This window comes from Martes martes (genome assembly GCF_963455335.1).
Source record: "Martes martes genome assembly, chromosome: 13".
NCBI classification, from domain to species: domain Eukaryota; kingdom Metazoa; phylum Chordata; class Mammalia; order Carnivora; family Mustelidae; genus Martes; species Martes martes.
The window spans coordinates 50,205,341-50,277,429 of record NC_137901.1 but is presented as its reverse complement, the minus strand read 5'-3'; positions in this window follow the sequence as shown (position 1 = coordinate 50,277,429).

The following is a 72,089-nucleotide window of genomic DNA, read 5'->3' as shown; positions in this document are numbered from 1 at the left end:
AACATAAAATCCTACAGCTGAAAATGAAATGCACTGCACTGAAGAAATCCACAGAGTTTCAAAAGTGGACTCAACCATGCAGAAGGAAAAATCAATGACCTGGAGAATAGGGTATCAGAAATCACCCAGTCAGAGTAGGGGGAAAAAAAAAAAAAAAGACTGAAGAGACTAAAGAAAGCCTATGGGAATTATGTGCACAATAAGAAGAGACAATACTCACATTACAGGAATTGCAGAAGAAGAGAAAAAGAAAGGGACTACGGCTGAAAACGTCCCAAAACTGGGGAGAGAGATGAACCCACATAGATCTATGTGGCCCAAAGGATCTCAAATAGATTGAACCCAAACACGGCTACACTGAGACACAATATAATTAAAATGTCAAAAGTCAGATACAAGGAATTTTAAAAGCAGCAAGAGTAAAAAGAGAAGTTACATATAAGAGAAGCCCCATAAGACTATCAGCAGATTTTCCTATGCAGTATCCAGCCCAAATCCATATATTTTGGTAAAACTCATGGCACAGGTGATCACTGAATTTCATTAGACGTTACCCTGAAAACAACTTTGGATCAAGTCAAATACGGACAATTAATTCTTACAACTGAGAGAGTGGTAATGGCCAGCTGCCTTGCTACCCTCTTTCCTACCCGTGACAGGCTCCTCTAGCATAGTGGGATGTATATACTAGTATCCTCCAGTCAAGGTGGGTAAAGGATGGAATGCACCACCCTCCAATCTCTTTTCAAACACAGAATTCACTCATCTCAAATCACCAATCCTCTGCTCAGAGGACATGAGTGGAGAACTATCACAACTTATTGACCATGAGAAATGTTTGAATTCATGAAAAGCAAACTGTGCCTGTTCACTCCTTCTCCACAGAAAATACAGGAACAATCAAAGAAAAAAATTGTGGGAAGTGTCAGGGTGTAACATTATGATATTTTTAAACCTGGAAATACAAAGTATTTTTCATACACCTTCTGAATTTACCCAAGTTCTCCTCTTGGCAAGGCACATTTGTGTTAGGTAAGTCATGCTGTATTATTATTCCAAACTAAGAAATTAATAAAAGCACGGACAGACTGAAAGAGGCAATCCACTTGTTCTGACCATGCAAGCATCTTAACCACAAGGTCAAATTAGTGCAGAAAGAGATGCATTTGCCCAACATTATGTTATCAACATCACTTTTGGTGAAATGGAGAGTAAGAACCAAACTAAAAGCCTAACTGATTTGAAACAAGAAGTTCCCAAACAAAGAAACAGAATGTAGACTTTAAAATAAAACTGCTGCTCTAACAAATAGTTGGAACAGAAAATTATATTGTGTCCTCAGTCTTGTGAACATAACATTCAGAACAGAATATTTGGAAGCATAAATATCACACAGCAATTAGTAATTGGCCTGATGCACCTATCCTTGTCAGCGCAATCAGCATATTTTTTGCTAGACAACCTCTCCCATTAACTGTGAGCATTCTGAGGCCAGAGGTCCTGTTCATGACCAGCTTTTAATGCCCACTGTGGAGGAGGGATTCAATATATTTGTTTTGAATAATGATCACATGATTGAAATAAAATCAGTGAGTGACAGAGCCTTCCAGCTCTAACTTGAAAAGTCTTTGGTATGACATTCTATGTAATCTTATCCCAATGAAGATATGTTTCCAGAAGTTACCTCTGTTTCACCAGAACTAGCTGGCCTAATGGTTCTATTTAACATTTCCCAATTAGGTCACAAAGACTGATTATGTACATAGTAGGCTAGTTCATTGTATGGTCAAAGACTGCAGCCTCAACTGACCAGTTCAACACAGTTACACATTTAGAATCATTAAAATTACCTAATTATTAAGACAGGTATAGACACTTGTTGTGAAAATTCACAGCTGAGTGTGGATTTTGAAAGTGTTTCTCCTTTAGTTCATGAGTCAGGTCCAGGACAAGAGTATGTTAAAAACAAGAGAAGAGGTCCAAAATGAAGTCACTTATGCTAAGCCTCACATCACCAAACATAGACTTAACTATACTTTTTGCTCTTGGAGAAATAGAATTTTAAACCAATCAGGAATGGTTCAATCAATACCAGTTAGGTAACAGACCTACCTGATAAGACCCTAGCCATTCCCTAAAGGGCAGGTTGCAATAACCAACCCACATTTTTGCCTAGTACAACTTCTTTGTCCCTTATCCCTTCTGCCAGAAAAGTCTTTGATTTTACACAGTTCCTTGGATCTCCTTTATATGTGCTAGATTGGATGCTGCCTGGTTCTAATAAATTTTTACTCAAATAAACTTCTGAAATTTTGACTATGCCTCAGTTTATCTTTTAACAGTTTTAGTGTCAGAAGAGGGAACTGAAGGAGATCCCCAATGGACACCAGGAGCAATGAGTAACAGGCATAAGTCCATCGAGCCCCTGAACTTGCCACTTTCTTGCTTCCTTCCTCTGCACCTTTTGCCTTGTGAGCTTTTAGACTTTATTTGAGCATTTCTTTTTCTAGACTGGTTCTGGAAACCAGCCAGAGTCAGACTAGATCTGACTTAAAAACCAGCATGGGTCTGAAGTCAGATTGGTTCCAACTTAGAAACTGAGTTGAATCAAGGGTTAGACTGGGTCCAGTTTAGCTGGACTGGGTCCAGTGTGAGGCCTCGAGTGAATAAAATTTTGTTTTAAGATGGAGCAAGCAGGTAAACCTTACTGAAGAGAGTATTTAAATACACTGGCCATAGTTGAGAACTTTTAACCTAGATAAGCTTATCCAACTATGAGATGCCCTAAAGAAAAAGGGGTTTCAATCAAACACCCACCATAGAGAGTACAGGGGAAAATATTTTCCCCCTCTAATTTCTGGGACCAGGATGAGACCCAACTCACTCCAGAATTATAGTCGGGATTCTGGGTAAACTGGTAGAAACCAGCAAACTGTGAAAATTCTCACCCAACTAAACTCTCCAAGCTCTCCCAGATCCCTATCTGTGGTGCCTAGTTGAGAGAGGAAGGTAAAATTTCACACTATGCCTTCCTTTCTAAACTCAGATTGGCAGATAAAAAATATTTGTAAGAATTATACCTTTGAACTATGACTCACGAATTTGCTTTCAGGTACCCACTGGTTATCAACCCTTCTCTCCCAGGGATAGTTACTGCCTTCTTGTTTATCTTTTTGCATCCTGGGAAATGGGCTTAGCAATTACCGGTGGGAGTCCACAAAAATATGGCCAGACAGAAATGTGCATCAAGGGGTACTTGGGTGGCTCAGTCATTTAAGCATCTGATCTTGATTTCAGCTAAGATCATGATCTCAGGGTCCTGGCATTGAGCTCTGCATCAGGCTCCCCACTCAGCTGGGAGTCTGCTTCTCTCTCCCTCTGCCCCTCCCCCTGCTTGGCTTTCTCTCACTCTCAAATAAAAATAAATAAATACTGTAAAAAATACATAAAGTTTATTTTTTTTTAAAGGTAAAAAAAAATGTATGTTGCACTCCACGTGTGGCTAGACACAGTGGGAAAGAAATGTGGGTTGCACTCCATTGGAAGCTAGGGTCTTGCCAACTTATCAAAGCCTCTTTTGGTTATCTTTGGGAGTGGCTCTGGATTTGGGGAGGCTAATATCTTTTGCACCCCCTCTGGAGACACATCTTATGTCCATGGAGTTGTTCAATACTGCTAGGAATATTTACTGTTTGTCCCTGTTGAAACCAGACAAGATATTTGAAGGAATTTCTTTTTTTAAGTAGCTCTATTGTCAGAAGTTTGTCAAGCTGATATTCAGAGCTTAATAGGAATTTTTTTTTTTTTTAAGGCCTTCTCCTCTAAGCTAAAATGAAACTACATACCCAGAGGGAAAGAAAAACATTCTGAAATCTTTGTGGAAAGGTGTACTAAAATATTCTAAAGACACACAGCTCTAAATCTAGAACATAGGAGTCTTTTGATTTCCATCTTAGTTAAGATTTTCTCCCTGATACAAAGAAGCAAACCGGAGAAATTATACATGGATGGGTGGATCTGGCTCTTGATATCATTCTGGTTGCAACCCAGGTCTTTGAGGAATTAAAAACAACTGTATTGGTCTTACAAACTGAGACTTCACAAACAGGAATGCAGCTCTAGAAACAACTCAAAGCACACCATCATTTTTTTTTTTAACAATCCCGAAACATTCCTATTCATTTCAACACACTTGCAGATAATGTAAAAAATATGGACTTAATGAAAAAAGTCATTCTTTTTTTTTTAAAGTCATTCTTGATAAAACTTGCATTTTTTTCTCTGTGCCTTTTAAAATATAAATATTCTACTTGTTGTCTCTAGAACCCAAGGTAATTCTTATCAGAAGAAGAAAAAAAAAGATTAAAAAAACTAAGTCTCTTCCACAAATATTAGTAAAAAGCGCTAGACATCTGAGCAGATTATCTTAAACTTATTCCGTCTGCCAAAACACAATCTGAATCCCATTGTTCTTTTATAAATTAGTGAGTTCCACAGTATCATACCCACACGTCGGGCTCTGTGCAGAAGGTAGAGCCTACTTAAGATTCTCTCTCTCTCCCTCTGTCCCTCCTCATCTCTCTCTCTCTCTCTCTCTCTCTCTCTCTACTATAATTATGCTTTATGGTATGTCTACTTAAAAATCTTAAAAAATCTTTTTGGTAACTTGAAACCTTATAGTCATACTGAAATAAATTAAATAATGGATATTTGTTGACTATTTTCATTTTCAAATAAAATGAAAAGCTGAAAAACACTGAAATATTGAACCTGTCGAAGACTCTATAGGTTGCATTTCATGCTCATTTCACTGTTTTAATCCTATACCTTGTGAAGGCTGTTGGAGATGGTCATTAGGACAAGATTTTAAGAAATTGCTGTAGGTCAGTAGACAAAGAAACGTGTGACAAAATCAGTGCATTTGTTTTTAAAAGCTGTCTTCAATATCTGTTATTTTCTAATTTTACATGGATCTTTTAAACATTCCATCTCCTAAAAATGTGAGAGCACCACAACTTCAGAGTTTAATATATAACCCTTTTCCCCCCATTTTATTTATTTATTTATTTATTTATTTATTTATTTTCAATTTTTTTATAAACATATAATGTATTATTAGCCCCAGGGGTACAGGTCTGTGAATCGCCAGGTTTACACACGTCACAGCACTCACCATAGCACATACCCTCCCCAATGTCCATAACCCCACCACCCTCTCCCTACCCCCCTCCTCCCAGCCCCCCTCAGTTTGTTTTGTGACATTAAGAGTCTCTTATGATTTGTCTCCCTCCCAATCCCATCTTGTTTCATTTATTCCTTTCCTACCCGCCAAAGCCCCCATGTTGCATCTCCACTTCCTCATATCAGGGAGATCATATGAGAGTTGTCTTTCTCCGATTGACTTATTTCACTAAGCATAATACCCTCTAGTTCCATCCACGTGGTCGCAAATGGCAAGATTTCATTTCTTTTGATGGCTGCATAGTATTCCATTGTAGATATGTACCACCTTTTCTTTATCGATTCATCTGTTGATGGACATCTAGGTTCTTTCCATAGTTTGGGTATTGTGGACATTGCTGCTATAAACATTTGGGTGCATGTGCCCCTTGAGATCACTAATATATAACTCTAAATGTTTAAAGTTAACTGAGTAAAATAAGTCAGATAGAGAGAGACAAATACTGTATGTTATCACTTAGATGTACAATCTTAAAAAAAAAAAATTCATAGAACAAGAGATCAGATTTATGGTTTCCAGAGGCATTAGTATGGGGGAATTGGGTGAAGGTGTTCAAAAGGTACAAATGTCCAGTTATAAAATAAGTAAGTATTGGGGATGTAAGGTACAACATGATGACTATAGTTAGCAGTGCTGTATGGTATATTTAAAAGTTCTCATCACAAGGAAAAAAAATTGCAACCATATGAGGCAATTTACTTTTGTACTTATTTTGCAACATATATATGGATCAAGCCATTATGATGCACACCTTAAACTTATACACCTTTGTATGTCAATTATATCTCAATAAAACTAAAAGGAAACTAAATAAATACTTCTGGTTTGGTCCTAACTGATTTAAATCAATTTTTCTCAAATAAACTCTTTAAATTTTTTTTTCAACTTTAACTCATTTTCTAGTGTTTTATTTTATAGGATTTCCAAGGAGCAGCTAGCAATTTTCTTCAGGAATACCAATTCTGTGGTTAACCTGTCCTTTAAAGAGCACATTATAAAATAAAAGTGAAAATATTTAAGACTATAAGATTCATTATAAAAGAAAAATAGCAACTGTAACCCCAGTTAAATAGGGAAGTAGATTCCAAGTCAGTTCATCTCAAGGGCTCTGCAATTACTGAGACAATTATTATCATCTATGGAACATCAGTTCAAAGACGCCCCCTACCAGCTTGATGATTGCTTTTCAGATCAAGTGCCAATTTGAAATGTGTAACAGGACAGCTCCTTTCTTACATGGTAATTTTCCATATTTTACTTTTATAATCCAAGCCACTTTTAAGAGACCTGAATTCAATATGAAGGAAAAATAGAACCAACTCTTTCTAAACTTTACACTGAAATATAAACTCATATACAAGTGCGTGCACATGTCATCAGTATGAAGTTCACAAACTACCTAGCACCCCAAATCAAGAAACAGACTATCAGCACCCTCAGGAATGCCACCCTGTGTTCTCTCTAAGAACTGGTCCTAACAAGGGTAGTCCTTGTCATCCCAACCTTTAACATCTAGGTCTGTTTTGCCTGATCTATATTTTATGCAACTGAGTCATCCATATTGTAGTTTATTGTAATAAATTGATCATTCTCATTTTTGTATAGTATTCCAGTGTATGAATACAAATTTATCAAAATTTATCATTTATCTATTATTGATGGGCATTTGGATATTTTCCAATTGGGATTATAATAGTGTGACTGTGAATATCCTGGTATCTTTTGGTGAACCTATAGACACACTTTTGTTGGGTATACAGCTAGGTATGAAAATAATGTCACATCCTTAACTTTTGTAAGTAATGCCAGTTTTCAAAAAAGGCCGTACGAATTTTTACTCTCACTCTGGCACATGAGAGTTCCCAATTACATCACTTGCCTTGTATATCTAGATGATCAACATACATGTGTATCTCCTTAGGTGGTTGATACAAGGATGAAGAGAATGATGTGAAGACACTGTCAAACACAGGCAAAGTATAAAAATTCGTCTGTTTATAAGAAGGAAAATAATCGTCTACACATAGAAGACCACATAGTACAGGAACACAGTGAGGAAAAGGCAGGCAGATTTCCATAGCCATGAGTCTCCAACAAAGCCCCCAGCAGCCAATAATACAACTTGAGGTTCTTCCGAGAATTCCACCCATCTATGCCATTCTCAGGGAATCTTTATGCATTCCTGGATTACAACTATTCTGGAAGAAATATGTGTCTCCTCACCTTGGGCAGGCAACTAGAAATAATCTGATTCCCAATATATTCCTGAGTATTTATTTTTACTGTAAGAATGGAAAAAAGCAAGTCAATTCCTCAATAAACTATATTCCTAGCAAAATGCCCACTTGATATATTTTCTTACCCTTCTCAACAAACTGTAAATTTCTCCAGTATAGCAGATGTATTATTCATCTTTTATCCCAAATATTAATAACTGTATAGAATACAATAGGTGTTGAACAAATGCTTTTTAAACTGAACTGAGTACAGCAATTACTATCATTCCCACTTTACAGATGAACATGGTGCCAGGCACACAGCAAGCCCCCAAATGTGGTAGCTTCAACTAAATCTTACTCCAGATCAAAGCTGAACCACACTGGAAGTCAATTTATTTGTATTACCCCAGTGAATAAAATTAGGAAAGGAGATTTTAGATCAATATAAAGAGAATACTTCTAATAGTCTAAATATCATTTGCTTTAGGAGTTACTACTAATAAAAGTGCCATTTATGAAGTATTTAGTATGCTAACTCCACAGACGTTATTTATTGAACACAATACAGTTGCTGAGTATATAGGGAAAAGCAGAAACACTTCTAGATCATGTGTTCATCAAAGTGATAGCGAATGTATTATCACAAAAATAAATGTAAAATTTTTTTTTTTTTAAAGATTTTATTTTTATTTATTTGTCAGAGAGAGTGAGCACAGGCAGACAGAGAGGCAGGCAGAGGCAGAGGGAGAAGCAGGCTCCCCGCTGAGCAAGGAGCCCGATGTGGGACTCGATCCCAGGATGCTGGGATCATGACCTGAGCCGAAGGCAGCCGCTCAACCAACTGAGCCACCCAGGCGTCCCAATAAATGTAAAATTTTAACTGCATTACAGGTACACGGTCTATGATACATGAACGGGATGAGGAGGCTTAACGTAAATTATCACTTTCTCTGAGAAAGTGATATTTAAATTGATGTCTAATGGCTGATTAAGAGTTAACAAGAAAATCAAAGGGGTACTGCTCTAAGTAAAGACCCCAACTTAAGGGGAAGAGTGATGTGTTTGAGGAACTACAAGAAGGCCAGCATGGAACAGAAAACAAAGAAGAGATGGACACTACATTGGGCCAGCTTACAAGGCATCTTGTGGACCTTATTAGGGATTTGGATCTTTATCCTAATATGATTAAGTGTGGATTTCCTCAAAGTAACATCCTAACTTTCTCTAGCAATTTTTGGCAAGCAGCAAAGGACACAGAAAGACAATAAAACTAGAGGAGGAATTTTAAGAGTTTGATGATGACTTCATTGTAATGGCTAGCCATGAGATTAGGGCCACCAGGGAAACAAATTAGGTCTGAAGGAGTAGGTAAATGATACAAGTAAATGGAAAAATATACGGTGATCATGGATTAGAAGAATGAATATTGATAAAATGTCCAAACTATCCAAAGCAATCTACAGACTCAATGCAATTTTCATCAAAATGCCAATAGCATTTTTTACAAAATTAGAACAAATAATCCTAAAATATGTATGGAACCACAGAAGAACCCCAAATAGCCAAAGCAATCTTGAGAAGGTTGAACAAAGCCAGAGGTATCACACTGCCAGATTCCAAGCTATACTATAAAGCTAAAGTAATTAAAATGAAAAAGTATTTAAGATGTTGATCAGACCTTTGCAAATCAAGTGCTAGCCTATCAATTCACAAGGGCAAATAATCCCCCCTTTATCAATAAATGTTAATGTTAACATATAAAAAGGCAGTGGCTATAGTTTGGGGAGCTTCATTTCCTTTATTCAGCTTCTTTTTTTTTTTTTTGAAGATTTTATTTATGTATTTGTCAGAGAGAGAGAGAGAGAGAGAACATAAGCAGAGGGAGCAGCAGACAGAGGGAAAAACAGGCTCCTCGCCAAGCAAGGAGTCCAAAGCAGGATTCAATCTCAGGACCCAGGGATCATGACCTGAGCTGAAGACAGATGCTTAATTGACTGAGCTACCCAGGCATCCCAACCTTTATTCAACTTCTTATTCAAGGTCATTTGACATCCAAGATCAGCAAGTTATTTGTTTTTGGTCAAGGGTAGGATGCAAATATCTAAATTTAAAAAATTATAGGAATTAAAATACACAATCCTCAAGTGCCCTAAAGAAATTCTACTAGGTATAGTCAAAGAATTCTATCTCTTAAGCACTGCAGGCTGCACCTTGTAGATCAAAGGAATCTTGATATTTTTCTAAAATGTATTACAACATTATTAAGAACGAGGAAAGAGATGAAGATGAAAAATCCATGGGAAATGAAACTGTTTTAATATCATCAGACAGTTTGAGAAGTCAAAATTAATGAAATTCTTTTAAAATATGAAATAGTAAGGAAAGAATTTTCTAGAAAATAATCACATACACATATGCTTTCTTGACCAGATTCAAAGGGCAAACCTGTGTGAATCCAAAATATAAGCCTTCAATAAAATATAGACATTGTGCTCAGGCAGCCAGGTAAATGACCATCTGCCACATGACTTAAAAACTGCCAAGTGACACATTCTACAGCACGTCCTGGAAACTGCTCGAAATGCAGGAAGTGTCTGCTTCCAGCCTGGCACATTTGTTCTGCGGTTTCAACTCCAAGCATCCCATATTTCCTCCGAGGCCATGGCTTATAAATCAGATGAGATTGGTCATCTTGCAACAAAATGGATTTTTAAAATGTGATTTTGAAGAGATTGGAAAGTGTAATACAACAGGTTTTCCAGTCTTCAGTGCTGAGAAATGATTGTTTTATTGACGGCTCTATTGCAAATGTGATAATACTCCAGAAAGATATAGACCTGTAACATTTCCAGGAGCCGTATCATTAGATGTTTTATTCCAGGGACTAAATGGTCAGATACCAATTATGTGCTCTACTCCGAAAGATAAAATAATAATGACTTAAGGGCTCCAGTCATTGCCTTATTTCTGAGTTAATCATGATATTTTGGTAAAGCTACAAGGGAAAGCCCTAATGAAGAGTTCCAGTGAAATTTAAATATTCCAATATTGGTAGATGGTTCATTACAATAAAGATGTGTGGTTCCCACTTTAAATGTCACTATTGTTAAAATGAAAAATCCAAACAAATACTTTATAAAATCATTCTATATTTGCACTCATAGAAACATAATATATTTCTAGCCTTCACATCAACATACACAAAAAAGAAAGCTTTAAATTCAATACCCTGCTAAATTAATTCATTGCTGCCTTTTTAGCTATCCAAGCCCTAGACGGCCTTTCACCTTTTCCTCCTACAGCAGTTCAGAAAATACCCATTCTCCCCATCTCCCCTCACCCCTGGCTTGCATTTAATGACCAGAATTCATGCAAACTGGCTGCTCTTACAAGCTCATAAGGAGCCGGCAAAATCTGGAACCAGGTGGATGACGGCCAGTTAATTGGATCTTTCTTCTCCAAACACCAGGGGACAGCTGGTTTGCATTGTTGTTCTAATGAGCTACGCTGAAATTGAAGCCGCACATTAGTGGGGGCTCTTCTGGTGCTATGTACAGTCGTAGAAATCACCCTAATCACTGCCAGAAGCTTTTATGGTGAAAACTTATTCTTTATTAAACTTTATTAGTTTCTTTACTTTAAAAAAATGCAATCCGATATTAAGGGAAGATGACAATGTTTCTTAGTTGCCCCATTTTAGTCCTCAGATTTCTAAATGATCATTTCCTCTGTCACATATTCACTTGCATGGGCATATATATCTGATATGTATGTGTGTCTCTGCACACCACACACACACACACACTTCTCTGGGTAATCCTGTGGGGGAAAGGGCAGCATGGGTGCAATGGAGGCAGAATGAGTTTAAGCTTGTAGGCTTGGTAACCAGAGCCAAAGGCCAAAAGCCATTTTAAAAATAAGAATAAAGCAGAACTATGGAGTAGCTTTGTAAATCTTACTCTTTCAGAGGAAGGCCCATGCAGTGTTAACACCTTTCTTAAATACATCGGAAGAAAAGAAGGAAACATTATGTGGAATATTCCCATTTTAAATGTAAGATCTGGGAAATGTGAGTAAATTGACAAAAATCCAGAATCACAGGATTCTCCCCTCCCAAAAACCAAGTCTCTGAGGTCACTCACAGGTTACATAGGTAAAGGCCTGTGTTGTGAGACTGTCAAATGTTCAACATTTAGACAAGATGCTAAAGTGTAACTGGGTGTCTGCTTTCATTTTAATTTTTCAGAAAAACATGAGGTATCTTTTTCTTTCAATGTGAAATATTAAAATGGTTCCAAAATAGTGTCAAAATATAAAAGATTTAATAAGATACTTGAGCTGTGAAGGCTTTTCTTTTTCCTTCAGGACAGTCAGAAGGCACACAAAGAATGATGGTTAGACAAAACTATAAAAATATTGATGAAACTGAAGTTGTCTGGCAATAAATCCTATTGGTTCTCTGGCTCTCACTTTCCCAAATTTCCTTTGATTTTCTCTTTTATGCTGAAATTTAAGATCTTTACATTTTCACTTAGTTATCTAGAGGAATGAGGTGTTACTCAGCATTAAAATGTGTCACGCTACAACCTTCCCCTTATAAGAGACTCATCTAAATGATAATGAGCATGAAAAATTGATTATCTCCTAGGTTGAACTGGTCTTTGTGTTTTTATCTGATGAATCTAACAATTCTAGAATAGGTCTCAAAACATAAACATGCCAGCAGTTCAATTAATAGAATAGTTAGAGGCAAATCTACAGGATGTTACCTATTTGAGGCAAAAAGCTTCTCTAATAATAGTGATTCATATCATAATTTCAACAGAAAAGAGCTAATTTGAATTTTTAACTTCCTATTTAGACTTGTATGTGGCCTGTTTCCTTAAAATCCTCTAATCTAAGGCAGAAGACAGATCACAGAGTTTTAAGGCATACCAAAATATGAATCACAATGACCTAACCCTCTAATAAATAAGTATCCTGACAAAAACATTTGATGAAAAAAGTAGTTCTTATATGAGACTATATGCTGGGGCTTTCTGGATCTTTATCACCTTTCAATTTTCTGTCCTCAATTTTTAAAATTCTCTCCTTTAAAATATGTATCCTCGGGGCGCCTGGATGACTCAGTCATTAAGCTTCTGCCTTAGGCTCAGGTCATGATCCCAGGATCCTGGGATAAAGCCCTGCACTGGGCTCCTGGGGAAGCCTGCTTCTCCCTCTCCCACTCCCCCTGGTTGTGTTCTCTCTCTCCCTGTCTCTCTCTCTGTCAAATTACATATATATATATATATATATATATATATATATATATAGATCTATATGTAGATCTATATATATCTCCTCTCCAAAGATTCAACTTTCTTCTCTCTATGACACTTCCAAGCTATGGCTCTAATCTTAATCTCTGTACAGATCTACAGGTCCAAGTATCCACAGAAAGTCTCCTCAACCTGTATCATATACTTCCAAAACACATTCTGATTCAGCGTCCACACACCATCTCCTTCTCCTGATATCCAAGCTTCTGTCAATAGTGCCTATTCATTCCATATTACCCTGTAGTTTTGTCTAGCATAACATATTCTGCCATTTGTGATTTTCTGCCTGTTTTCATGGGCACCCCCAGACTATGAGATCTTCAAGGTAGGGAATGTTTTGTTAGATAGATATATATAGATACACATAGATAGATAGATAGATAGATAGCCCCAGAAATTACTTTTTCTATATTCCTAAATATTGTTACTTAATAATGTTAAATGAATGAACATATAAATTGTCCTATAGCACTTGATTCATATGTATTATATGGCTATCACACTCATTTGAAAATGAATGTGAAAATTCATATTGGTATCATTACCAAAAAATGAGTGGCAACTGGTAACATTTGAATATGGATTGAATATTTGACAATAGTCTTATACTAAGGTTGACTTCTCTAAACTTTATTATTGTTATATGTCAGAATATTATGTGAATATATGTTAGAATGTTCTTGCTCTTAGGAACTATGCTAAAGTAATTAAGAGTGAAATGTTAAGAAACCTTGAAGTCACATGGTAGTTGTCATTATTGTTGATATTGGAAATGACTTTGTTTTTAAAATAAAACTATTAAATGCTGTGCTAAATTCAGATTTTATAGGATGTAGTGCTATGCTAAACCAAGACAATTCTGGAACCTAATTAATGTTCTAACTCCTACAGGAGTTCTGTCATGCCTAATCTCATATAATTCTAATATATGAGACATCCCAAAAACAAAAACAGTCAGGATTCCAGAGGGTGTCTGAGTGGTTAGATGCAATAATAGAACCAAAGCCTGCTCACAGGGGCTATACTACGCATCATACATTTTTATTGAATATTTGCCTGATTTGCCTGCCAGAACTTTTGTCAAATGTCTTAGGAAATATTAAAACCTGTAAGCCGACAGATTCAACTTCAAAAAATTGTGACCTGAACCTGAAAATTCCACTAAAAGTAAAAAATAAATCTACAGACAAGAACAACTTTGCACCTTCAAATGAGTTTCAGATAGTCTCCCTTCAAATTCCCACCACATTTCACCTGAGAAAGTGGAAAGAAATACATATCATGGACTTTCATTTGTTCTAGGAAAGGGAAAAAAAAGAGAAACAGAGAGAGGGGAAAAAAAAAAAACCAAAAACAGAACAAAGAGAGGGACAGAGAAAGAATATGAATATTCTCTAAATGATTATTTTTCATTGATTTTCATGCCCACCCCACCCCCCATGGCTAAGAGTCAAAGATTTCTAAGACTGCAAAGAACCTTAATGATCACTCACCAGAGGTGTTTCAAACTGTGTCCCAAAAACCTCTAGAATTTTTTGGCAACCCTGAGGACCATTTTGGGAATCAAAGGAAAACTTGACCACTGCTTCCACCAGAACCACCCTACTATTATCTGCTTTACCTACTGGGGCTCTGGGTAACATTTCACTCAAAAACTAGGTTCAGTCCCACTGTGACGCAGCTGGAAAAACAGACCAGAAAGGTTAAATTACTTCTAAAGTCCACACAGCGTCAGAGCATGACGAGAACCCAGCCAGCAGACCCTCAAACTTCCATTGCTATTCCTGCATCAGCAGGAACTCCCAAAGCGGGCTATGCATCTGTGTGATCTAAAGAGTTTATTCAGATGAAGTCCCCAGATCCTCAGTCCAGGTGATGCCATTCAGTGGGTCTGGGCTGAGGCCCGGCCATCTATATTTCAGCTGTGTCTGGATGATTCTGATTCAGCCAGTCCACAGACCAGATTTGGGGAAGCACTGCTACCTCTACTGATGCATGCATTAAGTCTTGAAACAACAGTTTATTTCTAATCAACGCTGAGCACAGGGCTCAGCAACCTGCCACCCAGGATCCTGCTATCAGCTGGTTCAGGAGTTTAGAAGGCTTAACAGTTAATTTAGCACCAATGAGAGAAGTGATTTATAGCGTGTGTGTGTGTGTGTGTGTGTGTGTGTGTGTGTGTGTGTGTGTGTTTGCTCCTTAGGGACATCTCTCAGAGGCTGGGGAAACAGCATGTCCACCTTGGCCCTAAGGCCTCTTCCAGATGGCTCTGAAATTAGCTAGAGGAATCAGCAGCAGCTTTTCAAAATCCTACATATCCACCCACGTGGTCTAAGCAAATTGAGTACTTTTAACGAGTCTTAGGAAAAAACCTGATTGGGTGCAGGAGACAAATGAAGAATTGCACCGTCTCCCTCTGCTCCTCACTCTCTCAGCATGAGCCCAATGGCAGACTCTCAGGCAGAGATGCAGCTGACCATGCATGCAAGGCGGACGGCAAGTGTTGGCAGTGCTAAATCGACAGCATGGTTCCTGCTGGGGAGAGAGACGAGAAAACTACCGGAAAATGCCAGCCACAGCAGCCCCCACCTCGTAAAGGGAGCCTTAGTCCTTTTATTGTGGATGGTCCACTGGGTAAGCATTATTATCGGTCACAAACAGCACAGTCTACTCTCATACCTAGAAGAAAACCACTCTTCCCAGCCTCTTTACAGTTAGGCAGAGTTGGGTGACTAACTCCAGCCAATGAGCTCTACACAGAGGTACCTTGTGTCCCTTCTGGGAAAGGCTCCTGCACAGTCCTCCAGGTCTGTCTCCCCTGTCACTATGAACTGAAATCTAGGTGCTAATATTCCAAAACATTAGAAACAGAGGGATTCCTAAGTCACTGCTTGAAACAGGGCTGCCCTACAGAGCATCAGGGTATATGCAATACACAATGCAAGCTCAAGAAATAATTCTTCACTGCCTCGAGCCGCTGAGATTGCAATGTTAATTTGTTACTAGAGCATTAGTTCGACTATCTTGACTCCCTGCTTCTAACTATCAGAAAAGGGAATGCTCCTACCCATGCATCTCACCAAGACTGTTAAATCAGAAATAGAGGCTTTGTTCTCGTTGGCCAGATCCAACCCCAAGCCCTTTTTTTTTATTTTATTTATTATTTATTTGACAGACAGAGACCACAAGTAGGCAGAGAGGCAGGTAGAGAGAGAGGAGGAAGCAGGCTCCCCGCTGAGCAGAGAGCCCAATGCAGAACTCGATCCCAGGACCCTGGGACAATGACCTGAGCCGAAGGCAGAGGCTTTAACCCACTGAGCCACCCAGGCACCCCCCAAAATCCTTTTTAAAAAGTGGGTCCTAAACTATTGTTGGATCACCTGCTTTGTGATATTATCTACCAAGATACCATTGAACAACTTAAGAGTGAACACCTATTTTAACTTAATCTGTAGGTCAAAAAAATATATAATGTAAAAGAGACAGAGGTCTCTGTGAAGCCCCAACATTATGACTCTGGATTTAGGGGTCTAAAACAATAGTGTCTTTTAAAAATTGCATAATTCAAGTACCAGCATAGAGACTCAAGGCTGTTCCAGATCAGCCCATGTCCGCAGGTTGCTAGGTCTGGTCAAAACTCTTAATTTCATAGCAAAGGCAAATACAAGATGAAGACAGTATCAGCAAAGTCTCTGTTCACACTGAAGATTAACGGAATTCCCACTGCTTCTGTGCACAGAGTTGAACTCCCAAACTCATGCCACCCTAGAAGTGGTCTATACAAGACCCAGAAAATAGATGTTAAACATGGTGACCTCCTTTCAAAGCTATACCAACAAGACAACCTTCTGCGGTACGACAAGCCCTGCCAAGCAGGTGGGTGATGCCCTTGCGGTCGATGTGTAACCACCTAAGTGAAGGAACCATGGTTCACACAACAGGGAAAAATACTAAAATACTGAAGTAGGGCTTCAAGCTCCTCAGCATAACTGTGACCTTCCAGAAATAGCAAAAGCAGCAGTCTTACAAAAAGGTGTCCCAAGAGGCAGGGAGGGAGGACCTTGGTCGAGGTAGGCTTGCCAGCAGCTGCAAGTCTCAATGGACGGAAATCACACTGGTGTTTTAGCCACTCGCAGACATCAATCCCAACCATGACTCTGAAATATTGGAGACTGTTGATGGGGAACAGACGAGGGATTGCTTTGTCCTGTCCCGCAATGTGATAAACATTAGGAAAATTGATTCCCAAATACAAACCAAAACATAACTACCTGGGAAAGCAGGCAGCAACTTAGAGCCCAGAATAGGAGCCCAGGCATCACTAGCAGGGCTCCAGGTCTCACATCTAACCGAGAGATTGTGTGACTTGGTGGGAACATCAATTCTCAGATGATAAGGAGTCCAGCCTTCCAAAACAAAGGCTTTGGCCCTAAGGCCAGGGCCAGCCACAGCCCTTATCCCAGAAACATCCCTCTAACTTCTTCTCTTCAAGTTAACCCCCAAAGTGCAATATAGTGACTAAAATCTCAAATATCCCTAAGCAAAGATATAAATACAGAGGGAAACTGTGGGGTCCACTTCTAAAATTGCAGATTGGGTGTTCCATGGCCAGAGCACAATAATGCTTTATACTACTTTCTATTATTTTAAGAAGGATTTTCTGCACATAACTCTACCCACAGGTAAATATACACAATAAACCTGCTCTGATTTCTGCTAAGTCATGATGAAATTCAAATCTAAGCCTCATGCTGAGGAATCATGTATTACTGGAATCTTCTCATTTCAAAGCCCCTTTGCCAGGCCAACTCTGAAAACATTGTTTTAGTTGAATAATTATTTAAATGTGTGCTCATAGGAAATATTATCAAATTATAGTAAATGAACAAATGCAATTAAATAAAACTATGGCTCCTCATACGCATGTAATGATCTGAGATGTTTGGCCCCAGGAAATGTAGATAGAGTGGACATTAATCCCTGTCCACTGACTCAGGTGTGCGAAATAATCAATTTTTTAATAAATAAACTTAATTTCTGGCTCAGTCCCCATCCCACAGCTTGAGGAGGGATACCCCTCTCTTCAGGGTCATGCTGAGGTCATCTGCCTTGATAAATTATTGCTAAGGTACCCCCTGTTCTGAATCACATCGTTTCTTCAGATCCAGAAACTTCTTTTTTTTTTTAGATCCAGAAACTTCTTACGGCTCCTGTTGCTCTGCCAAGAGTAGAAAGATATATAAGGTTGGGACCCCCAAGCCCGAAGTAAGACCTTCCCCTATGCATGCACCATGCTGCCATTCTCTTTGGCATCTTGCTGCCTCACCAATTACTACCCTGAAGACAGGTCTGGGTCCTCAGTGCTTCTCCCACAGCTGGAAGAATGATGACTTCTGTCTAGTAGAAGACTACATATTCCTCCTTCTTCTTCCAAACCATCCTGATTCTTCCTCTAAATCTTCTCCTCTCTCTATTACCTTTGCAAACCATCTCAACCCTTTATGGACTTGGGTTTTTAGCAACAAACATGATGATGCATCACAGGTCATTTCTGTGTTTAGTGATCCAACACAAAGAACAAAATACCTTAACCCTTAATTTAAAAACATAAAGCAAACTCAAGCACACAGAGCATTCTCTAATCTGTTGTGGTACATTTTAATAAACACTATTTTTATAATCTGCCTACAAAGGAAAAAGGGTAAAATATCAGAGGTAAATTAGAAAAAATTTGAACTTTGAGTAAGTACACTGCACAGCCTATTTGAATGCTTTCTCTTCACCAATTAGTGTCACTCAATTAAATCAGATGAATTTTCACTTAGTCCACTGGATTCAAAACTCATTAAAGCAATCAAACAACTTCCATTGAGGTTTTTTTTTCCCTCTACTCATACACACTCCATCAGATTGGCTCACAGCCCCACTGAGAAGCTGCTGGCAGCTCCAAATAAGTGATATTGAAGTTACTCTCATATTTCTGTTAATTCAACCTAGTTTTTTTTTTTTTGGCTTAAAGATGGTATCTCCAAGTGTTCATAAATATGTATGTAAGAGAACTTTTTAAACTTGGATTTTTTTTTTTCTTTTTGGCCTTCCAGGAATTTTTGAAGTCACAAATCTCTAGGCTAAGGAGAAATACCAGTAGTCAATCAGCACATCAAATTTACTGGGACTCAAAGAACTGTAAAAGCAAACAACAATGACATACCTACCACTTAATAGCTATGACATTGGCCATTTTAAGCACTAAAGAAGTGTTGGTAAGACTGAAGGGAACAAGAAGGGACACTCTCATGCACTGTTGGTGGAGGAACAACCTTTCTGGAGAACCAGCTGGCTGTATTAGCCAAGAAAGCACTAGATGCTAACAGATAAACCCCTACTGTCCTGGCTCCACATGATAAGTAGTTCTTTTTTTTTTTTTTTAAGATTTTATTTATTTCTTGACAGACAGAGATCACAGGTAGGCAGAGAGGCAGGCAGAGAGAGAGGGGAAAGCAGGCTCCCTGCTGAGCAGAGAGCCCCATGCAGGGCTCAATCCCAGGACCCTGGGATCATGACCTGAGCTGAAGGCAGAGGCTTTAACCCACTGAGCCACCCATGTGCCCCATGATGAGTAGTTCTTACTTATCTAGAGTCCAAAGGGGTAATTCTGATTGGTGGCAGGGATCTCTCATCCTCTCACTGACAGGGAAGATGACAGAGCCTGATTGACAGAGCCTCCACCATCATCAGTTGGCTTTCAGGGTCACTCAGTCATCAGTACTCAGATGAAAGGTGGGAGAAGAGGGAAACCAGAGAGAAGGCACACCAGAAAGTGACACACATTAATTCTGCTCAGAGTTCATGGATGAGAATCAGGCCCATGGGCTGTTACCCAGCAGTGAATCTCCACTGTGGATGGAGGGCATGAGACAGTCTCTGCCAGGGAAGCTAAATAAATACATAAATATACAAAGTGTACATACACACAGATATATAAATATCTGTATATATCTATCTATCTATATATCTGTATGCATCTATACAGATATATCTATATGTCTATATATATCTATATATGTATACATATATAGATATATATTTTTATATATGTATTTATCTATATATATGCATACACACACACACAAATAGATACATACGTAAAGGGTATGTCATACCCTTCGTCCAAGCAATTCCATTTCTTTAATTTTATCTAAAGTAAATAAACAGATACATGCATCAAGATGTTCATTGAGGGCACCTGGCCGTGTCTCAGTTGGTAGAGTAAGTGACTTCTGATCTTGGGGTGGTGAATTCAAGTCCCATGTTGGGTGTAGAAAGTATTTAAAAATAAAATATTTAAAAACAAAAAGAGATGTTCACTGATATTTTGTTTATGCTGGCAAAAAAAAATTAGAAACCATCTAAAAAATATTTTTAGGCAAATTAGGTTACATAAATTCTGGCACATTTGTTTAATGAAATACTGTTCACAAATCAAGAATAATGCTATAAATGTTTATTTGCTAATTGATATGGAATTTACAAACCAGGATACACAAGATGAGCTCATTTCTATAACAAAATATCTGGTAAATATACAGATTGGTGATTCACCATGTAGAGTCCAGATTCTCCACCTTTTATTACAGCTTCTAAAATTCAATTTTACCCATTAACTTAGAAGCACTTAAGATCTGAGAGATTGACTCTGAAAAAATATTCTCGAGTCTGACTGAAAAACTACGATGCTGATTTACTCTTTTGCAGTGAAAAATATGTAGTGAAATTTTAATACTAAAAATACCTATTTCTTTTCTTTAAGAACACCTTCACCCAGTTATTAAGAAACTACAAAATCAAGATTCTTTATCAGAAGTTGCTTCATGGGGGTGGGGGTCACCTGTGTGGCTCAGTTAGTTGCCCCACTCTTGATTTCAGCTCAGGTCAGGGTCTCAAGGTGACGAGATCGAGCCCCACGTGCAGCTCAATGCTGAGCATGGAGCCTGCTTGAGATTCTCTCTCTCCCTCTGCCCCTTCCCCCCCAACCCACCCCTGCTTGGGAACACACTCCTTTCAAAGAAGAAGTTGCTTCATGAGCTCAATCCCCAAAAGAAAGGAAATGACATGCTCTTGAGACTTTTTTTCTGGACTAGAAAATCCTCAACTGTTATTTAATCCACTCCTTCTCTATGACACAGACTGTGTTAGACCCTAAGGATACCAAAGGGAACAGCACAGAATCTGCCATTTCAGAACTCACAGAGGACAAGAAAGAACCAGCATAAATAGCAGTCATGATCTGATCTGTGAGCAGAGTCTAGTAAGGGACACCCACAAAGTCATATGAGAAATATCCAGCCCAGTCAAGAAGGACTCCAAGAGAAACCAATATTTGGGTTAAATCAAAAAGGGTGAGAAAGTCTTTCATGGACTAATAAAGTGAGGAAGGACCTTCCAGTCAAAAGGACAAGCATAAGCAAAGAAGATATTGTGAGCTCAAAGCCTGTGAACACCATAGAAATATGCAAACCATGTTCCCAAACTGAAATGATATTATACATACAAAACATTGGGTGTGATGCTTGGGATAGACTAGGCGCTCAAATGTCAATTTCCTTTCTTTTCTCCTTCCCCGACTCAGAGCAACTAAAGCAGAATCAGAGTAAGAATTAAGTTTTGTGAAGTTTCTATATTTGGGAGACTCTTCCCCAGAAAAATAATACAAAATCAGTTGGAGAGTCTTGGAGGAGGCTGATGCAAATGAGAGGACACAAAGGTTATGCTTCAGTAGCTTCAGTCCGAGTGCCTCTGGCAGCATATAGGAGTGACGGTAGAAATGGAACGGAGCAGGCATAGTAGGAGAGGGGCGCCATGGTAAGGGCTGCAAGGCACTCCTCAGACTTCCCTTCAGGAAAGAAGAACTTTCTCCCCAACCGCTAGGAATACAGCAAGGGGCATCCTGCTCATCCAAGCAACACACCTCCTTCCTGGAGCATCCTATAAGGTATAAAGGTCCACTCCCACACTCGATACAGAAACCCAGAAAACTGAAGTATCATCATGCCCTTCATCAGTAAATCATCAGTAAAGATTTGGGGGGCCAAAGAGCAAAGAGTCCTGGCCCATGTCCAGTTCACACTGAGTGCCGTAGGTCCACAGACCCACCTGGTGGTCATTTCCCCATCCCCAAATGTATATTTGGGATGCACATACCTGCTATTTGCCAGAACCCATGCACTGGTTCCTTGGCCTATGGGATAAGAATGAGAGTGGTATGGAAGACAAAGTGGTAACCTCTGAAACTGCAAAGTGCCCACCAACACCAAGACAGAAAATCAAGAATAATACTGCCTCTCAAGGACAGTGGCTGAGCTTAGTACCATATTTAAAGAAACAGATTCTATTCATTTAATTACCATCCTGGTCCCTGCAAAAATTGGAAGCCTTCCAGAGTAAACATGGATTACCACAAATTTAACCAAGTGGTATAACCCCACTTGCAGTCACTGTGCCACATGTGAAATCTTGGCTAGAGCAGCTCTGAGTGTATGGTTAGTGGCACTGATCTGGCATAGGCATTCTCTTCCATCCTTCCAAAAGATCAGAAACAGTTTGCATTCACCTGAAATGAACAACAGTAAACATTAATAGTCTTACCCAAGGGCTATGTTAATTCTCTCACCCTCTGTCACAATTCAGCAAGAGACTTACTGGACATCTCAGACAGCACTACACTGGCCCACTGGCCCACTCTATTGATGACACTGTGCCAATCAGAGCAGAGAAGGAAGATGTGACTTATAGATTAGAGACTTGGATAAACACATGAACTCCAGAATATGGGAGATAAACCCTCTGAAAATTCAGGACCATATTAGTAAATTTTTTACATACCGTTATCAAATTTAAATGTCTAATGACTAGGATGAACCAGGAGGTCCCCTGCAAAGTAAAGGACAAATACTATAATTTGTGTTTCTCACCATGAAGAAGGAAATGCAAAGCCTAGTAGGCTTCCTTGAGTTATGAAGACAGCATGTTCCATACCCAAGAATGTTGTTTCAACACACATGCCAAATTTCCAGCTTTTCGTGTAGGTCCAGACCATGAAAAGTCATCAGCTTTTCTTTTCATTGGAATCAGAGAAGCAAAGAGCTAAGCAGCAGGTGTAGGCTGCAGTTCAAGCAACCCCCTGCCTTTTGGACCATATATCTCAAGACATATGGGATATGTGGTCCCTATGATAATAGAAGTTTCAGCAGTGAGAAAAGACGCCATGTGCAATTTATGGCAATAGCCTGTAGAAGAAGTATACCGCTCAGCCACTGGATTCTGGGGCATGTCACCATAACAAAGAATCACACACCTTTTGGGAAATGGTTCCTGGCATGTTACTGAGCCCTGTTAGAGATGAAATGTCTGATTATGGGACACCAACTCAGAACTGCCCCTGACGAACTGAACATATCAGAACCACCAAGTCATAGGTTGGACAGGTCCAGCTGTAAGCTAAAAATGGCACATGTGGGGTTGAACACAACCAGGGACAGAGAGCACAAGCAAGCTGCACAAGGAAGTAGCCTTGACCCACCCCTCCTACCCAGAGCCTCTTCCTCAGTGCACACCTCTAGTCACCTGAGTGGCCCCTTTTGACCAGCTGGTGATGGAATAAGAGAAAACCTGGATTTGGCTCATATGTGGGTCAGATCAGTATGCTGATGAAAGACAAAAATGAATGCCGGCTACAATACAACCTTATTCAGGATTGGTTTTGAACTACAGTGAATTTTGGACGACAAGGAATTCCAACAAGCAGAGCACTGGGCAGTGACCACTTTATGAAAAGAGAAATGGACAAAGCATAGACTGTACATGAACTCCTAGGTAAAAGGCTTCGCTGACTCAGTCAAGAGCCTGGAAGAAAAATGTAAGATCAGAACCAAGGAGGTCTCAGATAGAGCCATGTGGATAGACATATAGGAATAGGGACAAGGTCTGAAGATCTTCATACAATATGTCAATCCCCATCAGAAATAATCCATCACAGAACAAGTACTAAACAACTCCATGGACAGAATGACTCAGCCAGTTGATGCCAGCCAGCTTCTGTCAGTAGCCATCCCATGGCAGACACAATGGAATTTACATTACTAACTACTACTAGATTAAAGGATTAGTTATGGTGGCATTGATGGAGGTTAAGCATGGGTTCAAAGAATGACCTTTTACCTACCAAGGGTGATCCAACTACTATGACTGCTGAATGTCTAGCCTACAAACAGCAAAAACTAATGCTGAGTTCCCAGTACAGCACCATCCTTCAAGGGGCCAACCACCCACAGGTGACAAGTTGATTACACTGGACCCCTTCTTGCACAAAACGAAATTACTCATTTTCATAGGAACAGACATATATTCTGGGAAATACATTCTTGGAAAGGTTTGCCATTCCTACCATAGGGAATCAGCCAGCATTACTGTCCAAAGGCTTAGAAAATATTTGATCCACTGGCAAAGAATCTCACATAATATTGCATCAACCAAGGAATGCATATTACAGCAAAAGAAGCTATAGGACAGGGCCGTGACCATGGAACCTATTAACATATAACAAACTATAATACCAAGAAGCTGATAGCTGATAGTCTGTTGAAAGCACCGCTGAAATTCCAACTCAGAAATACTGCAAGGATGGGGGAGGGAGCCATCCTTCAGGATGCAGTGCACATTTTAAATCACTGACGTTTATATAAGCACTACTTCCCGAGCCAGTAGAATAAATGGGTCTGACAATCAAGGAATAGAAGGAAGAGTGGTTCCATATACCATTACCCCCAGGGCCCCATTTGCAAAATTTGCACTTCCTGGCCCTGCAACTTGGGGCTCTGTGGCTTTACAAGTCCTAGTACCCAAAGAGAGAATGCTTTCCCTGGGGGACACAGCAAGAATCTCTCTGAACAGCCATAGCTTCTACGTGGGCACTATAGGCTCCTCACACCAAAGGCTTAGACCACTCAGCAATGAGGGTCTGGGTCACACCAACAAGTGATCCAGTAATATCAGCAGAGTTGTTTAAAAAGGTAATGAGAATATGGAACAAAGAGCAGAGGAGGGTGACTGTGGGACTGCAGGGGTTAGAGTTATCAAATTACCTTCCTCTTCTAAGTGTGCCTCAGACAAAGAAAGGCCCTATGTAATCCTAGAGGGGAGTTGCTTCCAAATTTTATACAAATAATTGGATCAAAATGACTCAAAGGATTGACTGCATTACCTGGAACCCCAGCTTCTGGAAGTGCTAAAAGCAGGAGCTCTCAGCTATGAGCCCCCTACGTACACCACCTCTATTGAAGAGAAACGCTTCACCCAAGATCACACCTCTTTCCTAGGATGGCCAGAATCTATTGACTGATTGACATGGGCATGCAATGGCCCAGTGCCTGGCTCATCTCAATACAACTCTGAAGGGTCATCTCAGGTTCAGAAAACCCCAGAGAGTCAGTTGAGGCCTCTACTGAGAATGTACCACAGCCCAATCCTGCTGCCTTCCCTTCTACAGATACTGACCTCAATGGTATGTCCTACTAAACCCCTGAATTTTTATCTTCATCTCAGTCTTCATCCCAGGGAACTTGACCTGAGATATGCACCAAAATAGAGGCACCAAAGATACATGTCTGCCAGGTAAGTTTTCTCCTCTGAATAGTATGTGATAAACACCAATACATTTATCATCCAACTTGCCTGCATAATTATCTACTATAAACAAGCAAAAGTATAATTGACTTGATCATAATTTATTTTTATTAAATATAAATATTGATGAGATACTATCTAATGGAAGGGGTCAGAATCCTGTCATCCAAGATGGCCCCAGATGTCCAGTTTGATTAGACTTTTTCTTCAAATATGACTCACTACCAATCAGATAAAACCCAATTCACTCTTGTTTTGAAAGTAAGTCACAGCCAAAAAGACTAATTAAAAAAAAGACTAATAAATGTCCAGTGGGCTAGCTCTTCCATTACCAGGTTGCTCTAGGGTCTTCAGCAGCAATACTTGGAATCAGATCCTTGTTTGTGATTTCTTGAAGTCCCTTGCTTTAAGATCCCTTATCTTGGCCATCCTAGGACAACAAAAGGCATAGAAGAGCTCTCTCCCACTTCCTCAGTTCATTTTTTCTGCCAGATACTCTCCTATTGCCTGGGTCAGTCAGCAGCTCACCTTTAACTTCTAGAGAAAGACAACAGAACTCTTATCATTAATCTTCTCTTTCCTGTTCCCTTTACATGGTACTGAAAGGGAAAATACTGCTGTCTTCCCAACCCCAGAATTACACAAATTTATGTAAGCCAATTAACTGCAGATGGAAAAACCCATAATTCAAGTAGACATGAAGCTACAAATCTATACAAAATAAAAGAAAGTTCTAAGTGTGGCCTGGCCCTCTCCATATCAAAATGGTGTCTGGGGAATTAAACAACTAAGCAACTTTAGAGGAGAAGAGACGGGAAGATAAAAGGATGGCTCTGTGCTCTATACCACTTATGTCACCCAAGACCTAAAAACACCCTGTTGTTGAAGACCCTTTGTTAAGAAATGGTTCTACTCAAAATCAAAATGATAATAACAGATGTCTTTTCCGTTTCCTAAAATCTTACCCCTCCATATCAATAAAGTGGCGAAATAAAAAACAATTTATGATGAAATAACAGTAACTGGGGTACCTGCGTGACTCAGCTCATTGGGTGTCCAACTCTTGATTTCAGCTCAGGTCATGATCTCAGGCATGGAGCCTGGTCAGGACTCTCTCTCTCCCTCTGCCCCTCCCCCCATGCTCATGGTCTCTCTCTCTCTCTCTCAAATAAATAAATAAATAGATTAATTAATTAATTAATTAACCATAAATGAGGAGTTTAGGGTTCTTGGCCCAGACCTCCTGCTAAAGATGAGTCACCTTCCTCTCCTGAGGTCTCCTCTTCATCTTGTTTACACAAATGGGGAAGGGAGAGGGAGGGCTAGCTTCCCCAAAAACATTTTGTAATAAACATGTATTACTTTATAGTGGAAATAATAAAATTTAAAGGTAATTTCTAAGTTTCCATCCAATGCTAAAATTTTATGAGCTAAACTGCATTAATTCATCATTCCCAGCCCGTATATCACTCAAAATCCAGCTACAGTAACAATCTGCATGCCTACAACTTCCAAATTTACATCTCTGAGTCCTACTCCTCTTCTGAGCACCATGCTTGTATACAAATGTCTGCTCCATATATCCATTTGGAAATCTCAAAAGCACGTCAAATGCTGCCCTTAAACAAGTTTCATGACTTTTTGCCCCAAATCTGACTCTTCCCCAGTGATCTTTATCATAGTGACAAGCACCATCACCTGGTAAGTATAATGAACAAGGTAACTGGAATAAGACTTGATACCTCCCACTTCCTTCACCTTCTATTTCCAATCAATCAATTCCTATCAATTTATCACTAAATAACTCGGACCGTCCACTGGTATTCATCTCCACACACGCCATGTAATCCAAGCTATGATGACTTCTCACTGGCACTAGGCAACAGCTTACCCTCTTATCCCCCCATATCTTTACTTGCCCCATATCCTTCTCCACACTACAATTAATGATGTTTCAAAATGAAAATATCATCATGCTGTTCCCCTCCTAAAACCCTCAAATGATTTCCCTATTCTCTTAGAATCACAAAATCCTTACCTTTTACTATAAGGCCCCAGATAATCTGGCCCCTGCCTATCTCACCAGCTTCACAGTGTTGACCTCCACTCCTCTTTTGGAGCTCCAGCCACAACAGCCTCTTTAAGTTTCTTAAATACACATGCTCCCTCCCACCTCAGTACCTTTGCACACATTCCCCCAGAGCTGCAGAACTCTGTTATGAACTGAATGTTCCTATGTCCCTACCAAAAGTCATATGTTGAAATCCTAAGCTCCAAATGTAATGATGTTAGGAGGAGGGGCCATTATAACGTGATTGGGTCATGAAGGTGGAACCCTCATGAATACGATTAGTGCCCTTGTAAGAAGAAACATAAGAGTTTACTCACTCGTTCTCTCTCTCACTCTTTCTCTCTCCTCTCTGTCCTGTGAGGACACAGCAAGAAGACAGCCATCTGAAAACCTGGAAGCAGCCCTCACCAGACCCAAATCTGACAGCACCTTGATCTCGGACTTCCCAACCTCCCAGACTATGAGAAATAAATGTTTGTCATTTAAGCCACCTAGTCTGTGGTATTTGTTACAACAGCTTGAGGTGCTTAAGACACACTCCTTTTTCTCTGCCTACTTAACTCTTACTTTCCCTTGTATCTCCATTCAAAAACCACTTCCTCAGGGAACCCTTCTCTGGCACACAGTTTAAACTAGATTTTTTGTTACAAATTCTCATAGTACCTTATATATTTTCTTTATAGCACTTAGTCTAGTTTGTAAATGATGAATGTAGGGGGCTATTTATTCCATATCTGTCTTTCCTACCAGGTAAATTTTGTAGGGCTAAGACTTGTTTGTTATTCATGTTACCCCAACACCTCACTCAGAGATTAGCACATAATGGCACTCAAGAACTATTTCTTCACTGACTGACTGAATGAGTGAATGAATGAATGAATGAACAAAAGCAGAGAAAAGTAATAATGCATTTTTCTTATTGTTTTTGCTCAAATACCTAGTTTTTCTCTTACCTTCACCGCACTTTGACTATGAAGATATAATTTGGGACTGCTGCTCAAATTTCATCAATTTTAGAGGAGAAAAGGTATCTACTCATCAAATTAAATTGTTAAGAATGATTATTTGTTATTTCCATAACAATTTAAAGATGTCAAGTAAAACTGAGTCTTGATAATCCTTCTGGGAAAATTATTAGTAGGTCAAGAAAAATAGAAGCTTAGAAATATTTGTAACACTCTCCAGGAATGAGTTATCAGCCCTGAGTATGATGCAGTGGGAAAGATTTGAATTACTGCCAGCTTTACTTCTCCATAACTATTCTAGTCAAGTGTCTCACACACTTCAATCTTAGACACCTAATGAGGTCCCCAAACCACTCTCTAACCTGGAGACCATTGGAAAAGAAATGAGGAGTGTTTCTGGTGGTACATAGATAGACAAGTACACCAGTCTAACGAAAACCAGAGAAAACATATGAATAGCAGGGAGAGAGGGAAGAGGGATGGATATTTTCTGATTCAGGCTCTGATCAGCTTACCTCCCTATCCCTCTCTCCTTGGAAAAGAATTCTGTAATGCCACCCCCAACTATGAAGATACAAAGATAGGTAGGACATTCATTAAATCCTTGGGACCTTGGGCCCAGGGCACTCATCATGTTTGATTTATCCCTTCACTGTGGCCCTTTGGCCAGCTCTGCCCCTAGAGAACAAACTGACACCGAGATTCTCAGCCAGGTCTTTCATCAGCACCAAATTCAATTTATACAAACGCAAGTGTTACCTCTCTCAGTGAAAATGCGCCAGACAATATTTCGGAGGCAAGTCATGCCCAGATCGCGTGACATGTTTGACTGAATCTCTAAACTGATTTCCCCTTCCCTCTACCCTCTACTGCTTTCCTTTAAGAGGAAAAAAGAAATAGAAACAGGACAAGGCAGGAATCAATCACTGAGGTCTGCATTCCCTCTTCTTCCAATGTGACTTGAATAAAGCACTCATCCTTAAGATAAAGCATCAGTTGGTCCTGGGCTGGAGAGAAATTTACAAAGGACAAAATAACAACAAAAAAAAAGCTTCAGAGGCACGCAGCCAGGCACCTGAAAACAAGACCAACCACCGGTGCTGTTTAAGATCTCTGCCATTAACTCCGGGGGCCTCAGGATAAATAGTTCCCATAACCTCCCAATGAAGAGAATGAGACTCACAAGGTGCATAATTTTGATATAATTAAGAAGAGAGGCTTAGAGCACCCTTTTTGTAAAGCCATCCATGACTGCCCTGACACACTTAGCTACATGTGCTCATGCATACAAACAGACACACACATCCCTTCAACTATGATAGCACATTTTTTTTGGTATCTCTGTTGTACCACTGGATACAGTGACACATAATTATTTGTTTACAATAAATCTCCACTGTACTAGGAGATCTGCTGGAGCCACATTTTTCAGCTTTATAGCTCCACTGCACAGCAAAATAGGTGCTCAGTAAGTGTTTATCGAATGAATAGGTAAATAAAAGAATGCAAAAATCTGTCAAGATTAGCTGATTAAAACTTTACATTTTTAGGGGCTCCTGAGTGGCTCAGTCGGTTAAGCATCCAACTCTTGGTCTTGGCTCAGGTCATGAATTCATGGGTTGTGAGATGGAGTCTGGTCAGGCTCCCTGCTCAGTGGGAAGTCTGCTTGAAGATTCTCTCCCTCTACCCTTCCTCCCACTCTCACACACACATGTGCATACTCTCTCTCTAAAAATGAATAAATAAATCTTTAAAAAAAAAAAACCTTTTGTTCTTAGCATAATGATTAAGGTCGGTCAACCAATTTATTCCTTTTATTTTAAATGTTTTTCTATTTATAGACAATCATTTTTTTAAAAGATTTTATTATTTATTTGACAGAGAGAGACAGCAAGAGAGGGAACACAAGCAGGGGGGAGTGGGAGAGGGAGAACCAGGCTTCCCGCTGAGCAGGGAATCTGGTTCAGGGCTCAATCCCAGGACCCTGGGATCATGACCTGAGCCAAAGGCAGACGCTTAACAATTGAGTCATCCAGGTGCCCCAGACATAATCATTTTTAATCATGCAATATTAAATATACACAAAAATGTATAAGGACTAGCACAATGAACATTAGGGTGCCACCTTTCTTAAGAAACAAAACATTACTGATAAAACTAGAAATTTGCTTGTACCCTCCTCCCTTATCCCCACTCTCACCCCACCCAGAGATAAGCACTATCCTGAGTCTGGAGTCTATAAAGTAATCACTTTAAGATAAAGTCAGGGACTTTGAAATAAAAATAAGCATGACAGTGTCATTTCTTTAAGTCAGCATGAACAGAGGTTTGCCTTACACAAAACTTTAGAGTGTGACAGCAATTATTATTCAAAATTTCACCAATAAAAACAGACTCAATAATAATTTAAAATGAAAACCCAAGGCAAATATTTCCAGCCTGTCTATATACAAACAAAGATGAACAACTGGGACTACATCAAACTAAAAAGCTTTTATACAGTGGAGGAAAACATCAACAAAAGAGCAAAACAACCTACTGAATGGAAGATTATATTTGCAAATGATATATCCAATAAGGGATTAATATCCAAAACATATAAAGAACTTCTACAACTCAACACAAATAGTAACAATAATAATCCCATTAAAAAATGGGCAGAGAGGGGCACCTGGGATGCTCAGCGGGTTGGGGCCTCTGCCTTTGGCTCGGGTCATGGTCCCAGGGTCCTGGGATCAGCACCACGTCGGGCTTTCTGCTCAGCGGGGAGCCTGCTTCCTCCTCTCTCTGCCTGCCTCTCTGCCTACTCGTGATCTCTGTCAAATAAATAAAATTTAAAAAAAAAAATGGGCAGAGAACCTGAATAGACATTGTTCCAAAAAATACATGCCAAAAGACACATGAAAAGATGCTCAACATCACTAGTCATTAGGGAAATGCAAATCAAAACCACAAAGAGACATCACCTTACATCTGTTAGAATGGCCATCATTGTAGATGAGAGATTAAAAATACCAGCCTAGATATGGAGAAAAGGGAAAGTCTGTATACTGTTGGTGAGATTGTAAACTGGTACAGTCACTATGGAAAATAGTATGGAGGATCCTCAAAAAATTAAAAATAGAAGTACCATATAGTCCAGCAATTCCATTTCTAGGATCATATATCCAAAGGAAATTAAAACATTAACTTGATATCTGCATTCCCATGTTCATGGCCGCTTTACAATGACCCACATATGGAAACTACCTAAGTGTCCATCAAGAGATGAATGGGTAAAGAAGCTGGAATATTATTCAGACATTTAAAAAGGGGGAAATCCAGGGGCGCCTGGGTGGCTCAGTGGGTTAAGCCTCTGCCTTCAGCTCAGGTCATGATCTCAGGATCCTGGGATGGAGCCCCGCATCAGGCTTTCTGCTCAGCAGGGAGCCTGCTTCCCCCTCTTTCTCTGCGGGCTGCTCTGCCCACTTGTGATCTCTCTCTCTCTGTGTCAAATCAATAAAAATCTGGGGAAAAAAATGGATATACTTCTGTACTGTCTGAAATTTCAAAAAAAAAAAAAAGGAAATCCTATCATTTGCAACAACATAGATGAGCTTTGAGGGCATCAGGCTAAGTCAAAGTCAGAGAAAGACAAATACTGTATGATCTCACTTATATGTGGAATCTAAAAAAAGAAACCAACTCATAGAGAAAGTGATTAGATTTGTGGTTACCAAAGGTGGGAGGTAAGGGAATTATAGGAAGTTAGTCACAAGGTACAAACTTGCAGTTATAAGATAAATAAGTAAGGGCTGTATTGTACCACATAATAACAATAGTCACACTAGTGCATGATCTGTAGGAAAGTTGGTAAGAGCATAGATCCTGTGAGTTCATATCACAAGAAAATTTTTATTTCCTTCTTTGCCTTTTTCTTTTTATTGTATCTACATGAGATGATGGATGCAAATTTACTGTGGTAATCATTTCACAGTAAATGTAAGTCAAACCACTATGCTATACACCTTAAACTTATACAGTGATGTATATCAAGCATATCTCAGGAAAACTTGGAGAAAAGAATTGCCAGGTCACTAAAATATTATGGCAAGTTATTCTCATTTTCTTTCTTAATAAAGCATAATGTTTCAAGTTAGTTCCCTGCAGAGCAGGGAGCCCGATATGGGGCTTGATCCCAGGACCCTGGGATCATGACCTGAGCCAAAGGCAAAAGCTTTTTTTTTTTTTTAAAGATTTTATTTATTTATTTGACAGACAGAGACCACAAGTAGGCAGAGAGGCAGGCAGAGAGAGAGGAAGGCAAGCAGGCTCCCTGCTGAGCAGAGAGCCTGATGCGGGGCTCGATCCCAGGACCCCGGGATCATGACCTGAGCCGAAGGCAGAGGCTTTAACCCACTGAGCCACCCAGGTGCCCCAATAGATAAAGATTTAAGACCAATCCAAACTGATCCTTTCTGCTCCTATATTTGATCAAACATTTCTTTGGTTTCCTGTGGGCAAACACTGTTGATTACTCATTCCACAACCATGTCCCCATTTTCCTTGGTAACAAAACAATGATTTTGTTTAGATGGTAATAACTTATTTTCCAGGAAATGAGTTTTGATTGGTCTATACCAAGCATATCAATCACGATCCGTTTGGCCCAGCAAGTGGCTAAAAGAAATAAAAAGAATCCTGTTGTGTACTTCTGAGAAAGACTTTTCTCCATGAAAGAAGAAAGATGTGAATGGTGAATATTCTTTTTTGCTTCTTCATTCTTGTTATGGATATTTTTATGTGAAAATCTGATGCTTGGACCTGTAGCAGCCACTTTGAAACCATGAGGTCACATACATGAAGGTGAAACTAATTCTCCAACAATAACAGGAAAAAGAAGAAAAGAAACCAGATCATCAATGGCATCATTTATCCATCAAACAAGCCTGAGATCATATTCCTTCAGGCTTTTATTAAGTAAACAATAAATCTCCTTATGGTTTGAGTCACTACTAGCTGAGGACATCCTGATGTATTTTTAAACACTAAAGAAATAAGGAAATGACCTAAGAATTTTCAGTTGGAAAAAAAAATGTTTTATGAAGCTTCTAAAACTGGTGAAAAATGTCTTGGATATACATATTTATGATCAGGTAAGTATGTATCACTAGGGTATCATGGAGAATAGTAGTAACAATCTGTAGTCTCTTGGTTGAACCTTACTTAGTAAGTTTTTCCCAGGTCACAGTATTATATTTTAGGAGTAACAATAGAAAAGTCAAATATAAGTAGCAATTAAAATGATGAAAACCATAAACAAATCTTAAATAAACAGCTGAATTACTCTTAGGTTGTGTAATAAAAGACAAAAGGAATCATGATGGATAATTCAAGCATCTGTAAATTTTTGATGCAGTATGGACACATGGACAAAATATTCTGCCCTACCTTGCCACAAAATTCCTCCTTCTATATTCCCTATAATTACACCATTCATCCAATTGTCAGTGTCAGAAAACTGAGTAATTTTTTAACTACTCCCTCCCCCTACAAAACCCCCATATGCAGTAAATTACAAAAATTCCTGGCTCCACATTATTAGGGTCTCTCAAATTCCTCTAATTCTCTCCATATCCAATGTCACATCCAGTGTTGACCACCATGATCTCTCACTTGGACCACAGAAGTAACCTCCTAATAGGTCTTCTTCTCTCTGGTCTCACTCGTCCTTAGTATAGCTTCCAAAATGAGCTTTCTAAAAAAAAAAAACAAATCTGACCAGATTGCTCCCCTACTTGAAATCCTTCAGTGTTCTCTACCTGACTTCAGAATAATATTAATATTTTTTAACACAGTTTTATTAGTTCCAGTTGTACAATAAAATGAGTCAACAATTCCATACATCACCTGGTGCTCATCACAAGTGCACTCCTTAAACCCCATCACCTATTAAATCCATCCTCCACCCCCACCCCTCTGATAACCATCAGTTTGTTTTCTATAGTTAAGAGTCTGTTTCTTAATTTCTCTCTCTCTCTCTCTTTTCTGTCTGCTTGTTTGTTTTGTTTCTTGGACACTGGCTATAGCAACTTCTTTTTCTAGATATGTCTCCTGAGGCAAAGGAAACAGAAGCAAAAATAAACCATTGGGACTACATCAAAAAAGCTTCTGCACAGTGAAGGAAACAATCAACTAAGAGGCAACCTACAGAGTGAGAGATGATAATTGAAAATGACATATCTGATAAAGGGTTAGTACCCGAAATATATAAAGAACTTATAAAACTCAACACCCAAAAATCAAATAGTCCAATTTAAAAATGGGTAGAAGACATGGATATTTCTCCAAAGAAGATATCCAGATGGCCAACAGACACATGAAGTTAGATATTCATCATCATTTACCATCAGGGAAATGCAAATCAAAACCACAATGAGATATCATCTCACACCTGTCAGAATGGTTAAAACCAACAACACAAGAAAGAGGCGTTGGCAAGGATGTGGAGAAAAAGAAACCCTTGTGCACTGTTGGCGGGAATGCAAACTGGTGCAGCCACTGTGGAAAACACTGATGTCTAGTGATGATGAAAATTTTTTCATGTGTCTGATAGCCATTTGTATGTCTTCATTGGTGAAGTGTCTGTTCATGTCTTCTGCCCATTTTTTGACATGATTATCTGTTTTGTGTCTGTTGAGTTTGAGAAGTTCTTCATAGATCCTGGATATCAACCTTTTGTCTGTACTGTTATTTGCAAATATCCTCTCCCATTCCGTGGGTTGCCTCTTTGTTTTGTTGACTGTTTCCTTTGCTGTGCAGAAGCTTTTGATCTTGATGAAGTCCCAAAAGTTCATTTTCACTTTTGTTTCCTTTGCCTTTGGAGACATATCTTGAAAGAAGTTGCTGTGGCTGATATCAAAGAGGTTACTGCCTATGTTCTCCTCTAGGATTCTGATGGATTCCTGTCTCATGTTGAGGTCTTTTATCCATTTCAAGTTTTATCCATTTCTTACGGTGTAAGAGAATGGTCGAGTTTCATTCTTCTACATATAGCTGTCCAATTTTCCCAGCACCATTTATTGAAGAGACTGTCTTTTTTCCACTGTATATTTTTTCCTGCTTTGTCGAAGATTATTTGACCATAGAGTTGAGGGTCCATATCTGGGCTCTCTAACAGTTCCTTTAAAAATTAAAAATAGAAGTGCCTTATAATCCAGCAACTGCACTACTGGGTATTTACCCAAAGAATACAAAAAACACTAATTCAAATGAATACATGCACCCTCTATGTTTATAGCAACATTATTTACAATAGCCAAGGATCCACTGAATGATAAATGAATAAAGAAGAGGTGGTATTTGCATATAAAATAGAGTATTATTCAGCCATGAAAAAGAATGAAATCTTGTCATTTGGAACAACATGGGTAGAGCTAGAGAGTATAATGCTAAGCAAAATAAGTCAGAGAAGGACAAATACCATATAATTTAAGAGACATCAGTATTTCTCAGCCCTTCATAATTTGTCTTCAACCCATTATTTATATTCTCATCTCATTACTTTCCCCGCAATTACCCCACGCACATACCAAAATACTTGCAAGCTCTCTAAAGCACATCAGATGGTTTCAAACTTCTGTGTCTCTTTGCTTCTTCAGTATCCATGGGAGAAACACACACACACACACACACACACACACACACACACCCACCCAACAGTCACTTCAAAATTCTGCTCAAAATTCTCCTCTATCCCTGGAGTTCCTAAAGCTCTCCTTCCCTGGACAGCAAAGACTGAAGGACACAGGCATACTAATGATACATTTAAGTGTTGCAATAGCCTGGGTCAGGCAGGAGAGCAAGGACAGCACCAGCTGCAGTAGAGAGAAGCTGCATGGGCTACAGAAGCCAGAGTCAAGAAGTTAGATAAATTCTATGTAAATGAAACTTCACTCCCATGAAATCAGATAGAAAGGGAGAATTCGGGTAAAAATTAATAGGATAGGAATGGGAGAGACCAGGAGATTGTCAGTATCTGAAATGAAGAGTAGGAGCAGAGTCCAAAATTAACTGAGCCAATATGGGGGGTGACTACAGGCTAGATGGGCACATGTAGAAAAAGAGGTGACATTCAAAGCAGCAGCAACTAATGCACATTTTATTAGTTCCTCTGTGGTAACTACCTCATTATACTGAAACCACGTATTACTATTTGTCTCCCTCTCTGTTATATATGCTTGTCTAAGGAAGAGAACTTGTTTTATTTATCTGTAACCAATACTTCCCCAAGCCACACCAGTGTAGGACTAAAAAAGTAGGGTGAAATTAACAGTCAAAGCTTTTATTTTTGTCTCTGTCCTTACACACCCTTTGGGGATCCTCCCAATCCCTTCAAATTCCTCCTAATTCAAGAAATCCCTCGGGTCACTCAGCTAATAGGACTAACAGTCCTATTAATCACCATGTGCTCTCCACCATTTTCCTTCTCTTTTGATCCTGACCTAGCACAGGGAATGGTGCCTTCTGTGACTGCTAGTTCCTCCACTGAAGCTGCTGACAGCACCAGTGCTGCTCAGTGAAGCTACCACATACACCACCTCTAAAATCCACCAGAGACATCAATGTCTTTGTCTTTGCCCTTGCATCACTCTGCTTATAGCTTCCTGCTGGTCCACCACTCTGCTCAAGCCTCAGCTTTTGCTCTGGGCTTTATCCAGTGAGCTCCAAAAGTAAAGAGAAGTGAACTACTCATTGTCATTCTCTTTACAGAGGCAATATTTCTATAAGCTCATTACTGAAATTTTGGTAAAAGGACTCCAAGTCTTATTTGTGGCTCCCTGAACTGTGTGAGAACCCAAACTCATGGAGGTTAAAACAGAAGCCAAATGAGTCTCAGACCACTCTTCTCTCCTCAGAATAGCCTTTCTCCCCTGAGGCTCCACAGGCCTTAATGATCTGCCTTTAGAATTCCCCCATGCAGGGGCACCCGGCTGGTTCAGTTGGTTAGGCATCTGCCTTCAGTTCAGGTCATGGTCTCAGGGTCCTAGGACTGAGCCGTGTATTGGGCTCCCTGCTCAGCAGGGAGTCTGCTTCTCCCTCTCACTTTCTTCTGTGTGCTCTCTCTCTAATAAATAAATAAAATCTTAAAAAAAAAAAAAAAGAATTGCCTCATGCAAATAGACACCAGACTATTTCACTTTTCAATCTGAAACTTTTTCCATGCCTCTTTGAGTCCATAGTGTACAGCACATGCCTGGCACATAAATGTGTGCCCAACAGCATTTACTAAATGAATGAATAAGAAGATATTTTCCAAAATGAAAAATTAAGATGGTTGCATTTCTCAAAATAAGTTATACAAATGGCAATAAGCACATGAAAAGATTGTCAACATCATGAATCATTAGCGAAATGAACACCAAAACCCCTGTGAGAAACTACTTCACTAGGGTAACTGTGATTAAAAAGAAAGGCAACAGCAAGTGTTGGCAAGGCTACAGGGAAACTAGAGCCCTCATATGCTGTTCATGGGAATGTAAAATGGTACCACATCTTACCTGGAAAACAGTTTGGCAGTTCCTCAAAAAGTTAAACAGAACTACCATATAACCCAGCAATTCCACTCCTAGATATATACCCAAGGGAACTGAAAACATACATTCACACAAAAATTTATACTACCCTAATGTTTATAATGGCATTATTCATAATAGTGCAAAAGGAGAAACAATCCAAATATCCACTAATGAATAGATAAACAAAATATAGTATGGTCCACGCAATGAAATATTATTCAGTCATAAAAAGAAATGAAGTACTGCTACATGCTATAACATAGATGAGCCCTGAAATCCCTTGCTAAGAAGTCAGACACAAAAAGCCTTATATTGGGGTGCCTGGGTGGTTCAGTGGGTTAAGCCTCTGCCTCCAGCTCAGATCATGATCTCAGGGTCCTGGGATTGAGCCCTTCAATGGGCTCTTTGCTCAGTGGGGAGCCTGCTTCACCCCTCTCTCTCTGCCTGCCTCTCTGCCTACTTGTGATCTCTCTCCCTGTCAAATAAGTAAATAAAATATTTTTTTAAAAGGCCTTATATTGTATGATTCTATTCATACGAAGTGTTCAGAACAGTCAAATCCATCAAAAAGTAGTGGTTTTCAGAAGCTGAAAGGGGGAAGAATGCGAAGCAACTATTAATGGGTCCAGAGTTTCTTTCAGGGGTGATTAATTAATATTTAAATAGTAGTTATTATTAATATTAATAGAAAATTAATATATAACATTAATATATAATATATGTTATGTATTATAGATGGTTAATTATATTATATGTAATATATATTATAAAATTATATAATGTTATATAGTATTAAATATCATGATATAATTATAATATATATAAATAATAGATTAATAATTAATAGGTAAATAGTTGCAATGGTTGTACAACTTTGTGGACATACCAAAAAATACTGAATTGTATCCTCTTCAAAAATGAATTTTATAGTATACAAATTTTACTTCAAATTTTTCATATATATCTCAATTTTAAGTGCCCCTAAAAATAATTAGGATGATTGGATGGATATTACATTACTACAGAGCAGATTTTGGTTCAGTTCTTTTAGCAGTACTTTCTACTTTTAGAAATAGACATCCCCACCTACGGAAATAAATTCCTCCTTCAGGTAATGAGCTGCCTATCTCAGGGACTATTTAAAATAAGCTTGTCAGATATACCCTTATGTTTACTGCAGCATTATTTACAATATTTTTACACTATTACAAATTTACAAATATTACAAAATTACAATATTATTTATAATAATTACAATTTACAACAGCAAGATATGGAAGCAACCCAAGTGTCCATCCAGACGTGAATAGACAAAGAAAATGTGATTTATACATGTACACACACACACGTACAGTGGAACATTACCCAGCCATAAAAACAGAATGAGATCCTGCCATTTGTGACAATATGAATGGACCCTGATGGTCTTATGCTAAGTGAGAAAAGTCAGACAAAGAAAGACAAATACCACATGATTTTACTTACATGTGGAATCAAAACAAAACAAATGAACAAAAAAACAAAAAACAGACTCCTAAATACAGAGAATAAACTGGTGGTTGCCAGAGAAGAGGTATACAGGGAGATGGGTGAAATCAATAAAGAGGATTAAGAGGTACAAACTTCCAGTTATAAAATAAGTCACAAAGATGAAAAGTACAGCATAAGGAATAGAGTCAATAATATTGTAGTAACATGGTATGGGGACAGATACAGAGTACACTTATCATGGTGAGCACTGTGTAATGCATAGAATTGTCAAATCACTATGTTGTACACCTGAAATTAATATACTACTGTATGTTAATGCTACTTCAATAGAAAAAAAATCAAATAAAATAAAATACAAAAAAGAAAAAGAAGATAAGCTTGTCAGGAGTGCAATAACAGGAATTCCTACATTACACTTGGGATTAGACTACCTTACAAATTCCCTATCACGTTAGGTACTCCCTAGTGCCCTATGCAAAGCAGGAACTCAATTATAAATAAATAAATGTCAACAAATGCCTGGTGAATAAGTTAAAAAACCCTCATAAAGTATTTATTAAGCATATCTGCACATGATGCTGTACTAATCAGCAAATGCCAACTTTTTCATTGAAAGCTTACTATGGATGGAAGCCAATCTGTCCCTGATAGGCAGAGAGGTGAACTCCACATATTTTATGTTGGGTTTTATCAGCTGCTGGAGAAGTTATTTAGAAGAAAACCAATAATGGCTGGTAAACTCTAATTGTCCAGTTGAGTGAATATAAACACTGCTGGCCAACACCGTTCATACACCCCACCAGCGGAGGATGTGCAGCTCTCATAGAGAAGGGAACTAGGGGTCTGTGTTAGTTTTCAAATCCTGGGAAAACAAGAGACATTATCAGAAGAACAGCATTCCCTGACATCAGAATAATGTCCACAAAGTCCACGGGGGAAACTTCATTCCAACATTTACAGTACTGAGCCCAGTGCTGGGAAAAGAGTAACACTCATTTTATATGTAAATTTTTAATATGCTTTTATAAATTTTTTTCCCTGTTTCTCTCCAAAAAGGTTTTCTGCATTCCCCTACCTCTGTGTTACAGGTTGATTTGCAGCCCTCCCAAAAAGATATGTTGAAGTTTTAATCCCCATATGCCAGAATGTGACCTTATTTGGAGATAAATTTCTACAGAGGTAATCAAGTTAAAATAAGGTTATGAAGGTGCCCCCTAATCCAATATGACTGGTGTTCTTTTGGACATAGACACACACATACACAGGGAAAACACATGTGATACAACAGAAGCCAACTAACACCAATGATCGGCCAGCAAGTCACCTAGCAAGAAACTAGGAAGCAGGCATGAACAAATTCTCCACCACAGGCCACAGAGAAGCAATCTTGCTGACACTTTAATCTTGGGCTTCTGGTCTCCAGAACTGGGAGATAATCAACTTCTGGCATTTAAACCAGCCAGTCTGTGGTTCTGTGTCACAGTAGCCCTAGCTAACCAATCCAGCCCACCATCTGCCAGCAGCAGCAGCACCTTCCACATTGCTATCCTTGTCATTTCTTGTCCTGACTTCCACATGCTAGGAGCTAACTTTAAAACCCACACTGAAAAATCCAGCCAGTCCGGGAACACGCAAGCTCGCAAGTGTCCAAGACCATTTTCCCTCTGTGAGGATGGTCTGTGTCCTCTAGGCCTCTGCAGCAAACAAAAGGGACTAAAATATCATGATCCACTCCACCCCTATTCATTTTTATTATATATCATTCATCTTTAGCAGAGTGGCAAAACAAAACAAAAAAAACAAGCTGTTCTTAAAATGGCAATTTCATGAAGTTAAACATGATTTTGAATAAGTGAGGCCCAAGGGCTCAATAAACAAATATGAACAGATGTTCCAAACTGTGCAAAGAATGTGACAATGGAAAAGAGGGAATAATGTTGCCAGACTGACATTTCATACCCAAGGCCCTGTCTGAGCTCCCAGTCACCAGTACACCTGCTGCAGGAGTCGCATTTCGTTATGATTTAATATAGTCAGTAATGAGTTCAAAAGTGCATCATGCACATAACTTCATTCTAAGGTCTGTAAATTAGAGTGATCTTCTAATGAGGGATAATAAGTCACATTTTCCCAGCCTGCTCTGAGGAAGCCACGAGCAGAGCAAACTCTCTGGCTCAGAGCGAAGGGCCCGCCTGCCCTCTCTCTCTCTCCATGCTAGAGGCTCTGAGGAGGTCAGCTGTCTAGAGAATGGCACCCCTACCCCAGCTGCCACCACACTTCCTGGCTGCAGAGTCAAGATTGGTATGTCTGCAGAGTTTGGGGAGTGGGGGTGCTCCAGCCAATATCAACAAACACGACCCTCCCTAAGCCCAAAGTCAGCCTCACAGTTTGATGAAGAAACTAAACAGAGAAAGCAGAACTATTCACCCTGTGGAGGAAAAAAGTCTTACATGCAATGCTATGAAGGATATTTCAGACAAAACAAATTTAGGTTGATGACAAGTTTCCAGCTTTAGAACAAGATAATTCCTCGGTGTGCTTTAGCAGGGGTTCATCTGTAAATCATTCCTGAGGGCCTACTATGTGCCAAACATCGTGCAAAGAGCTACGTAATGTAGTAAAGGTGATAGACACAGTTGCTGTCCATGGAGACACAGTGATAGGCAAGAGGTCAGACATGGGAGTCAGACTCACCTAGACTTCAACCCTGAGTCAGTTACTTATTAGTGGTGTGATCCTGGAGAAGTCGTATGACCTTTCTGAGCCTCAGCTTCCTCACTGTAAAATAGAAATAGTATGTCCTACAGAATGCTTTGTAGCACTTCTAGTACATAGTAATCACTTGAAAACAACAATTATAATTATTATATGCTAATGTGTAAATGCTGATGAACACATCATCTTTGTAGATTTGCCTTTAAATGTCCTTCAGGAGTATCTGTTCTGCCTTTCCAGCTAGAAGCAGAAACAACATCTTCTTTTTCTTTTTCTTTTTCTTTTTCTTTTAATATCCTCCAACTGTTTGTAGCATAATGATGGTTGCCTGCATTCCCACACCAGTGTCCTAGACCACCTATAATAGGCCAGAAAATTACATAGTTGAGAATGATGTGTTATGATGCTGCTCAGGAAGAATTAATGGGGTAACAGTTAAGGAAAGACTTGGAAGCAAGTGTTACTGTGATTGGGTGTTCTTGCTCTAGTCCCAAAACAGAAAGCTTAGTTTTGCTCCTCACTCTCTCTCTAGAGTAAACTGGTCTACACCAGAACCAATACATGCTCAAGCCCCAGAAGCAAGGAAAAGATTAAGTCTATAGAATACATTGGTATTATGTAAATTTGCATAGCATGTATATGTTCCTACATAATAACCTCAGTTATGAGACCCACAGAGATTGGCCTGTTCCTGAATCACATGAAATATTTTTTTTTTGCACATGAAATATTTTTCAAATAATATCCTCACTCTGAGAAGAGGAAATAAACTGTTTCTTCTGAGGAATCGGCAGCTTTCCTAAGGAACCAAATGTTCTCCAGGACACAAACCATTTGCCTTCCAAAAAGAGATTATTTTCTCCCTTCGTCAACAAGAGAGAGAGTTTACTGCTTTTAACTCAGAAGGTACATTTAACCTAAACCTGTTCAAGAATGTCTTCATACATTTCTTGGCTATTTTCAAGGGCTTATCATAAGAATGTATTTAAAATATAATCAAATATTATATGGAATATGGTTTTCTGTGTTTTATCAAAAGTTACACTGAGGGGCATCTGGGCAGCACAGATGGTTAAGTGTGTGACTCACGTCGTGATCTTAGGGTCATGAGATCAAGCCCTGCATCTGGCTCCCCGCTCAGCATTTGGAGTCTGCTTAAGGCTCTTTTTCCCTATCACTCTGTCCCTCCCGCACACCACAATAGCTCACGCCCTCTCTCTAAAATAAATAAATCTTTTGAAATAAGAAAGTTACAATGATGTCTCCTTAAGGAAGAATAAGAATAAATTCCATTATAAAATTCAATAAATTCTTCCTTTTCTCAAAAATAAGGTATTTAATGATAAAAGGGAGGTTAGAGTTGACAAGGGATAAAAAGACCTTTTACTGTTTCCAAGAAAGCCATCGAATATAGAAGAAATTGTCACACACATTAGCCCTTCAAGAGACTCACAGTTTCCCTTAGATGCTCCTAAAAGAATTAATGATACAGACAATGGCTCGATGGGGAGTAGACTTTCCATAATCTGGCCACCATTCTTAACTCTTGCTTTATTCTCCAGCCTTCTGCTGCTCTGTGGGCTCAGCTTGGCATGCCCATTTATGTACTCTCCTAGGACCCAACCTCTCCAGACTCCCATGAACTGCTAATGGACCTGACTGGCTTGTCCCAGCCTCTCTCCACCTGGGCCCTGCCTTCGGGGACAGCCCTGACAAGATTTGGCCAGGCCCAGAAGGGCCAATTCTGACTGCCAACTGCTTGTTTTGAATGATTTAATCTGCTCAAGACTAGCAGCTGTATCAGGTGATACCTTGAGACTTGAGGCTTTTGAATAAATATTCTAACAATTCATGGATAAATCCCCCCAGTAGAGCCAGACAGAGAAATGTCCTATCCATTTAAAACATGGACAGAGAAAATATGACTGGTGGTAAAATAATTTAACCTCAGTCCAGACCTATTATCAGCTGCAGACTAGCAGACTGGTTTAGTCCTTTCAAAACTACAGGCTTTTCTATGGCATGGACTCGTGATAAATTAGAGGAGGGGGGCCAATCACAGGGGTAGTGAGATGAGCATCTCTATTTTAGCCTAACTAAGAGCAGATTATCCCTCACCTCTGAGGTTTGAATAAAAGAGAAAGAAAGCTGAGGAAAGCAATTAAGAGGGCTTAATAAGGGTCTGAGAAGGTTTTGCTGCAAGCAATAATACGGCTTGGCTAGTGGAAGACAGGAAGAACGTTTCAATCCTATTTAGAACATCTAAAGCCAGATCTGCATGTGGAACTGAATGAACACTGGTCGTTTGTATTTGGATAATTCACCAGTTGCCACTAAGAAATTACCCTGGGGAAGGCTTTCTGGGAAGAACATGGGGGGAGGGGAGCAAAGGACAGGCTGTGTCCTTTCACCTGATTGTTCAGAGCCTGGACTCATTTGCATAGCCCTCCGAGGATGAAGTCTTTTCTGCCATTTGGTAGATTGCCATCAAATTTCAAATGACATGATGCACCGTAGATTTATGCACCGTGAAGCGGATACTGCAGGGGGCTGGTATATTTGTGTTTCATTTCCAGTTAAACAATACACAAGGGCTGTCACACTAACAAGGTTTATAATGATTGACTTGTTCAGCCGTATCGAGACCTTTACTTCAATAGAACAGAAGCCTCAATAAACAGGAAATTTATATTTGAACAGATGTCTGTCTAGAAGGGTGGTACCATATTTCTGCCTGACTTGGTTCAGAGTGAATCAAGCACATTCTCCTCCCACCCCCCAAGCACACACACAGCTACATTCTGGACAACGTGCAGAATCTCTGGGTCACTAGCATCTTACTCTTGTAAAATAGAATCCCTTAAAATGTTGTGTTTAAGTCCTCTGAATGAATTACCATGCATAATTCAACATTTGGCTATGCTCATTTTAAACATGAATTCATGATTTTTTAAAATGCATACATCATACCAGAACAAAAAGAAAGAATCTTTATCCCTGATTTGGAGCACTTTAATTCATTGAGCCTGAATTTTTTCACTTATAAATTAGGAATAATAAAACCCATGGTACGATGTTGTTAAAAGAATTAGATAAGAAAAAGTCTGTGAAAATCTGGTACATAGTTGATGTCCAAGAAATGTTTAAAAAACTACCCAGATGATATAAGTGACCCTCTAGGTATACCTGATTGCACCTTTGACTCATGAATTCATATTATTTGTGACAAAATTAAGAACAGGCAGAACATTTAGGAATAGAGCAACGCAGATATAAAGAGAGAAAAATGCTTTCCTAGAACTTGATACATCCAGTGAGTTGGGCAAATATGACAGTGGCCACTGCCAGGGATTGGATCCCTGGGGAGCTAGATGAAACTTGCTAAGTATTAAGATATGAAAGAGTCAAAGGAAAGTTGAAGGAAATGATTTCCATGCTTGGATTCAAAAATACCTAGGTTTGTTAAGTGAATGAATGAAAAAAAGAACAAAAGAATACACACATTCTGACAAAATCAATCACCTCCAACTAATCCAGGATTTCTTTATGATTACCATTTATTGATTCAGCATATATTATTGGACCCATACCATGTGCCAGATAATGTGCTAGGCACTGAGGATACAAGAGTGGGAAGATACATGCCTTCCTAGAGCTCACAGTCTAATACGAAGACAGATGAATATTTGCATAAAGATAAAAATTGTGGTAAGTACTATGATGGAAAAGTACCGAATACTATGGAAGCATTCTTATACCTTAGGAACCTATTGTCTCAGACCTGAGGTATGTGTAGGAATCAGCTAAGTAAGAAATGTGTAGAGTTCTAGGCAGGGGGAACAGCATGTGGGAAGTCCTGAGGCAGAAAAGACCTTGGGGCATTTTGAGAACAGGCTTTAATGGCTGGAATATCATAAGCAAAGGGAAGACTGGCAAGAGTTGGCAAAACCTGGGAGACCTGAGGGGCTCAGTCAGTTAAGCATCTGCATTTGGCTCAGATTATAATCCTGGACTTCTGGGATCAAGCTTCCTACTCATCGGGGAGTCTGCTTCTCTCTCTCTCCCTCTGCCCTTCCCCCATCCCCCATGCTCTCTTTCTTGCTCACTCTCTCAAATAAATAATTTTTTTAATCTTTAAAAAAAAAAAAAGAGTTGGCAGAAACCAAACCCAGCAGTTTTACTCGCTTTGTAGTTTATTCTAAGTATAATGAGAAATAATGACTTGATCAAATTTTTGCTTTTAAAAAATTATTCTGACTACAGTGTACTAAACGAATCAGAAATATAAAAAGGATGTGCGAATACTATTAAAAAGCTATTGCAGTCACCCCAACAAGAGATGACATAGGCTTACACTAGAATGTGGAGATGAATTTAATATGCATTTTTGAAGTAGAATTATTAAACCTGAAATTCAATTAGCAGTGGCCTGGCAACGGGACAGATAGTGGTACTACTCACTAAATGGAATATTCCAGAAGAGCAGATTGGGGAGCAGGAGCAATGGGAAAAGATCAAGAACTTAATTCTGGACAATTCAAGTTGAAATGTCGGCAGCCACCAAAAAGTGGATGTGTCTAGAATGCAGTTGTACCTAGATTAAAGAGCTCAAAAAAGAAGTCAAAGCAGAAGATATAAATTGGGAAGTCACAGGCACATACAAACAATAAATAAAATCACAGGAGTGGCTGCAATTGCTGGCAGAAAGTACGGAGGAGGAAGAGAAGAGAGTTTAACATTTCAAGGTAGGTCAAGAAGACTGGGAAGGAGAAGCCATGGGATGGGACGAAAACAAGGATGCTGGGGGTGGGGCGGGGGGGTGATAAGAGAAGAAAGCATTTCAATAAGGAATGTTGAATGTTGCTGCAAATAAAGTAAAATGAGAACTAAAATGAGTCTGTTGGATTTAACACATGCAAGTAACCTTAGGAAGTCCTGATATGGTGGCATTGTGGGGCAGAAGCCAGGCTGGAGTGGGTTGGAAAGTCAGACATGAGGGGGCCCCTGGGTGGCTCAGACAGTTAAGCGGCTGCCTTCAGCTCGATCCTGGGATGGAGCCCCACATCTTGGGGATGGGGAGTCTGCTTCCCCCTCTTCCTCTGCCCCTCTTCCCACTTGTGTTTTCTCTCCTGCACTCTCTTTTAAATAAATAAATAAAATCAATCTTGAAAAAAAGAAAAGGAAAGAAAGAAATCAGAAGTGAGGAAATGCAAGGCCGTGGGCAGACAAGGCTTGTGGCAGTGGAAGCACAGAGATGGGAGAGAGACTGGGGTCAGAGAAGGGTGGTAGTGGTAGTCATTTGTCATCTTTGTTGTCGCCGTCATTATACTTCCTGGTAGGAAATACAACAACATACATTAATACCAATCAAATAGAAGCTAGAGGGAGTAGAATTCAAATCGCACATGGAGCAAGTATCCTTGGATAAGAGGAGGGCTGTGTCCTCTGTCACAACGTGTGAATAGAGGGCACAGACACTGGCTACGGTGGAGATCATGTGAAGGGAACATGGGGAGTTTCCATCTGAAAGTTTCCCTTTTAAATATGAGGCAAGGTCACCTTCCGAGACTGAGGAAGAACCGGAAGTTTTAAGCAGAATGGAAAAGAAATGAAACAGTCATTGTGGAAAGCAGGATGAAGATTACTAGACAAAGCAGTGCTGGATTTGTCACATACTGGGAGAAACCAATTAAGAAGTTTGGTTATGGGGAGTACACAGTGTTGCCATCTGCCAGGTTGTGTGATATTCTCCAACAATGCCACGTCCTTCAGGGGTGGACCTGGAGAAGTTCAGTGGCTGGATTTCTCCCAAGCCAGAGTTTTAGCAGGTGGGTGGGACATAAAGAGAAAAAAAAAAAAAAAAAAAGAGGGTATTTGCAACAAAGGAATGGTAGTGATGAGCAATGGAGGACAAGAAGGGTTAACGGGGAGAGAAAAAGTGAAAGGGCCAGTGGACTGGAGATGCAGGGGACATGTCAGCAAGAAAGCAGGGAAGACACAAACCGCAGGTCTCAGGGTGCAAGATGTGCAATTTAGATATTCTGCAGAGGTGGAAGCCTCTGGTGATGACAGCATCAGCATGAAAGCCATGTAAGAGGGTTGACTTAAGGAGAAGAGGAGAAAGCCATGGTAGATGAAGTGTTCCAAAACTGAAATTTGGGATGTTGAACAAATTTAACCATGGCTATTTAAGTTACCAGAGAAGACAGAAGTTAAAGTGGACAGAAAGACTGAGCCATGGTTCTAAAGTCTTTATCAAGAGAGAGTAAATATCAAAGAGATTTAATCACTAAAGAGTAAGCAAATCACAATGAAGAAAAAGAGGGAGAATGAGGTATAGCAGACTGGTTTGAAATCAGGAATTTTTACAAAAGGAGGGGTAATTATGGTCTAAAAGTATCGTGAGGGTGGAATGAAGACATCTACCCTCCTGGCCAACCCCACAATTAATCAAGTACAAGAAAATTGCCTCTACCTGACAGCATCTTAAACCATTTGTAGTTATTGTTATTTTATGTTCCTTGAGATACTCTCAAATACCAATCAAATAGAAGCTAGAGGGAGTGGAATTCAAATCGCACATGGAGCAAGTATCCTTGGATAAGAGGAGGGCTGTGTCCTCTGTCAAGATACTCTCGAGGAACATAAAATAACAATAACTACAAATGGTTTAAGTGCCAACCCTGTGCTAAGAATATTTTATACATTACAAAAACCATTAGGTATTATTCCCATTTCACAGATGAGGAAACCAACCTTAGACACCGTTAAATAACTTGCATTAATCATATATATATTACAAATGGCAGAGATGAAGCCATACGTTGAAGGAAAACTGCAGTTATTGAAATGTTTCTGAGGGATTATTATACTGACAAGATGCAATGCTTCTTTTGTAATTAGAAGGATCCTGAAAAGCCATTATTCTACAGACAAATGATGAAGTAATAAAAGCCCTGTAGACTGCCACATGCAGGCAAAGGTAGTTATTTCATCCCATGTCCTTGAGGAAGGAACCATTCTTGGTCCCTCCTGTCCCCTCCTTTCTCCTTTTCCCTCACTCTCCTGCAATATAAACTCATGAAAGCCAAGTCCCACTTATCTTTGTCTCCCCTGAGTCATATAGTAGTTGCTAAACAAGTATTTGGTGAACTGGAACAAGAAAAACATCCAGACCCAACCAATCCACTGGCCTTCTCTTACTCACTGAGACAAGGACAGAAGAGAAAAAATGCAACAGTTTCTCTTGCTGCCTCCCTAGCCCCTCAAGAAGTTTGTGGTCACTTTATTTCACATAGTGATAAAGTGACTAACCATGTATTCAGAACATGTAGCTCTTGGTCTGGATTTTAGGATAGACTTCAGGACCAGAGAGAGCAAAGCAATTGCACATTGGCAAGGAATTCTTCAATTCTCAGGATTAGGCCCTCATATTTTCTCTAGAACACAAGAACAAAGGGAAAACTATTTCCCCTTTGCTACTAACCCCTCTCCTTCTCTCTCTAGTTTTCAACCTTAGAACACCTGGGGTATTAAACATGAAGAAATGTGGGAGAGCTAAGGTAAGAGCCCACCACTCAAACCCAGGGAACCTGATCCACGATGCTGTCAGATACCTAAAAATGGCATTTTTCAAAATCTGAGATTTCAATCTGGTCTGATTCAGATTATAAATGCTTCTACATATAGGTTAGGCACCCACTACAAAAACCCACGTCTTCTCAGGAAGATGACTATGACCTCATTATTTACACATTTCACTTACTCGGTCAGCTATCATTCCATTCCTATTCCAACTGGTAAGTGCTAGAAGCTACAAAGATGTGCCATGATTGCGATTTGTGTTACTGTCTGCAATCCACAGAGGTCTCCCTGACTGGTGTTGATCCCAGAATGACAGCAGGAGAAGGAGAAGCTTTTGTCTATTCATCAGAAGCGTGTGAGTCAGGCCAATGTATGCCTTGATCCAGGCCTGCCATTGGAAAGGCTGTGGACACAGGTGAGGCCAAACCATTCTAATCCATCATCATCACACTGTCTACCTTCAAAACGTGCCAACCATTCTACAAATAGGGCCTCAACACCCAATCTCCATCCTTCTAGGAGACTGCAGTGCACACACTCAGAATACCTTTTCTTTGAAATGTCATTAAAATATTTCTTTTCTCTTTTTAATATTTCAGTATTTCAAGAGGAAGGAGGCAGAAGCTGGTTGCAGGGCTCCAGAGGTTGTCAGCAAACCCCTCCCTACATCTGATGACTTTCTTACAGGAAGCTGTCGTCTTGATGAGGCTCCAGGTGTGTCCTTGCAAGAAGGACAGAAGTAGAATGGTGATCTGGGCCAAAGAAATAGACCAAGGAAGGTCAAAGGGAATACCCCAAAGGAGGATTCTCCTACATCTTTATCAGTCTGCTCAGACCATCCTAAGAGAGATACAAGAACACTGAGATCCATTTACCACTTTCTGACTAAATTTTATTGGCTCAGTACCATCACCAGGTAATAAAGCCAATAGTCCACTACATGCCGGACCCCTTATGAATTCTTTAAATGCTTGTATCGTATAATTCTTACTAAAGTTACCAGATATATAGTATTACTATCCCCATTTTATATACAAGGAAACTGAGGCACAGAAGCACTGCTGACAAGTGGAGGTAGGAGGCAAACCCACACTTCTCAGGCTCTACAGTGCTAGCGTGTGGCCATTACACAACGGTGCTTCCCGGAAGACAAAACCTGCAGCAGCTAGATGCAAACTGGTAGTAGCCAAGATTCAAAACAGATTCGTTTTCCCATCCATTCTTATCTCTTATCTGCAACCCAAACAACAGAGGAGGCAGAAAAGATAGCAAGTCTGCCAAACACAGAACAGAAATTTCAGAAATGAGGTTGTGGGTTTCAATAGAAACATAAGGGTTAAGGTCCTCTGGTTTGCTTCATTTCCCAAATATGCCAGGACAGACTACTCCAGATCCTGTGAACCTGAACGTCAAATGCAGTAGGAGGTTAAGGTTCACGGTGCTGGAATTATCACCTGGGGGCTCCAGCCCACAAAGAGAGAGCATTCCTCTCTCCCACTGTATTTGCAGCGAGTGGCAAGAAAGTGAAAGATGTGGTGAGTCTGTTTTCTGTCATTCATCATGACTGCAGACTCCCAGGGACGCTATAGGAATAGGATCTCAGGCAGTAAAAAGAGGTGGGTGTTGTAACTTCAACAACACGAGAAAAAGGAAAACAGATCTGCAGAAGCCTGGGGAACAGAATGTAAGAGAACCTGAAATGTTCTTGGTTTCAGTCACATATACAAATTATGAACCAGTTGGAATTCATCAGAAATTTTCTGTGGGCCAACTTTGCAGCGAAATGCTTCGCTCAGTCTGGAGAAGTGTGAAGAACTGGCAGCTGACTTGGGATGGCTTGTTTTGAGTTTCAGTCTGGGTTCACCCCACAGTTTACATCTCCAGAGCCCTCCGATACCCAGCTGAGACAGCTCCCATGGAGAAGTTCGTCACTGGAGACATCACACACAATTAAGCTGTACTTTGGCTTCCAAAGCAAAGTCCTAAAGAGTGTGCTCCTCTCTAAGTGGCAACTGATGACTCACAGAGCCATCCGAACCAGTGGTATAGCTACCTCCCTCCCCTTCCCGGTGCTAAGAACTCACTTCTGGCTTTCTCCAGGTCATTCCATCACCTTTCTCAAGCAACACGGCAAGGGTAGGAAGATGAGTAAACTGGGGGCCAGATGAGTAGCTGATGTGCCCACATCCAGGCTGTAAGTGAACAGAGCTAAGATCCAAGCCACTTCACAACACAGACAAGGGTCTACCCTGTACCAGCACTGTGGTTATCCAAGATCACTGAGACACTGCCCCACCCTCAAGGAACTGACAGTCTGTTTGGGCGTGCTTCGTCTCCTGGGTTCCAAATCCAAATTTTTCAGCCACTTCTAAAATACCATAACTACCCTAAAGCACTTATCGTCTGTATCATTTGTTTGAGACTTAGCACAGATTATCTAGGATGATAGTTCTCTTCCTAAGTGTATGAGATATATTTATAACTGGGTTTTAAGCTATTTGAAAGCAAAGGCTGTGACACCTTTGTGTCCCCACACCTAGCACTGTATCTTGCATATGATGGGCTGACTCGGTAGATACTTTTTGATACTGTTGGTGGTAGTGTTCATGCAGAAGACTGATTGCAATTGGAATGGAGTAGAGAAGCAAAAGAGTTTGAGAAAATTTGTTCCCTCTGTACCAACAAAAGAGTGTATTTGCAGAAACACAGTGTGTGCGCGCGTGTGTGTATATATATATATATATATATACACACACACACATATATGTATATATATGATTAAAAATATACATATAATTTTTAAAATTAAGAAACACATTATATATATATATATATATATATATGCTACAAACTAGTTATGTATAATTCAGAATACAAGCTCTTGAGTCAGACTATCTACACTTGAAATCATTCCCACCACCTACTTTTTAGCTGTATGACCTTAAGCATGTTACCTTCTCTCTGTCTCAGTATCCTTATCTATAAAATAGTAATAATAACAGTAAGATGCTTGTGAAGATTATGCAAAACATTTAGAACAGTGTCAGACACATAGTAAGTGCTCAACGAAAGTTAACTTTTTAATTTTACTTCAATGCAGTTAATATATAGTCATAAAACTGGCAGAGACAAATCACAGACCACAAACCCTGTTCATGGATTTTTTTTTTTAAGTAGGCTCCATGCCCAGCCCAGAGCCCAACAGAGGGCTCAATTTCACAACCCTCAGATCAAGACCTGAGCTGAGATCAAGAGTGAGACACTTAACCAGCTGAGCCAAAAAGGCTCCCCTGTTCATTGATTTATTTTAAATAATAACTTCTAAGTAACATCCTGGGTTCAGTATGCATTAAGTTCAATGCTTCTTCAGCTACGATTAATAACTAATGCAACAAATATTTATTAAGTACCCATTGCATGCTAGAAGACAGAAACATAGAATTATGGCTTCTCTCAAAGGGCTTGTAGTCTAGCAGTGAATTTAGCACAGGAAGTGCAGGGACAAGGGACAGTGCAAGGTTGGCTATGGAACAAGTCGACTATGGAACACAAACAAGGTATATATAACCCAACCCAGAGGGGTCAAAGGAGGCCTCTACCAAATTTTGAAGAACAAGTAGAAGTGATCCATATAAAGAAGGGAAAAAGAAATTGATGAAAATGTAATTACTTTTACAATTATAATACCAGGGACGCCTGGGTGGCTCAGTCGGTTAAGCCACTGCCTTTGGCTCAGGTCATGATCCCAGGGTCCTGGGATCGAGTCCCAAATCTGGCTCCTTCCTCAGCAGGGAGCCTGCTTCTCTTTCTGCCTCTGCCTGCCACTCTGCCTACTTGTGTTCTCTCTCTCTCTCTCTGACAAATAAATAAATAAAATATTTAATAATAATAATAATACCACATATTTCCATATGTCTTTCAATTTCAAAAATGTTGTATCACTTATCTCATTTAATGAAAATTGATCGGTAACTGGTCCAAAACGTGGGCACATGAGTTGTACCAGACTAATCAAGGCCCTTCTCTGAGGATTTTTTTCATTCGAGCTATGAAGAAATGTGTCTTTATCTCTCTGGTCACAAGTTACAAAGGTGGGAGGACAGACCTGCCTGCTGTCATGTCCCCAGCTGAGCAGAGAAACAGCTGGTGAGAGAAGATGAGGCTTGCAGGAAAAGAGGCAGAAATGAGAGAGATGGTGTTTCATGGGCTGGATCCAGTAGTTCCTACGGCCAGCTCCACCCTGCCCTTTACACTTGGAATTACATGCACCGCCGATGACAATGAATACCTATAATAATACTGATGATGAGCATGTATTGGGTGTTTAATATGTACTAAAGCCTGGGCCAACCTCCGCACAATTCCAGTAGCACAATTCCAGGAGCTAGGAAAGGAAAGAATGAGCTACTGTATAACTGCCCATCTCTCAATGACTTGAATTGAATTCCTGCTTAGCCAACAGCTAAGAACTGTCTCATTTGGGAAGCATCACTAGGTATTCAGTATAGACAACGAAATCTAGTGGCTTGTTGCTATTTTTTAAAATCTCCTTTCGTTTATTTTCTCTGTAAGTCCAAAGATGCTTTGCACTCTGGAAAGGACAACTGTTTACATACAGAGAGTTTTTGGTCCCTTGCAGTCTGGAACTTGGGAGGGAAAGTAGAGGGGAGAGACCAGCTCTACAGGCATGCATCTCACAGAGCCTGCTACCTGACCTGCCATCAACTTGTTATGTGGACACCTAATGTGATGAGCCCCGTGATGTCCTCTTGTCCTCTCTCAGCAATGGCTATTTGGATATAATTCTTCACACTGTCCCTCTGCACCTCTCAGACAAGGTGCCACCCTCTAACAAGTGGTCAGAAGGGTCTTAAAAATATTCCTATAGTCCCCCAGTACTTCTCTCTTGCCAGATGCAAATTCTTAAAAATATTCCTATAGTCCCCCAGTACTTCTCTCTTGCCAGATGCAAATTCTCCCTCCATCAGCAAGGGCAATTTACTCTGTGCCACAGTTCCAAATTGCCTGCATGCTCATCTCCAAAAGTACAAACCCTACTCTTTCAATGTGCTACTTACTGTTGTTGCCAAAGACACTAGAAAACAAGTTGATTTCCACGCCACACAAAGCATGAGAAAAATAACAGCAATATAACCTCAGAGCAGCTTAGCCTCTTATGATATTCCAAATACATATCTTATGATATTCCAAATACATATTTACCCCACTGGTTTTTTTTAACAATATGGGAATTGTGTAATGCAATTTGGATAGATATTTTTACCCCATTTCACAGATCACAGAAAGCACATTTATTTCTTCAAGGTTACCAGACTATAAGTGACAGAGCCAGGCAAGGACCCCATGCATCTTGCCTATTACACTCTGAGAAGAAGGCAGCCATTATAAAGATACAACTCCCAAACTAATAATAAAAATCGTTTAAGTTTAAAACCTTGATTGCCTTTTCCTTCACTTTCTTCCTGGAATATATGATGCTTGGCTTTAATAGATACATATTATGTTTGGACAGAAATAATTTATATTATATCTCCTTTGAAGAGAGAGTCCAAAACAGGATTCATTTTCATTAAGGGCTCTGTGTGGGGTACGCAGCAGTGGCTCTCATGCAAACCATTTCCCGTCTCATACCTTGAAATGAAAATGAAGGAGTAGTCCAAAACTGAGAGGTAGGAGATAATCTCTTTAAAATAAGGACTTCAGACATAGTTTTTGGAGTACTATGTCTGAATGTCTCCCACACTTCATATCAGGGTAGCTTACTGGCAGATAAGTCAGAAAACTCCAGAGAAAAAAATGTTTTCTTCCCAGTTCCTTCCCCAAGAGAGATTTTAAATGTTAATTACTTTCTCATTAGAAAAGCCATGTTCGTTCAAAAGAGGGAGTTTTCTCATCCTCTTCAAAACAATCACTACCCAGCCCAAGAGAGTCAAGCAACAGTCATCAAATGGAACCATTTTGGTGGTATCCCTGGTTCCCTGAGAAGACACAGTGGAAAGACAAATGACAGGACCTCAAGCTGCAGCAAATAACTGGGGACTGTACCACAGGGCCTATGGCAAAGAGATACCCAAATGCTTTCTTTAACTGCAAAGTTAAAACATTAGCATTTTGCCCATGACACTCCACACTCTAGCCTCCAGGGGTCACTATTAAATGTCACAGCTAATTCAACCCGCAAGCCTCCCAGGACCCAAGCCCCAAAAGTTCTTCTCCAGCCAAAACTTTAATAACCTTTGTCAAACTCCTTTTGATAGAATATTTTTGGACATTGGCATTCCTTGACATATTTATACTTTTTCTTTAAAACAACCTTCATTGTTAAAGTTTTCACGATTTTTTTTTTATTTTCAAGGAACAAAAAGTGGTTCTTTTAACACTTCACAACTAAGAAAACCCACATAACCTGCATAACTCATGAGGTACCCATTACTAATATGTATTGCTTCTTCTTCTAAAATCATTCATTTTCCATTTCTGTATAGTTTACAAACACATAGAAAAAAGGAAGGCAGAATTCAGATGTGGGCAGGAAAAAGGCCCAGAAAACAACTCAAATAGAAGGATTATACTGTGTGTGTGTGTGTGTGTGTGTGTGTGTGTGTGTGTATTCATGTAGATAAGAAAAGAATTATATATTATATATTCAGTATACTTACATATGTAATGTAACAGGCAGGTTGTTAAAATCCCACAGAAAGGATATTACTGTATTATTTTTAAATTATCTTAGCAAGTACACAAAAGTACCAAGTAATTTATCCCAGTTTTACTAAATACCAACAACACTTAAGCAACCAAAAGCTGAGCAGTTGTTTTAAATATAAGGTAATTTAAATTTGGTTTTAGTCCATAACAACTTTTTCTAAACTAAGTTCCCCAAAGTGGTTCAAAAATGTTACAAACCATTTCCTTCTTTTGGAGAAGCACAATACACAGAAAGAGAGCTATTTAACCTAGCATTTAACCTAGTTGTTTAACATAGGACTTTGTAAACTCATTTGACCAATGAACATATAATTCATTGAGTATCTTTTAATTTATCATCAATCCTAACTGACTGTGCCGCTCAGGCACCCCAAGATTTAAGAATTTTTAAATGCTATATCTATATCTATATCTATATCTATATATAGGTATGGCATTTAAAAATTCCATAAATTCCAAATTTTTGGAATTAAATTCCAAAAATTAAAAAAATATATATGATATATATATTTGTTGTTGTGGTTCTTGATTTTTGAAATTTCCTTTTGGGAGACTATCTTACTATCCAAAGAATCCATGTCAATATATATATTATAATCCAAATTTGTCAATTTCATTTCCCTTTATCATATTCTAGTGCTCTAAAAATTTAGTTATATACGAAGCTTTATCATTTCACACAATAGTAATAGTTTGTTTCTCAAAAAAATAAAAAGCTCAAAGCATACTGCAAGTATTTTGTAACTCATTTTCATAACACAACGGTGACACAAGTGATTAATTGTTCCATTTTACAGATGTAGAAAAGGCATCTTAGAGAGTGAGTAATAAAGTTTGGAAATAAAACTCACTTATCGAATCTTCAGAATGTACGCTTTCATCCAGATGGCAATGCTCCTCTACAAATTAAAAGTTTGGTTCTCTCTGTGTGTGACCGCTCCTTGGGAAAAAATAAAATAAAGTAAAATAAATACAATAAAGAACAAGTGAAAAGTACTATCAATGGAATCTTCTCCACAATAGAAATATTTGATCAAGGATCTCTTCCACCAGGATTCTGAATAACAAGCTAAGGGAGCAGCCCCCTCCAGGCGGTAAGAGAAAGCACTTGGTGATACCATGCTAATGCAAAGCCAAAGAGCTTAGTATCAATCATCAATTTACAGCCATCTACTTCCTTTTTAAAAGCTAACAAGGGCTTTGCAGAGTCATTTGCCCTAGGCCACAAAATCAAATGCAAAACAGCCAAATCAGTTGAAATAATTTTAAATCTCTTAAAATAATGGAATCTTCTGCATTCATTGAATATGCTTGAAATAGTCAATGGTTATTAAATCAGTTATTGTTGTTATTCTCACTTTCAAATGGTATGGCAGCTATCATTTAAGAAAAAGCTTCCTAACAGCTTTGCCAGTGCCTTGGGTCCTCAGACGTGCATGCGGGTGCATGCACGCACATGCACACACACTCCCACACACTTATCTTCTGGTCTCCACCAGGACATCCTATTCCTTTCAAAATCAAAACTCAAAAAAAGAAACTTGGATTTTTTTTTTCCTTCTGTAACATTTTCATTCTTAACATTTAACCTTGCCTCCTGGTGCATTTTGCCCAGCAGAAATGCTTATTTGGACAAAGTCCCATTTGTGTGTCCCATTCATAACAGGACAGCCCAGCCAGGTCTCCCTAAACTCTCATTTCTCCTCATCTCTCAACTTGGGTTAATAGATCTTGGCCAATTTTTTTACTATTCAAAGGGAAGTTAGGGGCTAGGTAAGCTTTGATGCTGGAGTAATGTTCAGTTCCTTTATCACTGGTGCCCTTCTGCCTTTTGAGGCCTCTTGGAAACTAAAGACTAGTTCAACTAGTCCAAGAATCTGAGGCCAAGGCTGGGCTCAGCTTTGGGCTGCTCTGCCTGCCCACCCACCCACCAACCACAGACGCCACCCACTGCCTTCATGGTTTCCATTATTTCCATCCCATCACCCACTGCTCCTGTCCCTGGGTTCTGCCAGGCCATTGGATCATTTTTCATCACTGGCCACCAGGCAAGCTTCTCAAAGACCTGGCCAGCCTGAATACCATCTGTCCTCCAGTACCTTCCTTGGCCACCTGGACAGTCTGTCAGTGTACTAACTTCCAAGCACTTGAGTATAAGTATCCAGAATGTTCAACCCTTCTAAGACACTGACAATCTGGAAGAACCAGAGTCTGAAAGTTTCACCAGCCAGACAGGAGACACCCACCGTGCCAAGTATAGAAAGGTGCTTAATATGTACATATTGAACAAACAATAAGTGCTGGCCACTACACACAGATAGCTCCAACCCTGACATCTGCCCCTTCCCTGTAAAACTGATCACCAGGCACAAGTGAAGAAGAGAATGTGAATCATCAGATTAAGGTATGGTGGCTCACAGTGCTGACTTTGGATTCAGAATGCCATGGCCCCATTCCATGTCCACCACTTACTGACTATATAATCTTTGGAAGGCTACTTGGCCTTCCTAACCTCAATGTTCACATCAATAAAATGGGGAGATAATCACTTACCTCATTAGATTTCTATAAGGACTACAATGAGTGACATAAGGGGCCGTGCAAGTCCCTAGGCTAAAGCTGGCACAAAAGAAATGTTAGCTATGATTAGCAGTAAGTCTTTCCCATCAGTTACAACAAGAAAGAGGAATAAGAAATAAACAAGAAAACAATGTGGTGCCTGAGAATGTCAAATAGCTGACTGTAGGTAACTGCAAGCATTTTTCCCTAACTTCCACTTTCGATTCTTATTTTTACAGTGTTTGCTAGGGATAGCAGCCCATAACACCAGACAACCAGCAGATCGACATGTCAGCAATTCTCAGTCCTCAACGGCGCCCCAACTAACGTCACAACAATGAGCCACTCCAGCTCTCTTCAATGTGCTGCTGAAGGGTGGGAAGTATATTTCTGCTTCAGGAGCTATTAAAAATCCAAGATTACTTTCGCCCTTGAATACTCTTGAAGAACCCTTGTCGCAAGCTGGTCAGGCTTTCAAGTCTCTATTCACTGGCTCACTGGACTTTGTGCCATCCTAGGTATTATCCTCCTGGACCCAGCATCTAAGGTCAGAGTTCTTAGTGGTCCAGAGCAAGCCTGGCTTTGGAGTCTTGACCTTTTTCAGAGAGAGAATGCCACCTTCTTCAAAGTCCTCTAACACCAATTTCACCTTGACTATTTGCTACAATTTGAAAAATCCTCTAGAGGGATGCTGAAACGTGTAACACTGCAGAGTATGTCTAAAGAATAGAAAAAGTTATCCAGCCAAAGGACTGCTTTTCAAAAATGTGGGCTCTGATCCATTAGTAAGAAGTGATATTTACTTGATCTCAAGAAGCTTGGTTTTAGTAAAATAGAATAAAGTAATGGAATGGAAGGGAAGGGAATAGAATACAACAGAAAAACAACTAAATGGGCAATATCAGAATATGTCCCAGGTAATAGAGGTATCGTGTCAAGTTTTAATTACATATAGATGTATACGGATCACACTATGAAAGTGTAATTCTCACTATGGATCAAGATGAAATATTATTTTCAATCACATGTGTAACAGGATGCCTAAATCAGTATGGGCATACCTCATTTTACTGTACTTCACATTATTGTGCTTCATAGATATTGTATTTATTACAAATTGAAGGTTTGTGGACACCCTCATGAGGGAGTCTATTGGTGCCATTTTCCCAACAGCATTTGCTCACTTCACTTCGTGTCACTGTGTCACATTTTGGTAATTCTCATATTTCAAGACTTTCATTGTTATTATATTTGTTATGGTGATCTGTGAGCAGTGATCTTTGATGTTACTATTGCCTGGACACTACAAAGTGGGCCCATAGGAGACAGCAAACTTAATCAATAAATGTCATATGTGCTCTGACTGCTCCACCAACCAGCCCTTGCCCCATCTCTTTCCCTCTCCCCAGTCTTTGCTATTCCCTAAGACACAATATTGAAACAATGGCCTCTAAGTGCCCAAGTGAAAGAGTTGCACATCTATCACTTTAAATCAAAAGCTAGAAATGATTAAGCTTAGTGAGGAAGATAGGCCCAAAGCTGGGCCTTTTGTACTAAACAGTTAGCCAAGTTGTGAATGCAAAGGTAAAGTTCTTGAAGGAAAATGAAAGTTCTACTTCAGTGAACACATGAATGATAAGAAAGTGAAGCAGCCTTATTGCTGCAGTGGAGAAAGTTTGAGTGGTCTGGATAGAAGATCAAACCAGCCACAACATTCCTGTAAGCAAACGTCTAATCCAGAATAAGGCCCTGACTCTCTTCAATTCTAGGAAGGCTGAGAGAGGTGAGGCAGCTGCAGGAAAAAAGTCTGAAGCTGACAGAGGGTGGATCATGAGGTTTACGGCAAGAAGCCGCCTCCATGACATCAAAAGTGCCAGATGAAGCAGCAAGTGCTGATGGAGAAACCACAGCAAGTGATTCAGAAGATCTAACAAAGATCACTAATGAAGGTGGCTACACGAAATGACCGATTTTCGAGGTAGACAAAACAGCCTTCTATTGGAAAGAGAGGCCATCTAAGACTTTCATAGCTAAAACAGGGAAGTCAATGCCTGGCTTCAAAGCTTCAAAGCACAGGCTGGCTCTCTTGTTAGGGGTTACTGCACCTGGTGACTTTAAGTGGAAGCCAGTGACATTGACCACTCTGACAACTCTAGGGCTCTTAAGAATTATGCCAAATCTGCTCTGCCTATGTTCTAGAAATGGACAATGAAGCCTGGATAACAGTGTGTCTGTTGACAATAATGTTTACTGAATATATTAAAGCCTCGTTGAAACCTACTGCTCAGAAAAGAAGATTCCTTTCGAAATAGTACTGGTCACTCAAGAGCTCTGAAGGAGATGCACAATGAGATGAATGTGGTTATCACGCCTGCTAACTCAACCTCCATTCTGTAGCCCATGGATCAAGGAGTAATTTTGGCTTTCAAGTCTTATGATTTAAGAAGTACATTTCATAAGACCATAGTTGCCATAAATGTTGATTCCTCTGATGAATCTAGGCAAAGTCAGCTGAAAACCTCTGAAAAGGATTCACCATTCTACATGCTATTAAGAACTTCATGACCCATGGGAAGAGGTCAAAATTATCAACATCAACAGGAGTTTGGAAGAAGGTGATTCCAACCCTCATGGATGACTTGGAGGGGCTCCAGACTTCACTGGAGGAAGTCACTGCAGATGTGGTGGAAACAGCAAGAGAACCAAAATTAGAAGTGGAGCCTGAAGATGTGACTGAATTGCTGCAAGCTCATGATCAAACTTGAACAGATGAGCAGCTATTTTTTGTGGATGAACAAAGAAAGTGGTTTCTTGAGATGGAATCTACTCCTGGTGAAGATGCTGTGAAGACTGTTAAAATGACAGTAAAGTATTTAGAATATTCCCAAAACTTAGTTGGGAAAGCAGTGGCAGGTTTGGAGTGGATTGACTCCAGTTTGGAAAGAAGTTCTATTGGTAAAATGCTAACAAATAGCATCACACACTACAGAGAAATTGTTCGTGAAAGGAAGAGTCAATCGGTGCAGCGAACTTCATCGTTGTCGTGTTTTAAGAACTTGCCACAGCCACCCAATCCCTCAGCAACCATCACCCTGAAGAGTCAGTCACTCTAAACATGGAGGCAAGACCCTCCACAGCAAAAAAATTATGACTTGCTGAAAGCTCAACTGATGGTTAGCATATTTTAGCAATCATGTATTTTTAAATTAAGATATATACATTGTTTTTTAGACATAAAGCTAGTATACACCGAATAGACTACAGTATAACATAAACATAACTTTTATATACACTGGTCTACTAGGGTTTCTGGACTCAATTCCAACTTGGGGGCCAGGGTTGTGGGGTTCCCACCCACACAACATCAGGGAATTCTTGGACACCAGCAAGGTGTCCGAGAATTCAACCCAGTGCTAACTATCTACCCAGAGATAGCATCAGATTATACAGGGTAAGGGTTCAGTCCTAAAAAACTGTCCCCCAGCCTCCCACTTCAGGTGCCAGTCACAAGCCCCAGGCTGTTTGTTGCCTGTACTTCTAACTGGGTACAGATTGGAGGTTCCACTAACCCCATCCATGGGTTTCAGACATCACATGCTAGTCCAGTTGTGACTTGAACTGCTGACCCACTGGCTATAAAGCAGAGGTTCTCTGCACCTGTTCCTCAGGTTCAGTTAACTCACTAGAGCAGCTCACAGAACTCAAAGAAACATTTTACTTACTGCATCACCAGTTTATTATAAAAAGATGTAACTCAGAAACAACCAGATGGACGAGATGCACAGGGCAAAGCGTGTGGGCAGGGGCACAGAGTTTCCAGGCCCTCTCCAGACGCGACACTCTCCCCACACCCCCACGTGTTCACCAACCCAGAAGCTCTCCAAACCCAGGCCTGACTGACTAACTCATTGACCCTTGGTTAATGCAACCTGGGCCTCTCTCCCTTACAGAAGTTTGGGAAATTTCAGTCCCACCCCTCTAAGCACAAGATTGGTTCTCCAGGAAATCAGCCCCATCTTTAGTTACCTAAAGGCAGTTTCCAAATTGCCTCATTAACGTAACAAAAGACACCTTTATCACAGGAAATTTCCAAAGGTTTTAGAAGCCATAAACCAAGGACCCTAGAGAAAGACCAAATACACATGAGAAATATATATTTAGCCATCTTGATGACCAGATCATAGTATTGCAACTGAGAAACCAAAAGAATTAATTTGACTCACTTTATTGCAAAATTAACTTTACTGAGGTGGTCTGGAAGCAAATGTTCCGTATCTCTGAGGTCTGCCCTATTGACCCATCCATCTACCTGTAACAGTAACTTTTCAGTCTGGGGTTGGAGGTGAACGTTGGAAAAATAGCAGGGAATATAGTCAAATTCAGCTGCAGATCTCAAAGTCATTTAAACAAATTTAGGAAAAATTAATTCAAGACTCAGCTTATATCAAACACCTAGAAACTTAAGTAGTAGTTAGAGAACACAGACTAGACACCAGACTGTTGAGATTCAAATCTTTGTCCCTTGCTGGTTCTGTCTTAATGGGTCAATTACTTAGCCTCTCCAAGCCTAAGGGTCCTCTTCTGTGAACTAGGGATAAAAGTAGTTAGTAGGAAAATGAAATTTGGTATTATAATGAGTTATTATAAATGGATTACATAGCACTTAACACAGGCCTGGCACAAAGTAAGCTCTATTAGCTATCATTATATTTGCTATTGAAATTGGGTAGTTATTGTCGTTCATTACATGAAAAAAATATACAGTTGTCTAAATAACTTCATCTAAAAGATAACATCCAGCACACCATGAAGACCAAATAGTTATTTTTCCTCATTAAGCCACCCAGCCTATTAAAATTCCTGGTGACTCAAAACACCAAATCTGCCTGAACAATTAAGAGAAGCCTAGAGCTCCCTTTCGAAACAGAACCACCCAAAGAGGAGGTGTAGCTTTAAGGATCCATGGTTAACACCATGATATTTTGTTCTGCACAGTGATAGCCAGCATGGGTTCAAAAATAAACACAAATACTATATCCAATTGGTCATGTGTGAATAAAATTTTGCCTTTCAATCTTTTTTTCATAAAACATTAAAAGGAATTCCAAAGAGATTCTGATTAATTATTTCACAGCCTTAATATCTGACTTGGAGCTAGTTTTGCTTTCGGGTTTTCAGGTTGTTCTTTTTTTACAGTTACTTCTCTTACCTATTTGCGTTAGCCCTTTCCGGAACATTCTCTGTGGCTCAGTGAAAACACACAGTGAAGGAAGGTGAGGAGCAGGTGATGGGGTGGCAGGGCGGGGAGGCCAGAAACCTAGCTACCTATACGCTGATGAGAATAGCATTTTCTAGCTCTTATTTTCTCGGTCTCTTCCCTCTCAACACTATGTTTCCCTTCACAGCAGCAAGGAAAAAACAATGTGGTACATTCCTGCCACTTGAAGGTGGGTTGAATATGGAACTCTTTCATAAAGAAGAGATTTCTCCAAGCCCCAGATTGCTTAAGCAATCTCTAAATGAAATTAGGGTGACCTAGACAAGGACTTTTTTTTTTAAAGATTTTATTTTTAAGTAATCTCTACACCTAATGTGGGGCTCAGACTCACAACCTGGAGATCCAAGTTACATAATCCACCAATGGATCCAACCAGGTGCTCCAAGGACATATTTAAAACTCCATCGTTGTGTTAGGATATCTTCATTCCAGCCTATAGACCCACTGGTCCTCAGATCCAGCTAATCACACTCTGCAGCCTGAAAGTTAGCGTTAATGTGTGAGAAAGAATATTCTTAGTGAAGTGAAAACACAGGTGATTCTGTTTTTAATTCAGATACCAGATTACAGAAACAGACATGTGATCAAGAAACTATGTGCCCAGGGCTACAGTGAGTGTTTTATATACATTATCTCATATAATCTTCATCTTTTGACAATGTTTATCCCCATTTTACCGATGATAAAACTGAGGCTAAGAATAGCTAAGTAATTTGTTTGAACCCACACAGCTAGCAAACACTGTGACCAACAATGAGAAAGGAATCAGAACTCCTCTGTTACCCACAACACCCCTCCAATAACAATAAATACCCCAGTCTTTACATTTGCTTCCACATTCCACAAACCATCTTACAAACCTCTGAGAACAGACGGGGAGGTGAACTGAACAGAGAGAAAAGGAAAACCAGTGTGATTTCCCAACCTCCTCTGATTCACAAACATCCCCACAGACCTGAATCTATGGGGACATCAGTAGAACTGGATTCTCATCCCAGCTCTGGAAAAACGTGTCCAAGAGTAGTTTAGCACCAGGCAAAGTAAAGACAACAGAGCCAGACTGCTCTTGGGAGTAGAGTAATACAGGAGGACAGCCAGAGCATTCATAGCTGGCAGAAAGTCTCACACAATTTTAAAGAAGTACCTCTGTAAGTGACATATCACAATTTATAAATATGTTCAACTCATCAGTGTCTCAATAAACATCACCTCCACTTGAAACAACAGGCTGAAGAGATCATATCTAGTGATATGTTTTAACTTTTCTAGTACCAAATAATAGTATCATTATGTTCCAGCCATGTTTGAACTAGAAACAATGCAATGAAATTTTAATGGGAAAAAAAAAACCTTTAAATTGACATGAAATTTCCTAATTGAAAAATGAATCCTCTATAGTCCCAAAGAAACACACAGGGTGCAGACTATGGTTATTGTTTTAAGAAGCAGATAATCCATATTAATGTGTTGTCTTAAGAATTCTTTGATCAGTTAAACATTTGCCATAAATCGGAAAGGTTTGCATAACTCAGCATCATTCAAAATCAAAATGCATATACAATCCAATCTGAGATCATTTCAAAGGCTTGTTCCCATCAGATGTTCAGACAGACGAAGAAATTTCATACAAAGCCCCTATTCTTAATGAAAATCCATCTCTCCTTCATCCCTCACCTCTGGCTGTTCGTGACAAAAAGCTTTTCCCTAAAGAAAGTGGATTGAGTAGGAATGTGGAAAGAGAGACATAATGTGTATTCAACCCTCTGCCTGCTGCCAGCTCTTGGGATTTAACCGGCTTTGAAATATGTATAAGCTAGGGTGACTGTTGTATTATTCATCAAAGATTTATCAGACCTCTAAACTCAGTTATACACAGTGACCATGGGACGCTTTAAAATAATAATAATAATAATAATAAAATGTGTAATAAAATAGATCTTTTATTTTTTTAAAAATGCTCTCTAGGAAAAGAAAAAACAGAACAGTTGTTAAAAGTTCATATCTAGGCATTTAAATAAAAATTATAGCAAGGCTGCCCATCCTCCAGCACTTTGTTTTTAAATTAAACAATCAGCCTTGGGTTGGAGGGGGGCGTCCCTTCCTCACCTGGGGTCCTTTATAAAGCAGGATTCACCTGTAAAGAATCAATACCTTCATTCAGGAGATAAATATTACAACAAACCTCTGAAAAAGTCATTGTGGTCCACAAAGTTAAATTATCCTTTAAAGAGGGAAAGCAACAGAAACCACTGTACCATTCCTTTCCAGTCCTAGCTTTTGGGTTTTGTTTGTTAAATGGAAGAGGATTGGCAGGCAACCAATGTGCCTTTCCAGTTGTACGAATCATACAGATGGGATTGCACAGATGTAGTTGTACAGATCTGAGCCTCAGCAATGCTGTGACTTGGCCAAGGTCACAACTAGATAGTCATATTTATTACTTTATTCAACAAATATGTTGAGTCCCCAAAATGTGCTAAGCATTGTCTTACATATGCCAATATGTATAGTTACAGTGTACCATGGATAGTGTACCTATATATAAGACGATGTGTACTCTGGATAGTGATTTAAAAAACAGCTCTGACCACTGCCCTTCTGGGGCTCAGTGGCTCTGAGGACAACAAGGGCGTGTAAGCCCATTGATGGCTGACTCCCAGCCCTGGAGCCAGGCCCAGCCCACAAGGAGGTTTGCACCAATTAGAGGCAAAAGGAAAATGTACAGGGTGCAGAGTTCCATGAAGTTGAATGTACTCTGCTTTAAAAGGAGTACTATTTTCCTTATTTTATTCTGCTAAAATTTTCCTTTCTATGAAATGTTGGTGACAAAAGATAGCAATGGCTTTTTTTTTTTTTATGTCCTCATTTAGAAAACCAATTCTTCTTTTTAAAATCTACCAGTTTGTGCAATCCAAGTCCGGGAGGCTCTGCTTTGCACCACAATACCCTCTCTCAGGGAATCAGCAGATGCAGAGGTCAGGGAAGGAAGGTCACAAAAGCAAAGGCAGGAAGCCTCCAATTTGACGTGGGCTGGGGTTGGCAGCTATTTCTTCCTACATCTGGAACTCCAGCTTGAAAGTGTATGTTAACACAGTTAATAAAGTGTGTCCCTGGCTGTACGACAAATTCATATCGAGAATGGAGAGCTGGACCACCAAGACTGTTCTTTTATGAAATAAATTAATTAGTGAATATTGTGGAGAGCTTGAAAGTGGTAAAGGGTTATGTCCACGCTGCATGCCATCAAGATTACAGAAACAAGATTAGAACTGAACGAGGTGTGTACCTGCAGAGGAAGCATTTCAGGAAGTCTCTAAGTGTACATTGTTAACCTCAACATACACAAGCAAGCCTCTTATAATGTCCTGGTTGTGTTTCCTCCTGAGCAAAGGATCGAGAGCTTTCCAAGTAGCCTTTCTCCCCTCTCAATCTACAAATAGTAGTGGTCTTGTTCCTACTGTTGGATTTTTCAACTTTGCTTATCCCAATTCTGGGCCCTTCTGCCAAGCAAAGAGGAAGGCTAAGAGAAGAGAGGGCAGGTGCATGAGTACCTCAGTGCCAAGTATTAAAGCACGGCTCCTTTTCATCCTCTGTTGCAAAAAACTGTCGCTCAACTCCACTGTACTCCCAGTGGGAAATGCTTACTTCCAAAAGTTGTGTCTTATAAAATTTCTAGAATCATAACAAAATTTCTAGAATCATGACCGTTTATTGAGTGTTTTTCCTTTCCCACAGCAATCCATATAAATAGGTAGCATCATCCTCAATTTCTAGGCAAAAAAACCCAAGACCTAACGAGACTAAGTAACTTGACCAAAATCACAGAGTGCAGGACTTACACCGATTCCCAAGTTCTGCTTTTAATCCATGACGTCGTTCAGCCTCCCGCAAAAGCCCTACAGCCTAAGGAAAGCAGGTAGGTTCCCCTTCCAAATGAAAACTGAATCTATTCCAGTGGCTGCTGTGATACAGCTGTGGTGCTGCTCATTTCTGGGGCACCTGGGAGTGTGGTCTGATGAAAGCATGCAGCTTTGTCCCTCTATAGGCATTGCCCTCCGCCGAACCGGGGGCTGCAGCCAGCACCCAGTGACTGGCTGATGATGCAAAGGCCAGGTCCTTCTGCCTCAATCTGGGACAACTTTGAAAAGCTACCCCTCTTCAGAGTGCACTATGGGATCAGCTGTCACTGCATCCCAGTTCATCCTCCCCCCTTGCCCAATCCCGTTTTTATAAAAACCACTTGAACACAAATCTGAGTCTGCTTCCCAGGGAAACTAGAATACAACATTTATAATAACGTATGATTTTTATGGCACACACTTACTATTAGAACAAAAGCTATTCTAAAGTTTTCTCTATAACAAGGAATTTGTTTTATCAGACTATCTATAATTGAAGGTTCCAAATGCCCCCACCTGGTCTGTAATATTGATGTACTGTAAGAAACCTTCTGTCCCTCTTATTGATTACTGATATTCTATTATTGTTATTCAAGCCATGAAAACACTTGAGGACAATATCCTTGCTTTGAATGTTGAGGCTGCTGAACCAAGGTTTGGACAATGGGGAGAAGAATTAAAGCCCAATGGGGAGAGAGGCAGGACTTGGGGAAATATGGGAATTTTTTTTGGAGAAAGACCATCATCTTCACGATCACCTCTTATCTGTTACATCAACAGATCAATTATCATTTAATCACAAAACTGACAATCTAGAACTGTACTGTCCAGTATAGTAGCCACTAACCAGACTCATATGGCTATTTAATATTAATTAAATTCAAGGAGTTAAAAATTCAGTTTCTCAGTCATACTAGCCATATTTCAAATCCTCAGTGGCCATGTGTGGTTAGTGGCTAAAATATTGGACAGTACAAAATGTGAACATACCCATCACTGCTAAAATGTTCTATTGGTACTAGTCTAAAATGAAAAACATTTTGCCCATTAAAAATTATTGCTTTTAAACCAATCACTACTAAATTGTCTCCATATTCCTATGGAATAAGAAAAGTCCCTTTGATGATAATTCACATGAGATTCCTCTTTACTACTGAATTACTGAGACCAGATTCACCAGCCACCATACAACATTTTACCCAGGATTCAGGCTCTGTGCAAATGAACAACCCACCTGTCTGAACAAGCAGGCCACAGTTTACAGCGACTGGAGATAACACTAAGAGAGAAGTGGAGTCAGCTTTCTGGTATGCATGAGTACAAGACAAGAGGCCATGAATTCTACAGGGAGAATAGTGCAGAGAACTACTGCTTTCACATTACAGAAAATGGTTGTCCAGAGGCGGCAGCCTACGGAATACAGTGCAGGAAAGAGCTAACACAGTGAGCCCTACAGCCAACCCTTGAAAGATCTGCTTGCAAGGTTGGCCTTTGGCTGGTGTCCAAGAACTTGGATCTCAGGAAGGTTCCCATCACCCCCAGAACTAAGAGTGGCTTATTATGCCTAAATTGTTTCCACAAACAAAATGGTTTATGCTGAACACCTGCTTTCCCTCTGGAGTCTAGAATTTTGGTACGTGACAAGCAGAAGCTGCCTACATGACCCAGTAAAAACCCTGAGTGCTGAATCTCTAATGAGCTTCCAGGATTGGCGTTTTTCACATGCATTGTCATAATTCACTACCGGGGGAATTAAAACACATCCTGTGTGACTCCACTTCAGAGAGCCCTTGGAGACTGCACCTGGCTTCCCCAGGACTGGTTGCACCGTGAACCTTTTCTCTTTGCTGATTTGGCTTTGAATCCTTTCACTGCAATAAATCATCACCATAAGTACTACTACACTGAGTCCTGCACATCTTCCTGGTGAATCATTGAGCCTGTGGGTCTCCGTGACCCCAACACAGATATTATCTCTCACAGACAAGTCTCCTAATAAACTCCATCTGAGTGACAGAAAGGACTACTGATTTTTCCCTAGAAGCCAAGGCAAGGACTCAGGTGTGCCCTGCCCCTTGTGCATGGTTTTACCAGAAGATCACTTTTCTCCAGATGAGTGGGGCAAATACTAACATGGTGACCCTGGTCGCTTATTTGCATATGAACAGGCCATTATATCAAGTCTCTTTGGCACCCCTGAGGTTCATTACTTGGGTGACAAACAGACTTTTTGGTCTATTGTTACCTTTCCTTCACTCTTAAAGAGGACCAAGCACAAAAATATCATCTGAAGTTTTCAACAAAAAAAGCAAATGAAAAAACATCATATTGATTAACAGGGAATGATTAATAATGTGGGCTCACTTACTTAAGGTACAGACTACAGCCAAGTTGAGACAACCTCCAGGACAATAGTGACTTATCCAGGCATCAGTAAGGGATCCAACACTTCTCCTGTTGGAGGAATGAAAAATAGTCTTCTCTTATACCTGGGAATTCTGCCTGATAACGTGGAATGGGAATTCTTTAGATATTCTTTTCTTTTTAAAGATTATATTTATTTGCTTGACAGAGAGAGACATAGTGGGAAAGGGAACACGAGCACGGGAAGTTGGAGAGGAAGAAGGGCTCAACAGGGAGCCTGATGCAGGGCTCGAACCCAGGACCCTGGGATCATGACCTGAGCCAAAGACAGATGCTTAATGACTTAGCCACCCAGGCACCCCTCAATATTCTTTAAAAAGGATCCCAAAGCTAGATGTAAGGATAAAAGGAACTCCAGGATTATTTTCAAGAACCAACCATTTCGTTCCTCTAAAAAGAGATGGTTTGACATCAACATAATGATAAATATGTTACTGATTCAGCCACATGGCTGTTACACTTTAGATGGAAGCTCCTGTCAGGACTAACTTCACAAATAAAAAGTCATTATAATATGACACTGTCAGTAACATAGACAACTTCCAACTCCTGATAGCCTATAAAACGAAAAGCTCTTTCTCAATGAACCAATAGATGTGGCCACCACTTACCTGGTGTTAATTAAATTATTTATGTATGTTATCTCATTTAATTAAATAATCTAGTGAGGATAGTATTATTACTCCCAATCAATAGGCATGAAACGGAGGCAGAGAACTAAGGAAACCTGCGCAAAGATAAGCAAGAAAGTAGGGAAGTCAGGGCCAAAACCGATTGGCTGACTCCAGAGCCAACACTACCAGTCACTAGACTAGAAATTGTGCCAGTCACCTGGAGAAGACAAATTGAGAGAGGCCACAACACATGCTTCAGCTCTTTCTTTAAAGAATTTGGGGCTGCAGGGCGCCTGGGTGGCTCAGTGGGTTAAAGCCTCTGCCTTTGGCTCAGGTCAGGGATCAATCTCAGGGTCCTGGGATTGAGCCCAGGGTCCTGGGATCGAGCCCCTGCACCACACCGGGCTCTCTGTTCAGCAGGGAGCCTGCTTCCCCCCCCCACCTCTGCCTGCCTCTCTACCTACTTGTGATCTCTCTCTGTCAAATAAATAAATAAAATCTTTAAAAAAATAAAAAATAAAGAATTTGGGGCTGCTTCCAAGAGTACACTAGATTTTCTTGTTGTATAATCTACTTCTAGGATTAAAGCTGTCCATTGGACAGAGGATGGTAACGCTCTGTGTTACAGAGGCTCCACTTGGTAGTAAACTACTTCTTTTAAGTACAAAACAACCCTAAAAGGATTCCTCCAACTTTTCAAACTATGAAATTAACAACATCAGTGCTCACATACAAAGAAA